Raw genomic sequence first — 70,684 nt, 5'->3', positions numbered from 1 at the left:
TCTGAAAGTCTTCACCAACGCTACAGGAGGACAGCACCACGGACAGCTCCCAAACATTTTGGGATTGCCTTCTGTGTTTGGGGCCAGAAGCACTCAGTGGAGCGGCCAGCTCAGGAACCCAGTGCATACTTTCTTCCCATCTTCATTCAGGACAACTAAGAAAATTCTCCTATAAAGCAGCCTCTCTGGTAACTTACACTCTTGGCTTATTGTCTTTCCAGTGAATTCCTTTCCTTGCAACTTCAAGGGCTCAAGCCTTACCTATCCCTACATTTCACCAATCCCCAGGTTAGAGAGAAAAGAAGACCTCCTTGGCCACTGACCCACTTTGTCTTTGAGATTATCCAAGGACTAAAGGATTCCCATAGGAGATTCACTGTGTGGAATGAAAGCAATTAAGGAACTCAATAAAAGAATTAATTGCATATAAAAATGTGGGCTTGGAAGGAAAGATGTTTAAATGATCTCTGAAAGAAACAGGCTGCCAAGAGCAATTTTCTAATCAAAGGGGAATAAAAAGATTCAATCTCTATTTCACTCTAATCCAGAAAACATGTCTTCGTGGTGAAGTGGTCTTAAAATGGACTCACCAGCTGAAGTGGAACATTTTTCGCACCATTCAGCATGAGAAGGGACCTCTGGTAAATGAGTCAAGATGCTGGGGGACACAGGGAATGCCTCAAAAAAAAGTAAAGGAAGAACAAGTATTTCTGTTCCAGAAGAAATACACCTGGCTCCTACAGAATTCCTGGGGACCTTTCATTGGATAATCAGGAAATCTTTCAGGAACTCTTCCAAGTTTCTCACTGTGAGGACAACATTCACTTGTACGGAGTGTAGATATTCCTGCTTTCTCCTCTACAGAGGGCACAGTCCCAACGTCGTTGGAAACAGATGTTAACGGGAACCAGTAGACATACCCTTTGGATTAACATGTGGTTCTGGCCTCCAAGGACTTTTATATCAAGTAGTTGAACAGTCAGGCCTAACAATTCAAATTGGCAAATGCTTTTGTTCCCAGCTCTCCAATATCTCACCAGATGACTTGGGAATTTCACTAGGTGCTATTTCGTGGAAGGTCTCTGGGTCAGGTTGCACACTCAGTTATAAGATGGAAATAGGAATACTTATCCCAGGACTGCAGGGGACCCTCTCATGGTCTGACGGTCATAAAATGTTCAGCATGTTATAGAAAGAGACACTAAAAAGTACCCGAAGTCCCTACTCTTGAGAAGAGCTTGCTGTGTGCCCACTGCTCGTGCCTGATGCTCTGAGCTCTAGATCCCTAGGAAGTGCAGAATGTGCTAAAGCTAGTCTGATTTTGTTTTGTTGCAGAGGTGACAGACAGAAAGCTGACTGTGGAGGAGGAGGAGGCCAAGAGGATAGCAGAAATGGGAAAGCCAGTACTGGGCGAACACCCCAAACTAGAGGTCATCATTGAAGAATCCTTTGAGTTCAAGGTCAGGCCATAAGTGAGATCTAATTGAATAATAGAGTAATGCGGTGGGAGGTAGAAGTTTTGTTCCGATTTCACCACTCAATAATGAAGTTGAAACTGAACAAATCACCTACTCACCCAGTGTCAATGTCCCCATGTGTAACCTGGAACGAATAGCCCTGGCCATTTAGATCCTAGGAATATTGGGAGGAAACACAACAAATGGAATAAAAGGGCTATAAAGCCCCTGTATGTATTATTTCTATTGTTCAACTGAATTTTAAAAACAAAAATTCTAAAATTTACTACTTGGGGCAACATTTATTGGTATCAATACCATTATGCTTTATTGTATAGCTCTAAGTATCCAATATCTGCCATCACAACCAAAGAAAAGAGAAATAGAAAGACTGACCCAGAAGATACCATGCAAGGCCATTACTCCCAGAACCCATGTGGATATATGCCCAGAATGCAAGACATCTTTCATCCCCTTGAAGCATCAGACTCCTCCACAGTTCTGAGCATTCTAACTTCATGATTTTGAGTTTTTATCTCCCCGACAGAATACGGTGGACAAACTGATCAAGAAGACAAACCTGGCCATGGTTGTGGGGACCCATTCCTGGAGGGACCAGTTCATGGAGGCCATCACTGTCAGTGCAGGTAAGAGGGTCTCAAGATGGGCACCAGCCTTGCTGAGAGGAACAGGCAACTCCAGAGAAGGGCGAACACAGCCCCATCCGCAGCTACCGATTTCTGGGAAGGCCCCTGCATCCCAGATCTAGTCCTTGCTGTTGGCTTGTTTTACCAGGTCACTTCGGAGAAGAATCATGGGGTAGCTGGGAGAGCCTGGCTACCTGCTGGTTTTAGATCCTGGCTCTGCTGTGTGACGTGGGACAAGTTACCTTCCCTCCACCTCAATTTCCTCATTCAAAAAGGGAATCATTTCGACCTTTTTCAGCAAAGCTGAATGAGAGAGTCCGGTGCCAAACAGAACTCATTAAATTCTGGTTTCCATCATTCCTTCCTCTCATTATTTTGGTCCTCCTTTTCTGTTAACTGGAGGACTACTCTGATTAGAGATGTGGGGGTCCAGAGTTTGTAAATTCCCTGCATTGACACTGGCAAACCTCCACTCTGGATGATTCCAGACCTCTCCTTGGCCATTCACTGTCAGGCTCCCTCAGTGGTGGCCCAGAGCACAGCCAGGGCCCCAGACAAGATGTCTCCATCACCACCCACAGTGCCTCTTGGCACCACGGCACCCTCCTCGTTCTGCCCAGTTCCACTGGCCTTGTCTGCTTTCATGAGGCTTCGTTGTCATAGCAACCCACAGGGTCACATCCCTGAGGCCCAGGAGCCAGAGCAGAAGGACCGCCAGGAAGAGAGGGTGTCTTCAGCCGCTGCTCCCCCACATCTCACGTGGCCCTCCTCAGATCTCCCCAGGACACCCTCTGATGACCTTACTTTGCCCCTAAGGGGACAATAAACAGAATATAGGCCATATCATCAAACCCCCTCCTTTCTCGAACAAAGGAACTGAGGGTTAGAAATAAGAGGTGATTTTCCCCAGCTTACAGATCCTCTTCCTGGCAAAGCTGCAACCGGACCTCACGTGTCCTAACTCCTGCTTGTTAAAACCCTCACTTCCTCTGATCGTGTTAAATCTAACCGAGGCTGCCCCGGAACGGGTGCCAGCGGGCCTCAGCACATCCTCTCCTCCCGGACCGCTAAACGGGCCACTTGGCCCCTGTTTCCTGGCGAGGACAATGGGGCCCAGCCCTGCTCTGTCCCAGGGGATATCGGGAGGATGGCGCTGGTTCTCTGGTATGCCCACATGATCTGGAATGACAGCCGCGCCTCTGGGGACGGATGACAACTGGAACCATGAGGTTACTTCAGCAGGCGGGTCAGGAAAGTTAGGGAGGAGCTCGGACATACAGCTGCTTTTGCTTTTCTTGGCCCAGGCAACTGAGGAAGCCTCCTCCACCCTCCTCTCTGCCTCATCACCTTGTCCCTCCTGTGATCTCCCCTCATCCCGACCCTTTGTCCTCTCTCCTCCCTTCTCTCCCTATTCCCCTGTCCTCTCCCTCCCACCCTCCCTGCTGCCCTGCACTCACCTTGACCAGTGGGCCACCCCCACCTGGCTCCCCTTTCTCCAGTGTTTTCAGGCACCCGCAACCTGGCCCCCCCGGCGGCTCAGGAGAGAGCGGGAGTGTCCTGCCCGCTGATAATGCTTGCCATGTTGGGTTGACCTGAGTTTTCCTGAACAGGGACCTGACCTCGCTGCCCTTCCTGGGGGCCTGTTTTATCTTGTCTGCAGCAGGGGACGAGGATGAGGATGAGTCAGGTGAGGAGAGGCTGCCATCCTGCTTTGACTACGTCATGCACTTTCTGACCGTCTTCTGGAAGGTGCTGTTTGCCTGCGTGCCCCCCACAGAGTACTGTCACGGCTGGGCCTGCTTCGTCGTGTCCATTCTCATCATCGGCATGCTCACGGCCGTCATTGGGGACCTGGCCTCCCACTTTGGCTGCACCATTGGCCTCAAGGACTCAGTCACAGCTGTTGTCTTTGTGGCATTTGGCACCTCTGTGCCAGGTAAGAGTGAGGGGAGCCTGGGTTTGCAAAGAGGTTACTCCTGGGTCCAAGTGACCCCCTCCACTTTGCCTCAAGATCTTCTTAGTACCACCGATCTGAGCTAACAGAGCCTCTGCCCCGAAGGTGTGCGGAAGTCAAAGGGATTCCTGACAACAGTACTAGTGAGAGCAGACATTCCTTGAACCCTTTTGATGTGTCGGGCTCTGTGTATGCCACACAGTTGACATGTTTTCTCTCTGTAATGCTTACCAGATCCCTACGTAATCGGGATCATTATTATCCCCACGTGACAAATGAGGAAACTGAGGCCCACAGAGCTAAATCGGCTGCCCGTGTGAGCAGCCCACTTTCTCAACCTCCACGTGATATGAAGGCCACAAACAACACAATTCAAAGACCATAGATACAGTTTTCCTCCCACGTGTCTCTGGCAGCCTCTGAGACCAAAGATTAGCCCACTGGAAGGTGTTGCCCTGGAAATCTTCACGAGAATTCTTGGCTCCCTCACTTAGAAGGACACCTGTGAGTACAAATCTTCTCCTGACAGGACAGGAGAGGAAGCTTAGTGAGCTTGTGTCGTTTCATATGATGAATTACATGTTCTTTTCTTTTCGCATAAACACCCAGAGATGAACAAGAGCAAGCCTGAATTTATTCATTCATTAGGCAAATATTCACGGAGCCCGATACAGTCTCGTGCTAGGCTGTCGTGGAAGGTGGGCAGGCGCGCTCCCCGCTCTGAGTGGAGTTCAGCAGCTAGCGGCAGAAACGACCCAACTCCCATTATTGAAATCATTTCCGTTCAAGTTAAATGACAAGAGAGTAGAGGTGCTGTGTCAGCATAGACGGAGGGACAGGGCTGGGCTGGTTCGTGGACGGCTTCCAAGAGAGGCTTATATAAGCTGGGCTGGAACGACAAGGAGCAGAGGGCTATGTTAGCTCAGGCTCCTGACTGAGTTCAGCTGGGCGTCCAGGACATCTGCACCTGAACTCCTGCCAGGGAGCCTCCCTGCTGCCACAGCAAGGAAGAGAGAGTGTCAAGTGCCAAGAGGGTTATGTCGAATCCCATCAGACGGAACTCTGCTGGCTGGACCCAGGGAAACCGTTCCTGGACTAAGAGAATAAATCTCCCTGGAGGGTAACTGAATTGACATGACACTCCAGAGAAACCTCGTCCCCAAACCCCAGCACAGAGCAGTGGGATGATTTGCACATTAGTGATGCAAGAGCCTTGGCTCTCCTGGAAATGCGTCAGGTGGTAGGAAATTAGACGGATGGTGCATGGAAAGCTTTGTGGAGGAGATGCCCTGTGATCTCCGTTCTCCAGGCCTTGAGGGACGGAACTAACAGAGGGAAAGGAGCAGAACTATCACAGTGGGAAAAGGGACACACGTGGAAAGAAATTGCAGAGGATCAGAGAGGGAAAAGCAAGGTCATAGGTAAGAAAAGGCAAGAGATTTTCTCTTGGAGATCCGAGAAAATTGGCAAGAAGGAGGCAAGCCAGGACAAGCTTGGGATACTTCCAAGTCCTTGCACTTGGTCAGGGAGCAGCTGGCAGCATCAGGGGCCTGAGAAAGGTTACACAGTGGTGCATTCAGCTGATTTCATGGCTTTGCCCGAAATTCTTTGGGATGATCATATGCAAAGGGCCCATCCATGAGAGTTTTAGGACCAAATGTCTTGTTAACTGCCCGTGTAACCTTGGGTAGATTGCTTGACCCTTATTATCCTTACCTGTGAAACCAAAGGGTAGCTAGATGTCCCTGAAAGTCCTCCCAACGCCTACAGTCCAGGCCAACATCTAAAGTCAAGCAGCACACAGGGCCCCGTGCCCCATATACTAACTACAGAGACTGAGTCCCATCTTCCTTGAGTCTGTACCTCATGGTTCCCTGGCATGTCTCTGTCCGCATAAATCCAGCCCCTAACGCAGTGCCAAGCCCGGGGGCCATGACTCTGTTATGTGAGCTGATATTGTGCAAGATGGTTACAATCAGCATCTACCCTCAGCAGCTTCCCAGGCGGCCAAGTTTCCCTGGGCAGATGGAGAAATAGCAAACTCCCCTTACCGGCGGGGGGGGGGGGGGGAGAAGAAGAAGAAGAAAAAGAAAAAGAAAAATCCAAAGGGAACAGCAAACCCACTCAGTAAACATCAGGACCTAGGCCCTTAGGGATCTTTCAGACCCCAGCGGATGAGGAACCTAAAGCCCAGAGAAGTGAGGTGACCTGTCCAAGGCCACACAGCCTGCCTCTCCTTCCTGAGCTTGGTCTGGGGCCCCAGCTGCCTTCCGGACATATGGTGGGGCCGGGGCGGCAGTGGGGGGCCCTCCGCATCTCAGGCTCCCTCCAGCTCCCATCCTCTCTCCCTCTTCCAGACATGTTTGCCAGCAAAGCCGCGGCCATCCAGGATCTGTACTCTGATGCCTCCATCGGCAATGTCACGGGCAGCAACGCCATCAACGTCTTCCTGGGCATCGGCCTGGCCTGGTCCGTGGCCGCCATCTACTGGGCCCTGCAGGGACAGGAGTTCTACGTGTCGGCCGGCACGCTGGCCTTCTCGGTCACCCTCTTCACCATCTTCGCGTTCGTGTGCATCAGTGTGCTCCTGTACCGCCGGCGGCCCCACCTGGGCGGGGAGCTGGGGGGGCCCACGCGGCTGCAAGCTGGCCACAACGTGGCTCTTCGTGGGCCTGTGGCTCCTGTACATACTCTTTGCCACGCTGGAGGCCTACTGCTACATCAAGGGCTTCTGAGCCTGGGCGCGGGGCCTCCGCTGCACACACCTCGGACTTCTCCTGAGAGAAGGGCACTTGGCCACCATGACCTCGCCCGGGGGGGAGCAGCCCACAGAGGCCCCAGGAACCTCACCCGACCTAGGCCCCCCGGGCAGTGGGACTGAAAGGGCAGAGTCTTAACCAGTCAAACGAGTGGAGGAAACACCCTCTTTACAAAGTATTTAATTCAATACAAACCAACAACAGCAACAAATCCACCTCCTCCCCATCTTCCCATCCGTGTCCTGACCCACAGCAGAGGTCAAACCTTCCACCGCCCTCCGATTATCCCTTTGCTGCTTCTCCTTCCCTGGGGCAGGGCTTCCACGTCTGTCCTGTTGGTCGCATCCCCACACTGTCCCCCAGCTGGCGGGGGTGGAAGTGAGTCCTATTGCCCAGCCCCCTCCGCGCCCCCCCCCCAGGCCACTTTCCGGTTCTCTCTTCATCGTAGCCATTACTGTGCTCACTTTGCCATCAGGTGTCGCTCATTGTTTGCTCATATGTCTTCTCTTTCTGAAGTCAGTTAACAAAGGTGCTGTGGAGGAACTCCCTGGGAGGGACAGGCAGAGACAGGACGCTCAGTGGCACCCTCTCCCCCCCGTCCCCCGGTAACCGCTGTCTTTTGGCTCCAGGGGAGTCCTGCACTGCCCCCCCCCCCCACATCTGCTTTCTTTCTCAGTGGACGAGGGCTGGCGTTTGGGTGGTAGTGTGTTTGCACACCCATGCGGTGGACTGAAGAGCCAGGGCTGTGGCAGGGGCAGGAAGACCTTTATATGCTTCTGTCAAAATCCAGTTTAAAGCAAAAAGTCATGGTTCCTTCCCTCCCCTTTCCAGTTTACTCTGCCCATCTCCCTGGGGCCGGGTCTATACGTTCATCCTTGTGCGGGAGGAAGACCCACCACTTGCGAGACGGGGGACAGGAATAGGAACGGGATCTGATGACAGAGGGCGGCTGGGGAGACAAAAGGCATAGATGGCTTCTTGAGTCATCTTTGGCTTCGGATCTGAGGCGGAGCAGAAGAACTGTCCACCTCGTGAGATCTTTAAGGGGAAAGATTGTGTTTAAAAGCGTCAGTGTGTCCGACGAATGTCAGCCTCACCAGCCCCTCACTTTCTAATGTGCCACACTGAGAGGCCTGACTTTATTTTTTGAGATTTTTTTTTTTTAATCAACCTTGAGGTTGATAAGAAAACCAGGGGCTCCTTCCACCTCTCCTGGACCCTCAGGTCACGTTTGAAAGCATTTTCACAAGAGAGGAACTGGAATTTCTCATCTGTCCCACATTCCTGCTTGTTTTTAAACCTCACGAAGCTCTTTTTCCAGCCTGTGGGCTATTTCTTGCCCCACTAAGAGGAACTTTAGTTGCTATCATCCCACGGAGCCTGGGTTTATAGAAAAAAGAGATTGCCGTGGCCTACAGACCTTTTCCCAACAAATTTGAAAAGGACCTGGCTTTAAAACCCACACGCTTGTGTGTGCGCATGCGTGCACACACACACACACACACACACACACACACACACACACACACACACGGATACACATAGGAACTCATCACAAAACTGCCCACAGATCTTTAGGCTTTCTGCATTGACATAAATACATTTTTTTAAGGGAAAAAAGAGAAATTAAAAAAACACCTGTTTAATTTTAAACACATTTTTTTAAGAAAAAAATAACTAAAAAAGAAACAGTGCTCATGTCATAAGCTATGTTGACAGTTGCCAGTGGAAATGTTGGGTTGGTTTAAAAAAAAAAATAAAAGCTATACTTATATCTCTCTAAATACAGCTTGCTCCTTCCATGTTTCTTCAGGAAGAGGTCCAGGGGGCCAGCTGGGGGTTTTCTTCTGGAGCAGATGTGGTTGAGGTGAAAGTGTCATCTCCTATTTGTATCTCCTGTCTGCCTCTGCGTTCCCTCAGAGGCCAGTGTTCCAGACCCAGTGTTTTTAAAGCAAAAAAATAACGTCAGGGAAATGCCACCTGTCAAAAGCTGGACGATGGGATGCTGGGGGACAGAAGCAGCAGAGCTGTGGTGATTAAGGGAAGGAGGCTTTTGTATCCGAAAGGCACGGTGGGGCAGGAGTCCAGCCAGGCAAACAGGGCCCTGTGTTTATTACCAGTAGGCACATTCGTTCATTCATTGACTCATCATCTGTGCAACAAGTGGATTGTGAACACCGTCTCAGCCTTGAGCTACATTCTGGTGATAGACGGAAGACTTCAAGCAACTCACGGTCCAGAGGCACAGGTAATGCTTTCTTAACCAGGGCCCTTTTGGTTCTAAGAAACAGAAACCCATTAACCTCGTCCAAGAAGTGTGGGGAGGGGAGGCAATGCTGCAAAGGCCTGGTGAAGGGACTGCTGTCATGGAACCCAAGACAGAAGGCACAGCTGGCAATAGGAGGCTGAAAGCCCTCAGGAACCAAGTCTGCTCTTCCCCACCCCCAGATGGCATAGTCCCCCCACTCCTTGCTCTTGTCTCCCCTTCAGATCTGGCCCCTTCCTCTCCCTCTCAAGGTGCTCTGCTTGTCTGACCCATGGCCGAGTGTGGCCACCCGCCCTGACACTATGGCATAACTCTATAGCTCCATTCCCACAATTGACGGGAACATCCCTTTTCTCTTGAGAATGAATTCTTAATGGAGAGAATGAGACCAATCTCCTATCCCCAAAGGGCTATTCCTGAAAGGCAGAACCCTCTGTTGGAGGCTGGGGGGTGCGGTGCCTGTGGATTGGGAGTTTGGTCTGAACTCCCAGTCTGAACGGCTCAGGAAAGGAGAGGGGTGACATCACAGGTACTATTGCCCTTTCCAAAAAGCCAAGTGTTGGGAAGGGGCCTATGAAGCATATGAACCACCAAGGTACAAATAAAAATTCCATTTCTGTCATGAGTGCTCTGAGAATGCCATAAATAGGTACCACCAGAAACACTAACTCAGCCTGGAAGCATTGGGAAAAACAGAGCACGTGACATTTAAGTAGGATCTTGAAGGAAGAATCTTTTGGTGAGGGGGCTTGGTAAGAGGGGTAATAAGCAGGTTATAGTGTCATCCAGGGATAACGCTGGCAGGCTTGGCTAGAATGTAGGGTTCAAGGGGAGGACACGAAACAACCCAGAAAAGTAGACAAGGAGAAAGGTTTGGCCAACAGGCTCTTTCAGTTCTTTGCCAGACGCTAAGATGCAAATGAAAAATGTCCTTTAGCTGATTACATGGTAGATGCTAAGTCATGAGATCCATTTGTACCTACCATTCCCCCTTTTTGAGCCATTTCTGGGTTATCTAGATTTCAGGCTTTTATCAAGGGAGAGGCTGGGATAAACCAGAGGGAATGGGAAAGAGGGTTGAGAAGAAGAGCCTGGGAACCTGAAGCCCCAGGTGCTGGCCTGGAGGCTGTCATTCCTTGGTTCTGTGGACCTGCACCGCTCCATCTCTGCTCTGGACTAGTTTCCTGAGCTACAGATAAGCTCTTCAATGGCCTCAGAGGCTATTACTTCTACCTTTCACTCTGGCCTTCTGGAAAACATATACAAAAGTGATGTGTGCACCTGTGTGTTTATAGGCGTGCACGTGTGCATGTGTGTGTATGTATAACAACAACCTTACCTGACAGAGTGTTGCAGAGGTCCTTTTGGAATTCCCCGGCCCCGTGGCCTGTGTATTAGAGTGAAAAAAGACATTTCCAGCCTTTGCACACATGTTCATTTTCAGCACTTTTTACTGACTGAGCCACACGTTCCCACTCCCAGATTTATTTGTTACCAGGCTGATATTGCTGCTATAATAAGTAAACCCCAGGATCACAGAGGCGTAGCAGGATGAAAGTTTGCTCCTCATTCTTGCGATAATCCGATGAGGATGTGCCCAGGTAGCAGGTAGTTGTCTTCCACATGATGATCCAGGAAATCCACTTCCCTCCATTTTGCATTTCTGCCCCTCACTGAGGCCTTGGCATGCTCCTCTTCCAGTGCCAGAAAGGAAGAAAATTCTAGAAGGCACACACACTTCGGACTCCCTTGGCTCTGAAGTGACGTGCATTACTTTTGCTTGTATTCCATTAGGAAGCGCTCATGGCTTTATCCCACCCAAAGGCAAAGGAGACTGGGAAATACAGACCTGGCTGGGCAGACACTTCCCAGGGTCCACTCTGTTTTACAAGAAAATGAACCTTTATGAACGTATGCCTTCACCACAACCCCTCTGTGCTTAAACATAGATATTTTTAATATCAATGGCAAGAGCCATCTGACCTATATCTATGTGAGGCTTTAGAGGTTATAAAAAGCCTTTTATATACATGTGTTTGAGCTGGATAAAAACCACAGAAATAGATATTATTCTCATTTTATCACTAAAATCCTGAGTGGATAAATGATTGCCAGGAGCACCTAGTTATTAGAGGCAGGACACAAACACAGGTCTTCTAATTCCAGATCTAAGCTCTTCCCAGCATATTACAACCTCTGATGACAAACACCAGAAAAGAGTTTGAGGCCTCCAGGAGGCAGATCTAGCCAGTGAAGGAGCTCCTTGAAAGCAGCCAGGGGCCAGGAGGGAAGGCAGAAGAAACCAGCCAGCAACTGGCCCTCTCATTCTCCTTCAGTTCCCTTCTCCTCTGTCTCCATCCTTGCTGAGCAAGGAGCTTCCTCAAGAGGCAGCTGAATGGACGGATGTTCCAGTAAGAGCCAAACTGGTAGAAATTTCCAAAGGGTAGAAAATTACACAATGGTAAAGTGAGCTGGATTGAGGTGTCAAACTACCATTCATAATGGAGAATTACCTGGCCCCAGGAAGGGGGTGATTCAAAAGACATCTTCTTGGGAAAGAGTATCCAAAAAAGATTCCTGGAAAACTGCCCTAGTAGGTAAATCCTGTGACATTTATGACACTTGCAGAAGAGAACAGGCTATCAAACTTTATAAGAAAAGAGATTAGCCTTGACTCATACTCAAAGGAATTCATCATTCTTTCTTAAATATCTAGAAAGGAGGTCACCCAAGGGAAACTCTTCTGGTGCCTCAAAGTGCTTAAACTCTGATGTCCAGTCTTAGTCCTTTTGCTGTGTCTCACATTCTTCTGACCACATCAGCATAGCTGGTTGTCACTCCATTTCTATGCCATCCCTCTTATTAGAACCATGGATTACATGAATGGGGTTTCTTCTACCTTGTGTGGTAACCATTCACTCTTCTGCTATGGTAAATGCCTCTGGCTTGGATCCTCGTTCAATCAGTTTCTCTTTCCATGACTGTAGGGCAGCAGTTAAAACCTGGTGGCCATGAAGCTTGATGTGTTTGATCAATGAAGGGTTTTTTTTAAGTGGAATAATTGTTAATGTTTTGAAACAAAAATATATTGTGTAAAAATGTGGACTTGGGTTTCTTTGGCCATACTCTATGGGCATTCTCATGTGGCAACAATCCAATGGAGCTGATAACTGGCTACCCCGTATAGAGAGGGTTTATGTTCTCAGTTCACTAGAGCCCCTACCCAGTTCACCTCTCTCATTCACATGACTCACCTGGCCCCTGGAACCATCTGTGCGGTGACACCTGCTATGGGGTCAAGGCTTCAGGTACTTGCATTTTGGCTTTTCACATATTGGTGCTACCATTTCTACCCTTTTGATGGTAGACTCTCAGCCGGAATCTCATCTGGGTGAGGTTCTTTGCTTGGTGGGATAACTCAAAACTTCATTCCCATAAAATTTGAATTCTTGATGCATTGCTCTAGTTTTTAATGACCAGTTCTTTCAGGCAAGGGACTATGAAGAAGCACTCCCCATGAATCCCCAGAGTCCAAACATAGTTCTTCTTTATCTCGTTGTATAGCAACAAACCAATTTCCCCCAAGTAATTGGGACAATCGCCCCACCACTGCAGTGATCTTCTCTGCTTATTGGTTTATTGGCATAAAGTGCCCTAAATGAGTATGGGGCAGGCTCAGCTTCCAATCCATCAGAGACATAACTGTGTTTTCTGGTGGAAGCACTTCTCCCTTGGGCATTAGGGCCTTCCAACCTACTGAGCCCAAGGTTGTAGGGACACAAAGCAAAACTCTTCAAGGGATTTATTAGGCATGATAATGAGAAGGATAACCTCCCTCCCCCATCTCTACCTCTTGGTCTCCAGGCCTATGTATCTGGTTTAGGGGCAGTCAGCACTATCCGTTGATCTCCAGTTTAAAGCTTAAGTGCACTCAGTAAGATAGCATCCCAACTTAAGACATTATTATCTCCTAGCAGGTGCTGTATTTGAGTCTACATCAGGTCATTCCAGTATTATGTAAAGCCAGCTACCTTTGCATAATGGGAAATGTGCTAAAACTAATGCCTGTGATCAGAGGCAATATTGTGAAAGATATCATGGCAATGGATAAGGCATGCTGAAGTCCATGAATGGAGATGTTAGCAGAAATTCTATGGGTAAATCCACACCCAGAATTTGTGTCCCTTCCCGTGAAGACGAACTGCTACCTCCTCCATGATGGGAATGATACAATGTAATCAACCTCATACCAAATAACTATCTGATCATTGTGGTATATAGTATTGTATGAAGGGCTTATCAGTTACTATTAGCACGTTGGCCATTCATCCATGCATGAGTCAGATGAACCTTGTTGATGGGGCCCATGTACTTGAGCTCAACCATAGTCTCTATCTCTGTTGCCACGACCATTTTATACATGGTCCACAGAGCAAGCATCAGAGTGACTAGGGAAAAGGCCAGCTAAGATCCACAGGATGAGTCAACTTGTCCTTTTGATTACTGAGAGCCTCCACAGCCATGATTGGTTTTAGGATGGCATTCATGTAGAACACTAGTATCTTCCAACGCTTCAGTGATCCAGACACCCATTATCCACTGCATGAGTCAGTGTAGATCCATAGTTCAGGCCAAAGTGGACAATCACATACACTGCCTGATGTTCTGTCCCCTGGGAGGATTTCCATTCACCAGTCTTTGAGGACCATCCAAGTGGGGCTGCAGCATGGTGCTGTCCACTTCTGGCTGGTGCTGTCGTGCTGTGCAGATCCAATCCTGAACTGGGTTTGTGCTTTGTCCTTATTCATAAACTGATTTCAGGGAATTCTCTGTGAAACCATAGTGTGGTTGATGGATAGGCTACAAAGCTGCAGATACAGGAGTGTAAGTCACCTGTTTTTGCAGCTTACTGGCACCCTCTTGACCTGAATGGCTTTGGACTCAATATCTGTACCTTCCGTTTTATAATGGAATGCTGCCTTATAAGCCTTGATTTTGTGTTTTTTTGGGGTAAGGCACCAGTTGTCCATGGGTAATTTAAGTCACATGTCACTTGGTTTCTTCCCCACCTGTGTCCTCAAGAGAACTAATAATATTGAGCATTTACTTAACAGAGAGACTTGGGCTTGGTCCATATTCCTGTCCTCCCAGTGCCTACAGGAGAGGAGGGACTGCTTTAGAGTTTCCTGGGGGAACATCCACTTGTCCATGTGCATATTCATAGCTTTTCATTTGTCTTTTTCTCCTATGTATTATGTCTAAGGTCATAGGAGACTCAGGTGAATCAACAGTTTTTATAATCATTGTTATAGTCCTGGTGCCTAGGTTCTAGAACCACTTGCTCTCCCAATACCTTTCCCTCCACCTTTTATCATGCTAACTTCAGTGATAATTTGGATTAATATGATGCTACCATCCACCATAAGCTATCATTGTCCCCTTTGCCCTCATCGAGGAAGCTATCCCTGAGCACATGACCAACCCAAACCCAGAGTCCCACTGTATGAGTTTGTCTCCTGGGTCCACTTCCACCATCCATTCTGTATCAGCTAGAATCCCCATAGAAGCAAATGGAACATTGAAATTGCGATAGTCCAAAGGTGTGGACAGTGTTGGAAATCCAGGACCAGCAGAGACTGGAGCTGTAACCACCTGTTGGCACATGTTTCAGGAGAGAAGAGGTTTTTGGAGTGAGAAGGAGAGTCATGTAGATAAGCCTCCTTGAGGGGAGCAGTTTAAGTGGAAAAACACAACCAGCCCAAGTCAACCTCACGGGAAGAACCAGGAGAGTAAGTGTCTTGTCCTCCTTCCTTCCCAACTCCCCATCCCTGTTTCCTGCTGGACTCCTGGTTATCCAGAGGAGAGAGGAATTCCAAAGATGCAGTTCATACAAGCTGCCTCCCATGGTAGAGCAGACAGTGGGTGGAGAAGGGGAAAGAGTACCACTAGAGAGTCAGGCAGGCAATTTCTGGCATGCCATATAGAGCTGTTGCAATGATTTTATGAGAGAACGAACCTAGCAAAGTACCTGACAGATAGTAAGCATTCACAGGTGAAGACACTGATGAAGCCCAGGGAGGTGATGCTAACTGCTCAAGGACACACAGCCAGTTCCTAGCAAAGCCAGCTGGGGACTCCCATACTTGAAGCTCTCTCCACTGCCCCTCCTTGCCCTGATATTCCACGTGGCTTTGCTACTGACATTAAGTCGTCCCTTCACTCTTAGCTTCTCCTCAAGGAGTTAACTCCCTACAATACAGCCCCTCACCACACCTTTTTGCAACAGAATACACATCTCCTCATGGTACTTCTGCCTTATTCCCCTGCCTCAGCAAATATATCTCATTAACCCCCTCCCTAAACATCTTACATTTTAGATACGGACATTATGTAGTACTCAACATCGCAGTAGACACACTCCTTTTTACATGGATAATGGACTTCCCCATTAATGTACATCATACCCCTCTTTAGATTACCATATTAAGTGCTATAAGAATACTAAATTAAGGGCCACAAAAAAGTGGATTCTAATTCCGGCTCTTCCATAAGCTGTCTGCTCTGGAGAAGGCCCCTTCACATACGTGGTCTTACATTTTTCATGCATAAACATTAGAGCAGGTGATTTTCCAGGCTCCTCCTAACATCAAAGTTCACTGATGGTGCAGAGGAAGAGGGGGAGGAGGAGAATGTGTAAGAAAAGAATATTTTTCCATGCAGAAGTGTTTGTACCAGGCACTGTGCCCTGTACTTTACCCTCATGAGCTCACTGAACCACCAGGGCCACCCTGTGAGAACGGATTATTAGCCCATTTTACAGATGAAGGAACTGAGAGCAGAGAAGCGATTTGCCCAGAGTCACCCAAGTACTTTTTAGCAGCATCAGAACATATACTGGAATCAGATGATACTGGAAACCAAACTCTAAACCAATGATTCTCAAAGGATAGTTCCAGCACCAACAGCATTACCTAGGAATTTATTATAAATTTAAATTCTCAGGCTCCACCCTGACTCCCGACCACTGGGGATAGGTCCCAGCAAACCGTGGTTAACAAGCCCTCCAAGTGAATGTGACACCTGTTCAAAGGTGAAGTCCAATGTTGCAAACTGTTATGCTCTACTGTTTCCCTTCCCGATTCTTTCATCATATACATCTCATTACATGCTCAAATATGCAGATAGCAATACAGCTCTGTAAACACAGCCTCAGTGTCTTTCTATTTGTGTCTCCAATTCTACCTTCAAATGTGCTGATTGCATAATTCTTCCCATGGAAACATCTCAGTATCTCTCATACACCCTTTATTTATTTTTTTTCAAGATTTCATTTATTTATTTATTTGACAGAGAGGTACACAGGGAGAGAGGGAACCCAAGCAGGGGGAGTGGGAGAGGGAGAAACAGGCCTCCTGCTGAGCAGAGAGCCCCAATGCAGGGCTCGATCCCAGCACCCCAGGACCATGACCCGACAGGACCCCAGGACCAGGACTCGAAGACAGACCCTAAATGAGTGAGCTACCCAGGCGCCCCTCTCATACACCCTTTAAATGCTTTACTGTAACTGCCCTCACTCAGGTTTGCAAGCTATTCTAAGCCTTAAGGTGGTAGTTCCCGTCTTGCAGAAGGAGCAGACATGAATGATTACACCCAGCAGGGATATGTGCTTGGAGGGATGTAGGAAGCAGCGGCATTCAATTCTGAAGCAGAGCGAAATGAACAAAGAAGGTGGGGATTTTTTCCATACAGAAGCAATGCTTGGGTAGAGTTTCCAACATGAACAAGAAGAATAATTATTGTTATTGTGGGGATATTTTTGTTTGAATCTTAGTTCTTTTTTTGAAAAAAAAAAAAAATCGAACAGAAAGAAAATCTTTTCACCAAGTCAGAGATTTTCGCTAATCCCCCCTCCCCCGCCATGATAAATTAAGAAAAGACCTTAAAATAGAGACTCCAGTTTTAACCAACTCCCCTCTGAAAGCTCAGGGAGGTGGCTGAGGTAAGAATGGGGGGTTGGGGAGCATTCAGGAGGAAGCATTGAGAATCAGATGGGGTGAACCAAGTTTCGAAGGGTGAGGCATCAATAAAGATGGATGAGGGCACCCATTTCAGGTAGTTTAGCAATGCTATAGGGAGAAGCAATTGAGAGCAGGGAGTGGTTCATTTGTGAAGAACTGGGTTCAAGTCCTGCTCTCATTTGACTAGCAGATTGACCTTGACTATGTCACCCAAGGAGCTCAAATGTTGTATTTTTCACTCAGTTACACACTTAAGATACTGTTCTCTACTTTAGAGTTTAGCGGGGGGGGGGGCGGCGGTTAAAATACATAACTGCTGTAATTTATGCATTATTCTGTGATTATTTATGTTGTTACTAACATTGCTGCTGTTCCAGGAGAAGACATAAATTTGAAGGCCTTAAGTAGCAGGTGGGACAGAGCATGGCCACCTACGACTTGTGGAGTTTGTGGGATGTGGAGATAGCAGGGTTAACGAGATGCCCACCAGGGCAGCAAGCAGGGTTAACCAGATGCACACCAGGGCAGCATGGCAATAGCACAACAATGGAATTGTCTGTTTTTGCAGGAAAGTGTGCGTGGGAGGAGGGACTGAAGATCATGGCTAGACCAAGAAGCTGAGTTTCTCGGACTTAATGGAGGCAACTGGATTTACCCCAGAAGCTACTGTGTTACTCTGCTCTAATCTGCCACAATTAAAAAAATACCACAGGCAAGTGGGTTAAACAACAGAAGTTTATTTTCTCCCAGTTCTATAAGCTAGACGTTCACGGTCAAGGTGCCATCAGGGTTGGTTTCTGGTTTGGCCTCTCTTCCTGGTTTGCAAATGGCCACTTCTTCATTGGGTCTAAGTGGCCTTTTCTCTGCTCAGACACATTCTCTGGTGTCTCCTCCTCCTCTTCTTCTTCTTTTAAGATTTTATTTATTTACAGAGAAAAAGAGAGAACACAAGCAGGGGGAGCAGGAGAAGGAGAGACAGACTCCCCACTGAGCAGGGAGCCCAACACAGGGCTAGATCCCGGGATCCTGAGATCATGACCTGAGCCAAAGGCAGACACAGCCCACTGAGCCACCCAGGCACACCATCTCCTCTTTTTCTTCTAAGGACATCAGTCCTATTGGATCAGGGCCCCACCTTTATGACCTCATTTACCCTTAATTACCTCATTTAAGGGACCATCTCCAAATACAGTCAGAGTGGAACTTAGGGCTTCAATACATGAATGTTGGGGGACATGATTCCGTGCTGTCCCACGGTGGGACTTTAAGGACAAGAGTACCATGATCCTGTTTGCCTTTTCCTTAAGTCTGTCCTAGCCATCCACGTGGTGGGTGGTGGAGGTGGGGAGTGGAGACCAGCGCCGTTCAAGCTGTGGACTAGCAGGAGGCAGATGGAATGGCGGCCATGCGGGTGGAAAGGAGGGCACAGAGAATTAGAAGGGGGACTCACAGGAAATGTGACTGCCAGGAGGGACAGGGAGAGGTGGGTGGGGCTGATGGGTCCAGTTCTAGGCATGCTGAGTTGTCGGGCTGGTGGGCACCCAAGGGGAAGCATCCAGGAGCCCGGACTCCGCAGACACTCAGGCTGGGGTCTGAGACAGGGACAATCTCAGTAGCAGATGCTGAGTGCAATCACAAGTCTCCTGAACATCTATTCCAGGCGGAAAAGAGCCCACACGCCACCCTGCAAAACCTTCTAGTCACAACTGTGAAAACCTCAACCACCAACAGCCTAGTGCAGAAGCCCGTTAGCCTAGCTCTAGTTTGTTTTTCCAGTTTGAGGTGCCCCCTTCCTCCCACGCCTCTTCCTCCCCCCCCCCCGCCCCCCCATGCTTTTCCCCTGGGGCGAGCCCATCAGCCTCTCTCCAACATGCTTCTCATCACTTCCTGCCTTTCTCCTCCCTCCCCTGCGTACCTCTACCTCTTCCTCGGTCTGCATCCGACCTCCCCCTCCGCACTCACATCTCTGCACTTGATTTTCTTCTTTCTTTCCTGCTAATGGTCCTCACCATGTGGAGCCCCTCCAAGGGGCCTTCCCACACCCGCCGTACTTGCTGAAGGTGTATTTGCCACGTCTCCTGGTCGGGACTAGCCCCTCTTCCCTCGGGACTAGACCCCTCCCTCTCCGCGTGCATCTCTCCCTTCTCTGAAACACAGGAGCCTTTCAAGCAAGGACAACTTCCCTGGGCACGGCACGGCACAGTCTGGTCAGAAAGAATCTAGGTCCGTGGGGGCAAAGGGAGCCACTCAGAGCCAAGGGTGGTGGCTCAGTGGCTAAACCACAGAAGCTGATCTCTCAGTCCAGGACTTGTCCTGAGACACCTGGGAACCGACACCACAGGCGTCTAGGGCCACACAGACCCCCACTCTCTCACCTCAGCTGGGCTGTCCTGGGGCCCTCCTCACCATGTCCTGCCCGTGCCCCACCACCCTGAGGATCAGGCCGCCAAGCTTTCCCGCCCTCCAGCCCCCAGCCCGTGGTCCTGCCCTGCTATCTGGCTGTGCACCGTCCTGGTCCCCACCAGGCCCCTTCCACACCCAGTCAAGGGTTTTTGAAGGGACTTGTGTTCAGGGAGGTCAGCTCAGCATCCTGGAATCAGCTCAGCTCAGCCCAGCATCGCTCGGGATCTCCAAAAGCAGAGTTCCCGTCTTTAACAGGGAGGAGGGAGCCTGTGGGAAAGAACTGCTAACTCCGGGCAGTGGGGAGGATGGGAACACTGCAAAGACGGGGGTTTCCACGTGTGGTGTTGGGTCACGTCTCTGAAAGGACTCCCTTTGAAGAGATCCTCCTCCTTCCACTGCGCCAGTGTTGCTGGGGCTTACTGGTGGGAATTTAGACCATGTTTTTATACAGCACAGTGGGCCGTGTGAGGAGTGAGGATAAGTGGGTGTCCAGGGGGCCGACCCTGCCCTGAGGCAGATGCCCCAAGGACAGACCCATCTGGGGTCACATGCCCATTAGGGTTCTCAGAGGGTGGGAACCTCGGAGCCCTGGTCCTGGGCTTGGAGCAACTGGGGAATTCTCCCTGGGATCAACTTCCCTTTGCATCTATCACTAAACCCACCATTAACAGTAGTTTATGGGAGGGGGGATACGCATTTCTATTTCCAGAATTCGTGATTAGGACGCGTAACTTAGAAAAAAAGATGCTAAGTATCCCATGTCCTGAAGAGCCACAGTTGGAGCTCAGTGCCCTCCCCGAGGACAGCATGACACTTGAAGCAACCCTGCGACCAGCCACCCTTCCCTGTTCCAGTCCACAAAGGGTGAGGGAAGAGAGAGGGAGAGTGGGAATCCCTGCATTGCTTCCTCTCCTCCTCCTTGCAGCTGGAGAAGCTGGGAAACTCCTGGAGAACTGCCCCTGGAGATCTAGGCCAGCTGCTGGCCGGACACCTCATTTGGCCTTCAGAAGTCTGTGAGGTAGCAGGCTTGCTGACCAGCGTCTCCCCAGTGAGGCAGGGAGAGGTGGGGAGAGGCAGAGCCAAGACAGGAGGCACTGAGGGTCAACCTCCTCCAGGGAAATGAGATGTGAGTTCCCCAGGGGTGAATGGGCACCACAGAGGCAAACGAGGCCTGAACCCTCAAAACCACAGGCAGCCTCCTGAGAAGGAAGCGGACATGGGGTAGGGCGGTGTGGGGAGGTGTGGAAGAGGTCAAGCCAGGGCTGACTGTCCCATGGAAAGGCCCTGTGCATTGGGGAGGCCCCCACTCTAGGACCTGACATGGGCCCCACTCCAAGAGCCAGCACTGGGGCACCTGCCTCCACTGGGAACAGAGGAAGACCTATTTTCTGCTAAGGAGCTCTTACCAGTTTCCTCTCCCTCCTCCACTACCCATCCCTTGGAAGAGCTGAGTCCCATGAAAACCCAGGGGACGTGGTCTCAGAGCCTGCTGGGACCCTGCTCTCCAGCCAGCAGTCACATGCCCGCTCAAGGGGGTGTTGGGGCAGCAGGGAGGGTTGGGGAGCAGGATCTAAATCGAGCTGGAGATTGAGGTTTGGTAATGGGCAGAACCGAGCTTGTAAAGAAGGGAAGTGGCCAGGAAGTTGTCATAAGGGATCCAGAGCACTGTGGAAAGAAGGTGCAAAAAATAGTGAGCCCAGAGGACACATTTTACCTTTGTCCCCAGGGCCCTGAGGTTCCTCACAGGGGGGGGCTGACTACCCTCGCTGAGCTCTCAAGCACCTGGAAGCCTCAGTCACCAGAGATGCAGCTTCCAGTTGGTGGGGGAGGGAGCGTTGAGTGCTCACGGGAGGGAAGATATATTCTTGCTGCATCACAAACGTGGTCTACCAGAAGCCATGGGACAATGTAGAAATTGCAAATTTTTAATCCATATGGAGAAGAAAACACAGAGATAATTTATGTTGTGATAGTCACTGGAGTTCACTAAGTATTTCTAATTCTACTCTGGGTACTTACCAGCTGTCTTGGAGTTAGGTGGGAACCATGTGGTTTGCTTTTAGTCAATGACATGTGGGCCGAGTGACATGCCACTTCCAGATGGAAGCTTTAGGAACCAGAGTACAATTTACCACGTGTCCCCCACCTCCCCGTTTTCTGCCACCACCATGGTGGAGGATGGAGCCTCCCTTAGCTTGGGTCCCTGAGTGAAGACAAGAAGGAGGAGCGCCCCCTGCTGACGTCTTATGGATAGGTTGCAGGAATGAGAAGAACTCCTTTGGGATTGAAGCCTTGGGGGCTGTGGGTGTCTGGTACTGCCGTTGATGGTGGTCTCTCCTGATTCCTGTGAGTAGGCGAACAGTGTGCCCGTCACCCAGTGAAGAGACCACATGTAAGTATGCAGCCTCTCCACCATCAAGTGTGTGGACGATCAGGGTTGGCCCGGTGGGGTATGCCACAACCAGACCCCCCTGCAAGGGGACCTTCCTGGTGTGTCCCTTGTTTAAGGGAAAGGGGCGGTGCAGGTGGGGGAAGGACTGAGGCCGCCCTGGTGAGGTACTGGCTGGGGATGACGTGGAAGAGTAGAAGGAATTGGCCAGAGCTCTCACCCAGATTTGCTAAGAAATAACAGGAGAAACCTGTGTCACGGATTTTGCACCCCATTCAGAGGGCAGGCATGCAAGTAAGGCCGGGAGCGTTCTCTGTGTGGATTCATGGAAGTCACGCAAGGGGGGGGAGTGGTCCAGGCTGCAGGGAGGAGGGCTGGAGTTCATGGCACTGCACAGAAAAGGTCAGGTTTCCCCAGTCCCCACCTGCACAATGGAACAGAAGGCCAGTGCCACAGAGCAGAAGATGGGCGTGCTGAGAAGGTCTGCAACCACGCTTGTGGCCTTGGGGGTCATTCAGGAACTTGGGAGCAAACGGCCAGGTGACCAGCCTGGCTCTCTCTGGTTTTTTTCCTATAAGGCATGGGTACTGCCCGCTTCCCCTCTTCCCTGAGTCCCCTAGAGAACCAGGGGTGTATACCAGCCTATAGGTCCCTCTCCAGATGGCAGCACAGGCCCAGCGACACCCCTCTCCTCACATCCTAACTAAAAATGTCCTCACTCTTTCCCTCCCCTCAGAGGTTAGGTGTGGCTCAGGAACGTCTTGGCGAAGGAAGAAACAGGATGGGTCTATCTTTTCCTTGACTGCTACTGATAATGGTCCTCCTGTCTTTGCGGAAAGCAGAGAAAGGCTGAACAGGGCGGCAGGTGGGCCCCGCACTCATGCATGAGCTCAGACTCGTCCTCTCCTATACCAGGTTGGGCGTCTCTGCCGGAGGCTTGGTCTGCCCTAAGTCTCCCACTGACGTCCCACATGGGCAGATGACTCCCCTTTTTCTCTCCCCCAAATCCCTGAAGCCTATGGGAGGCTTCAGCAAACCAGGGGGCTTTTACTGAGACTCTAAACACCTCAGAGTAAAACACACTCAGAGCTGAATGCAACCACGTGGGCCCCCAGGGGGTGGGGGGAGAATTGGGGGAGAGGGGAGAGGCTGCTGTTCTAGCGCCTCAAGGAGGGCAGCCAGGAGTGGGCAGGAAAGCTGCGGGTGATGCCACCAGCAAGTCACTGAACTCCCGAGTGTGAAATGGAGAGAAAGACGCTTCTCGCTGGGCTGTCGGGATAAACAGGATAGGGCACGTAAACAGCGCGCTGGAGCCGGGGGTGAGCCTGGTGTCAGCACTAAACCCACATGATGACATGCACGGGTGACCCTCTTTCCCAGGAGCACTTAGCTGCATAAAAGGGTAGGGGAGGGTTTTTAAGAGGAATTACCTTCTTTCTGTTTGCTGGCAAAGAACCGAAGGGCAGAGTGTGGCAGAGGAAATTCTGGAGAAGGTTCTTGGAGGGTGGTGGAGAAGCCATTTTGAGGGACAAGCCTGCCCCTTTGTGTGGGGAGGGGAGGAAAGGAAGAGGTGCCAGAACATCTAGAGCCTCCCCTTGGCTGCCAGTCGAAGCCCCCTAGCAATGGGGACCAGGCAAGCAGACTCAACCTGAGTAGGTTCCCCAGAGATGGAATGAACCCCTTTGGGCCTCTGCACCCTGTCTACAGCTGCTTCCTACCTGGGGTCCTGAGACCGGAAGTATGGCTGATGTCCCCAACCCCTCCAGCCTGAAGCCATGGATTGGGCTTCCACCCCCACCCCTGCCCCCACAGCACGGCCTACAACACTGCCGACCTTCCGGTGATGGTTTTGGGGAGGGTGGGCAGCTGTACAAAGATGTACAAACATGGGAGATGAAGGCCAAAGGGATCAATGTCCTCATAGCAAAGCAGGCCGACACCTCTCAGCCACTTCAGACTTCCCTTCTCATCTGACAACTCACACTTCTTAGAATCAGAGCACACCAGGGAAAGCCACCAATCTTTTAAGAAAAAGAAACCCTTCCATGAGGGGAAGCCGCCCAAAGAAAGAGGCAAGAGCTACCAAGGTTTACTCATTTTTATTTTTTATAAAACAAGCTACAAATACCTCCCTCTGTCCTCACAAAGGCAAGCCACACAACACAGCCCACACGTGTGAGAGAGAAGATCCAGGGTTGGGGAGGAGGAGTTCTGAATTTCCACAGGGGGGCGCCCTCTCTGTGTTTTCATTCTTCCTCCAGGCCCCGAGAAAGGGGCTGGGGCCTCTGGAAGGTCCATCCTGCTCTAGCGCACTGTGTCATCTGTCCAGGCCAATGCTGGGGGCGAGGGTTGGGGGAGGCGTTCCCTTTCCTCCTTACCACGTTGGGATGGGGCCTCCAGCCACCCCTGAGACAACCTCTCGGACTTGCTCAAGAACCTTCTCTAGCATGAGGCCCCCACCAGAGCATGTCCTGAGGAGGCTGTGCTGACCCCCAACTCCACCCTGGGCACTCCCTGAGGAGGGCCTTGAGTGGGCCCGTGCTTCTGGTGCCAATGCCTTCCAGACCGGAAATGGATACATTGTCTGCTGAGGTGGGTGCACTTATGGGAATGCTGGGTGGGATACAAGATGAGGCCAGAGTTCCAGGACCAATCTGCTAGGGGCACTGGTCCTGGGCCACCTGTCCTCCTTCGATGCTGCCACGGCTGCTCATGGGAAGAGACACTCAGTGTCACTTGTTGCTGTCTAATGGCTGTCTGAATGGGCACGGCCACCGGGCAGAGGAAGGCTGGTCAGGCTGCCGTGGAATCCCAGAAACATGTCTGTGGAAGGTGAGGCCTGGATATCCCCCTAGCTGGGTTATCAGCCCTACACTTCCAAGGGGGACAGAAGTTGAAGGCCCAGGATCAGTTTTGCTCTGGAATTGGCCTTGAGCCTAGAAGCCCTTAGGAGCATTTGAGGGAGAAGGAAAAAATCTCAGTATTGGGTTAAAAAACAAATAAACCACTGAGTCAACAACAAGATGACCAGTTGAGCTCCTCCCTTAGGCTTGTCATCACCATTGAGGACAGAATGGCCTGGGAGATACAGAGTGGAGATGAAGACCCCGTCTGACCCCACTGCTGAGAGGGCCAGTCTTGGGAAACCTTGCTTGTGCATTTGCAGGGGGCTGGCAGCGCACTCATCAGTGATGACCTCTGTCCTCTTTCCTCCATGGCTTAAACATCAAACATCTACCAAATAGAAGGCCCCACTGTCTCTTTTTCTTCTTTGCCTCCCTTCTCGTGCTTTACAGAGTAGACATTAACACGGGCAAAAATGTTTCAAAGGACCTAATGCAAATCATCTGGGGATCATTTGCTCAGTGGGTCACGAGGATCCTGGCATACCCACGGATGGATTCTGTTCTGGGCCTCCTGAGGGTCTGGAGAGCAGGACCATGTGGGGATGTGAGAACGGGTGCCTGGGCTGGCTAATGCCCTCCCTCCAGGGGGCATCTCCATCTGTCCCCCAACCCAACCTCCCTTAAGAAGGCCAAGTGCCCAGTGACCTGCCAGATCTGACAGCTAAAGCAAGGGCAGGACCCTCCTCCCCCGAGAAAAGAACCAACAGAGTCTACAATATCATCGTAGGGCTCCCGTCTTTATGCACACAGGGGTTGGCCTCCAAATGGAATCCAGGTGGGCTGGGGATATAGTCCTGGGGTCTAGAAATCGGGGCCATGTGTCCACAGCCCGCACAAGGAGGGCAGGAAGAGGGAGGGGAATGAACAAACAGCAATGCCAACGCCTGTACAAAAGAACTATACAATTTACATATATATTTATGTACAGTATATAAATCTCTTTCTTCTCAGTCCCAACAACAAACACCCACCCGCCCACCCTCCCCACAACAAAACCCCTCAAAGTTGTCAGTAGCAAATCCAAAAACTTACAATAAGAGAGAGAATAAACAGTCTTTTTCCCTTTCCTTTTCCCACTGGTATTAGATACTGGTGTTTAAAAATGAAACCCAAAAGAAAACACGCAAATCAGAGTTATTGAAAGTGCAAACACGGTGGGCACCACTTATGTCACACGGGATGCGGCGGGCCAGGGGAGCTGGGGAAGTTTTGGTGTAGGGTGGTCCGTCCTGCCTCCCTGGTCTCTCCACCTGCCCTTTGGTTTTCTGCTCCTTAGATGAGGCGTCCTACTGGGAAAGGGAAACAGAAGCAAGAGGTCAGAGGCGGGCTAACCACACACATTCATTTCCTCACAAGAGCAGCCTGTTAGAGACAGGCTGGGCAGGACGCAGGGAGCCTAGACTTACAGGTAAGCCCGCGTTTTACCAACCCAACCTTTGCCCCCATGGAGCACCACTGTGACCCCTGAAGCAAGTCTGGCATTCCAGAGAATGGGGCCTTGCCCAGGAAGCACGGCTGGGGGAATGCAGCCCCCATGGGCCATCTGACTCCCAGACACTAGCTGTTCAACCTGGGAGAGGGCAGGTGTGGCTTTATACTCAGGGATGGCGGATCCTTGTAGAACGAACCAATCTTTCCCTGTGTCCCCAGCAAACAAAAATGGAAAATGGGAGCCTAGATAACTTGGCCAGCTCCTCCACTCGGGCCAGACTACCAGTGCTGCATTTAGGGGGCCCACGGAGGGGACCCCAGAAAGAAGGCAACTTACTGAATGGGTTTGGACCGGCTCATTTTCCCTGGGGGACGCTGCTGAGATTACCACCTGCAACAAACAGGAACATATGACACTCAGGGGACCTTGACCCAGAGAACTGGTGGGGCGGGGCTTCCTCTGTGCCTGGGTGGCTGTCTGCTCCAGCCCCTGGAATGAAGAATGGACTTAGGAGAGAGAGATTGTGTGGCCGTGCTTCGTGTTCTGTGGGTGTTGTCCCTCTTCTGCCTGGGTGAAGCCACCACTGACCAGCACCTTTAAACAAAGTCCCTTTTCCATAAGGCCAGGCCCTCACGGGAGCGCCTCTCTGAAATCCCCCAGCTATTAGCTAAGAAGGGCTTTGATGCCAATGGACATTTGCATAACCTTCCTGGGTCCCGGTTCTCCATGTCACAGAACATCAGGGATGGAGGGAATCTTAGTGACCATCTGGTCCCGCCCCTTCACCCAGCAAATCTGGAAACTGAGGCTTGGAGCAATTGCATGAGTTAACCAAGGCCCAAGCCTCACTCTGCTAACACCCACTCTGCCCCATAGGGTGCTGATGGGTCTTGAGGGCTCCTGTAGGGCCCAGGGCTCCTTGAGGAGGAGTGGGAGCTGGGCCAGCTCCGCGTGACCCCAGGAGGCTGCGTGACATTGCGCACGTACCATAACCCCACTGGGCCGGTCTACAGAATGGGAATTGGGGCCACAGCTGTGCCGCAGGGCTTCCTTGAGGACGGACTAAATTCATAAAGTGGAGAAAGGGCTTTGAAGAGCGTGAGGTACTGCGGGAACCCACACCCACCCATGGGCCATGCGGACCCACAGCTCAACGCTCCCCTCTCCCTGTTACGCTAACATTCCTAAGACCTGAGAGCAACAGAACCCCAGTTGGAGGGTGGGCCGGGGGCAGAAACTGAGATGTCCGATTTTACAGATGAGGAAATGAGCCTGGGAAGAGAGTGATGGGCTGGGGGACCAGCAGGTGGGCAGTGACAGAATCCCACCTGACTCAGAATCCCATCATTCATCTGCTCTGTACAGTGGCAGCTTCTGTCAGTTGACAGCAGGAAGATTCACAGAAATCTTCACAGAAGATTCACAGAAAGAGAGAGGTAGGGGGAGGTGTCTTAGTTGAGCCACGGGGCCAAGCAGAGACTTGGGGAAAGGAAACACCCGCTGGGGAGGACCCAGCCCTCGCTTGGAGAGGCTTAAGGCACGAATCCTTTACCTAGTCATTTACCCTGCGGGGCAACTTTATATGATAGTTACAAAATGATCCAATCATCCCCATGTTATGATGGGGGCACTGAGGGGAGATGGCGTAGCTTTTATGTGTGAAGTGAACTCAGGCCTGGCTCTGCCCTCCCAGCACCACGCTCTTAGGGGCACGGGGGTGTGGGGGAGGAAAGGCCGGAACCCGGGGCATCCTTGGGCAATGCCAAAGGAGGGCTGGGATGTTTCACAAATGCAGGAACTAGTCTCCAGTCTGCCTGCCTCATGTGATGGTGCCCATCACCCTGACGAAGACGGTTTATTCGCTGGGGAGGACAAGCCAAGAAAGAAGGCCCGGCCCTCAGAACGTTTGACCCCTCATGCCGTGCCGACAGCTCGGCCCCCAGTGCACAGTCTGCTGAGTAAAACTACCAGTGTTCACGAGGCATTTCCAGAAAATGTGGTCTCTGAGACCCAAAGCGACACTCCGTTCCTAAACTGCCTGTGCTCCCCCAGCCCCCTGGAGCCCCCCACCGGGCCTGCAAGCCCCTCTCAGCCCACCAGAGGGCACCGCGTGTCACCAGATGGCCAATGCTGGGCTCAGGCCCCACAAAACCTTCTACTCAAGCGGATTTTCTGCCACTCCCCAGAGCAGAGGGCCCCAGGGAAGCTGCCTTCGGCCCGTGGCGCGCTCCTCTACTACTACCGGTTTCTTCTGTGCGTTCACCACAGACTGGGTTACTGGGCTAAGTGCCTCACAGGCACCATCTTGTTAAATCTTCACACCAAATCTATGAGGTAGATGCTATCACCTCCATTCTACAGACAAGGAGGCCAGAGAGTTTAGATGACTTGCCAGAAATTATAGGGCTAGCGAGTGGCAGAGCCGGGATTTAAAAGCCAGGTCTGTCCGACTCCAGAGTTTCTGTTTTTCATCCACAGCCCCAGCCCCGGCCTCCCCTATGCCTCCCATTAATGGCCCTTTCTCTGGCAGGAGAAAGCACTCTGGGGGCCTCCCTGGGCAACCTCACACGAAAGCCTCGGCCGAGTCTGGGTGAGGAGGAGCAGGGCTCCCTAAGTATCACATCCCAGGGGACAGTTCTCCTGGGTGCTCCCCTCAGGTCCTAGGCAGCAGCCAGCGTTGGCAGACCCTGGCATCTGGCAAGGCTTCCGAGAAAGGCCCGGAAGCCCCGCTCTGCTCTGCAGACAAGAGGTCCCCTCCCTCGGCCTCTCCTTGGCTTCTGTGTGGTGCGTAGACTAGAGGGTACTGAGGGCAGAGTCATTACAGACTCCTGTGAGTCCGTACCCCCTCGGTCCCTCCATGCTCCTGGGGCTGGGCTCCACACTAACACTGGGTGGGATCCTCCAGTACTGACCCCTGCCCGTGCTCTGGGAGATGAGCGCAGACTCCAAGCTTTGCTAGAGCAGGTGGCCCCCTCACCCATGAGGTCATTGGGCAGATAGGAACGGAAGGATGCCACGCCTGGTGCTAGCGGGGACACTGGGAAGACCGCGCTACAGGGTGGGGATGCGGCTTCCCCAGGCAATAATGGTAAGAACAGGAATGTTGAACTTGTATCCCGTTCCTTCACTGTCCCAGGGGCTGGATAAATGCTTCCACTCACTGTCCCACTGAATCAGCACAATAATCCTATGGGGTAAATACCCTGGTTATGCCCATTGTACAGATGAAGAAACTCAAAGCCAGAACAGTTGTGTGGTTCGTATACGGTGAAGGAGCGAGTCTGTAGCTGAGGCAGGGTTTGAGGCATGGCATTGCCCTGCGTCCTGGGGGAACACACAGAGCCTCCTCGATCACACAGGAGGGGCCGGAGCAACGAGCTCATTCCTCCAGGGTCATAGGCCCCAGAGGCAGGGCCAGAACCAGCTGTGGAGTGGGGGGTCCCAAGACAGGGTCCCTAGTGGTCATTCATCCACTTCCTGGGCTACCCATTGGGTTCAATGTCAACTGAGGATTAGTGCCAGGGAAAGCCCTTATGTTTTCTCCCTGGGCAAGCTCAGCTTTATCAAAGCTTCCACTTCAAATAAATTGGTATGACCCGCCCAGACCCCTCACCTGCACTAGAGAACCACCCATCCTTCAGGTGCATCCAACTTGACATGTCCAGACCATACTGGTTATCTCCCCACTGCCCCACGTGCTCTGCTCCTCCTTCCAAGTCACCCAACTCCGTGAACAGACACCCCCCTCCAATTGCCCGAGCCCACCTCCATCCCTCTATCCACTTGGTCACCAGAACCACAGCTCGAGCTATCTCGAATCCACTCGCTTCACCCCTGCTGTGCCTCTGTCATCTCCCGCCACAGCCTCCGGTGGGTGCCTTGCTCATCTGCAAACCCATTTCCTGCACTGCAGCCTGAATGATTTTTTATTTTCTTTTTATTTTTTTTAATATTTTATTTATTTACTTGACAGCAGAAATCACAAGTAGGCAGAGATGTAGGCAGAAAGAGAGAGGAAGAGGAAGCGGGCTCCCTGCAGAGCAGAGAGCCCGATTCGGGGCTTGATCCTAGGACCCTGAGATCATGATCTGAGCCGAAGGCAGAGGCTTTAACCCACTGAGCCACCCAGGTGCCCCCTGAATAATTTTTTAAAGCAAAACCCATCCAGTCATTTCTCTGCCCGAGCCCCTGTGACAGCTCTCCGCGTTATGAAGTTGAGACTCCCCGCTTGCCTCCTTTCAGCCCTTGGCTGCTGCCACGTTCAAATACTCATTTCAGCCCCACTAACATCTTCCTCTACAACCAGTCCTTGCCTCCACGCCTGCACCCTTCAATTGCCATAGCTGAGAACCCCTGCCCCCCACTGATGCGCTGGCTCGGCCATCTTGTACCCGTGGCTCGGGTATCGGTCTAGACCAGGGCTCAGCAAACTTATCTGTCAAGGACTAGGTAGTAGATATTTTAGGCTTTGTGGGCCAAGTGGAGGCTGTCATTTGTTCTACTTTGTTGAAAATTACATCCCTTTAAAAATATAAAAACCACCCTTAGCTCGCAGGCCATATAAAAATAGGCCACGGACTAGATGGGGCCCCAGGGCCATGGCTGGTTTGGACATCACTTCCTGCACCAGGTTTTCCAAGGCTGTCCGCCCCTGAGCTAATTTAAGTGCTCCTACACGTGTTCCTACAATACTCCACACTTGTTCTATCATGACAGAGATGATTAGGTTTCCACCCAAATCCGTGTTCTCCTCCTCTTCCTGGGCTCCCAGCCTTCCTTACTGTGGGGTGTGGCCTGGTAGCCGTTCCAACCCCGGGGATAGGAGAGGGGATGTGTCACTTCAGGACTGGCCCATAAAACTCCCCCACGGGCACGTGCGCTGCTCTGTGCTTGACTCCCTCTGACCAACTGGGAATGGAAATGACCCCCCACGGTGACCTGGAAGCCCATAATAAAAATGACGAATCATTCTCGGCCAAGATCTCAGAGCGAGTGCACAGAACAGTCTCCATTCCTATCTGTCCTCCTGGAAACACACACACACACACCCCATGACCCAGAATCACATGCTGAACTATCGCATGGGCAAGATGAACAAGTTTCTCCTGTGTTGAACCATTACATGCGTGGGTCTGCTTGTTACGCAGCCTGGCTTAATCGAACGCACTCTCCCGGCACTCAGCACAATGTCTGTAAATACGTTCCTATCTATCTCCTTGGTAGACCGTGGGAGGACAAGGATTTTGCCTGTGGACTCCCTCACTGCCCCAGGCATCTCCCCAGAGCCCCCTCTATGGGGGGAGCCCCCGGTCCCTTTGCCCCCATGGGCCAAGTTCTGGAAGGCCAGAAGCCTGGGAGCGAGCACTCACCTTCTTTGCTAACACCCAGGCAGCCCTTCAGCTCGGGCAGCGAGATGACCTTGTCCTTGTTCAGGTCGCAGTAGTCAGTGAAGCGCCGGGCGCACTTCTTGGGCTTGGCTTTCTTCTTCACGTAGCGCTTGAAGGGCTTCATCTCGCGCTTGTTGATGTCGTTGCTGCTGTTGCTGTCCAGTCGGCTGAAGTACCAGTGCACCACTCGCTCCTCCAGGGTGTGGCTGGGGTCCGGTTCTGCAAACCTGGGCCACAGGCAGACCCCCGCCCCACCCCGAGATCCCCGCTCAGCATCCTGCTGGAGCCACCCGCCCTGCCGCAGGTGTCTCCCACAAGGTCAGATGCCAGGGTCCTTGTGCTGCACTGCCTGTGGCCAGGGAGAAATGGCTCCCCCGAGCCAAAGACCCCCCAGCCCCACTCAGCCAGCAGCAGGATGGAGCTGTCCTCTCCTGCTTGACTCTCAAGACTGGACACTTTATTTTTCCAGGGTACCCAAGCACGTCCCTCTTATTACATCAGCCTGTCTCACCCTCTACCATAGCCAGGAGTGTTCCTGTACAAGATGGGGGCTCCGGATACACTGGTTAGATTTAATTCACCCAAGTAAAATGCATTTGGCATCCAAGATGTCCTCCTGGCCTGGGGTTCTCTGCAGGACAAGCTGCTGTTCCCATAGGAACATGAACACTCAGTAATCGGGACTATGATTGAGCACGTGCACATACCCAACACCAGGCCAGGTTCTGGGACAAACGACCCTGGCCTCAAACTCCTCAGCATCTTGTTGGGACAGAACCCAATATGCTGACACCAGGCAGTGACGACTCGGTGTAAAGCTCCCAGGGCCCGATCCTGTCAGGCACCAAGTACGGTAGGAACTGGAGAGAAGGCAGTTGTGATGGACACAGACAGAGGTTCTGAACATGGCAAGTCCCAGACCTGCTAGGGGTGTGTCTCTCCACGCAGAGGTTTTAAGACTGGAGGTCTGGGATGGACCTGGGAAACCAAAGGTATACTAGAACCCCTGGAGATTTTGCTTAGGAGTACTAGACTATAGGAACCAAGAAGGCTTCCTGAGGTCAAGGTGCACAGTAATGACCACACATCTAACACCGTCCTGTCTACACAGCACATAAAGTGGAAAGATCAGTGTTTTTATGTGTAACAGTTCACACGCCCTACCCATCCATTTGATTTACTTATGCCATTCAGGATGCTAGCTAATATTTAAAACTTTTAGAGCCAATGACAAGCCTGTTCCAGAGGGGATGACTGTAGCTTCTGCTCCCAGGGCTTGGCACTGAGTAAATATGGCTCAGGCCCTTGTGTTCAAAATCCTGGGCACCTTTCCCTTTGTAGCAGGGAGGAAGGATCAGGTTGGGAGGCCAATACCTTCAAGTTGTCTGCAGAGCCCTGAGCGGAACTACAGCTCTGCCGTGGATCAGAAATGGAGGCGGCGGGGGTCAATGTCACACAGGGATCCCAGACCAGGGGCTCTGGGCTGCCAGCACATTCTGAAACCGTATCTGGCAAGAAAAATATCCTAGGCACTTGCCAATACCTTGGGGTTCTTCCCTGGGGTTTCCTGAGTTTTCCAGAAGGGAGGAGACCATCTCTGACCCCACCCTTACAGACAAGCCAGCAAACTCTTTCCCTTTCCCACCCCCAGGTGACCTCAACATTTAGGGGAAAAAAAGTTTCATTACCACAAAAAGCCAGGCATTCCTGCTAAATGCCCGTTGCTAATTAACTGGATTGCAGTCCCAGGCCGGCACCCCTGGGCATCCTGGGCTGATTCCCAGACAGCACAATTATCGCATCTGCCAGAGGAATGTCAGCCCCATGGGTTTAATGCAGGGAGTACCTGGCAAGGTGCAAGGCACTATCCTCCCCTGGCTCTTTGGGGATCTACCTGGTCTGTCATGGCTCAGAAGGTCTTCAAAACAGACATGGAGTTACTCGTTGTGGAACTCAGATTTTTGTTTCTGTTGGCACGTGGTATTTTGGCGTTTTAAAACTTCCTTTACTTTACCCACCATATTCACTCTCAAGCCTGCAGGGCAGACCAGGTGAGCAGCGGAAAATTCTCTCTCAAGATGTTCAAGGCACAGGAAGGAGGGTGGCTAGCTCCATCTTGAGCACCCTGCCTGCCTGTGTTCCCCGAAATGTGAGGGAGGCACCCGGGCTGCGGAGGAGAGCCAGGACGAACCCTAAGGGAGGCACTCCTGCATTCCCACGGAGCGCTCTCTGTGGGCCCCTCCAGCCAGGGATCATGGGAGCCCTGTGGCGGCAAAGGCAGCTCTTTCTTTAACCTTTAGGCTCCGCATAGCACATAGCGTCATGTCTACCTAGAGGCTGGAATAATAAAGCCTCAGTCGCTGAGCCGGGAAGGGATGAGGTCATCCCGCCCAGCCGCCCTGCCAGGAGAGGCCCGCTGCCTCCAACACATGCTGCTGGGGCTCCCGCCTGTCTGCTTCTCAAGGACTGCACCGAGGGAGCTCCCCCACCTTCCTTTGGGCCGGTCCACGCAAGAAGCAGCTCTTTGCCCCACTTTACAACCTCTGGGAGTTTCCTCCCACACGGAGTGATAATCCTTGGGCTCCTGCTCCCCCTTCTTTCCTTTTCTTCTGACTCTCTCTCCCTGCCCTGTCACCCTTGTCGGCTTGGTCCTGCCCTCCTCACTCCCCCAGCATCTTGTAGCCATGACCCCTGGCTTGACCTGGCCCTGGAGGCTCTGAGGATGCTCGCTTCCCAGGAGGAAGTCCTTTGAGGCCCCTTCAAGCAGTGCCTCTGGGTCCCTTGACCCTGTCACACCCTCAGCCTGTCCTGTGGGCCCTGAGGGGCACCCCTCTTCCTCATTCCTCATTCCAGCTTGCCTAGGGCTCCCTGCTTCTGAACTCCTCTGACTTCCAGAAACCCACATCCCATCCCCACTGCTGATCACAGAGCCCAGCTCTACGTGTGACACTGACAGCTCTAGGGTCCTACTTTGGAACCCAGTGCTTTACCCTGGCCAAACTCTAAGTGTATTTAAAACAAGAATTTCTTAGCTTTGAGGGATCACGGACCCTTTTGAGAACCTAAACAAAGCTATGGTCTTCTCTGGAAAAATGAATATGCACGTAGCACTCTGCTGACTGGACTCCCTAAACCTCATCCAAGCTCATGGACTCAGCTGAAGAACCCTTGATCTAGAGGGAAGGAGACTGCAGCCATGGCCCTGGAAGAATGTTTAACCATAAGTCTTCTGGAAGAAGAGGGGGCGAGACAAAGGACAGTGGCTGGACGGGCTTGGAAGCTGTTTCCAACAAATATTTCCAACAAAACATAATGGAAAACTACTGAAGGTATTTAGTCTAAAACTCTGAAAACCAGGTTCCTGGGTTTACAACAGCTTTAAGTCCATACCATGCATCATACAAAATCAAGTCAAGACTGAGATGGGTCAGGAGTCCGGGTTTGGTCAAACCGGCAGTGGGCATGCATGTGCAAAAGAGCCAAAGAGAGGCCTCAGTTAGCTAAGGAGAAGCTGAGAATTTCCCAGGGGAGTTGTGGCTGGGTGGGGCAAAAGGGCCTCCCCTAGAGTTTCCAGAAACGTCTCAGTCTTATTAGAGTCCCTTCCATCACAGTTAAGATTCCCCCAAACTTATCGTTGACCTCAAAGCCATACCCCACTGATCCCTCCAGCTCTTGCAGCCTTCCAGAAATATCCTCTGAAAACACTGGCAGCTTGCACTCCTAGCTCCAGGCTGACTTACACTGGCACCAAACCTCCAACCGTTCTCTCCCATATGTGCACACAGCTGCCCCTAGAGATCAGAGTTGCTGGATTTCAAATCTGCTCATCAGGTGACGGCTGGGGACCCTGCACCAGAGGCCGAGACGGTTCCTTACATCACTCCACGTTGGTGGTCCGTGCCACCGGCCTCCCTGCAGGGGAGGCTCTACTTTACTGAAAGGGTTCATTGCGTGTGTAGAGTTATCCAAGCTTCCTTGGATATGGTATGGAAAGTCACACCCACAGGATACCAAATTCCAGATTTTGGAAAAACAAATCCTAAGACTGGTGGCAGCTCTGTCTCTGAGCTGTTTGGGTGGCTGTCCTGTTGACTCCCACCTCCATGGATGAGGGAACCCACTCGAGCCAGGCGCCTCCCTGGTCTGGCCCCATTGAGTTGTCTCCCGAATGGAGAGGGGACAGGTGCTGCCCTTGTCCTGCAATGCTTTCAGTTTTGCTTCTGCAGCCTCACCCTGCCAGGCCTGCCTTGGCAGCAACGCACAGCTGGAGAGCCAGACCCATTCGCCCCAAGAAAACTTGCTTTGGCCAACATCTCAGGCCTTGCTCTGCTGTCCCAAGCAGTTTTAAAGAAGGTGAGGCGGGACGGCTTGGAAGCACTAGCCAAGCCAAGCAGACCAACTGAGCCCCATCTGGAGAGGGGTCTGGACCCTGCCAGCTGTGTGGGCGGGTGGGGCTGGGAAATGCCAAGTCAGCCACATTCCAGCCTCTTCCTTGCAAGGCCATTGACAAGTAGCTGCGCTGGGCAGGAAGGAGGGAGCCACTGTGCGCAGGGTCTCACCTTAGGGGACCACCAGAAGGCTCACACAGCCCATCCCACCTCCCCTCAAAGTTGACTTTCTCTAGGGCGTGATGGAGAAAGGGGAGGGTTTCCCTGCTCGAGAAGAGTCTGCCAGCTGGGATCTCAGAACTCTTCCTTGGGGTCTGGTAAATGTTAATGGGCACCACGGGGAGGGCAGATCTAAGGGGCAGCTCTCCCTCTGGAGCCCCAGTGGGAAGGACCACGAGGATAATTCAATCATCCCCAAACCTTCACTGAGAACTGCCAGCCTTCAATGACACTTGCCGGCCACCCCTCCCGGCACTGACCGCAGATGGTTCCGTGGACACCCCATTCCACTCTGCTTATTCTCAGATTTGGGCAGTACCACTCCCCCACCCAAAGTCGGTCTGGAAGGCCAGAAAAGGAAGCAGCTATCTCCCCTCCCTGCCGTGTCCTATAACTAACAAATCATCTTGAAATCGGATTAATTTCGCTGCTAAAGCTTCAGCGAACCATCCCCTCCCCCAGAGCTGTAGTGCGGCCTCTCCTCACCTGTCCCTCCCGATGACGGCTGTAACCTTCCCCACTCCATCTTGCTCCCTTCCCATCCAGCATCCCCAGAGCCTTCAGGATGATTCTTCCAACATGCTCACCTAAATCATGGGCGTCGTGCTGCCCTTGGCATGAATCCCAAGGCCCGGCATGATCTGGCCTCTGCCCAAATCTACAGCCTCACCTTTTGCCTGCCTCCCAGATGTAAGCCATACTTCTCACGGCTCCCTGCACAGGCCCCACCTCACGGCTCTTAGGGCCCCTCTGCCCCAGTCCCTCTAGGTTGGGCATTTCCCCTTCACACTGAGGATGTGGCTCAAATGTCATCTCTCTGAAGCCTCCCCTCACAGGCCCTCCCACCCCCAAGTCCCTGAGGCACTTTCCCGTCCTCTGTTGCCCCGCTGAGTTCATAGTGCAGTGACGGGATTGCATACCTCTTCTCTCAACAAGACCGAAGCTCCTCAGGCCACGGACTTTGCCTCTGTCCCTGTTTGCCCATAGAATCCCACACAGAGCTTACACCAGGGAAGGGCAGAGATGTAATGGTTCGTACAAAGCCCGAATCTCTAGACCCAACAGGTGGTAGGTTGGGGAGAAGATAGGACTTCTCTGTCCCCTCTTTCCACTGGCCCCAGCAAATGTCCAGCCTTAATTACCAGACCCTGAGAGGAGGGAGGAGGGATCAGATGTGTCTTCCTTGACTTCAGTCTCCTATGCCTATAGTCCCAATGTTGCCCAAACCCAGGGCCAAGGCCAGAACCCAGGCAGCCTGGATTCCCAGCTTCTCTTCCATAGTCCTATTCCAGATGTGCTGCCCAACCTTCAGCTGCTCTGTGCCTTGGTGCTTTCTTCATACAAGGGTGCCTATCTAGGGTCCATCCACACAGTGCCCCAAGTCTCTGGGGCCTGCGCAGGGTGCCATAGGGCCCTGGTGACAAAGGAGGGCCATGGTGAATGATGGCTACGGTTGGCCTCATGATGAGTCTTGCAGCAGGTGGTGAACCCTCTGATATGTAGGATAAAAAGGGTACCTTCAGCTGCTTATTCGTTCAACAGATATTTTATTGGGCATCTACTATGTGCCAAGGACTATTCCAAGTGCTAGGAACACAGCAGGGAAGAATGCAGCCCATGTTCCTTCTCCACAGAACTTAGATTTTCATTCAGTAGGGGTGAGACAGACAATAAATAAACCAGCAAAATGTCAGCTAGTGTACGTGCTCGGCTGAGAAATTAAATGGGTGTGGAGATAGAAGGTGACCGACAGCCCCTTTAGACTGGCTGTTTGCTAAGAGGGTGACATTTAAATGGATAGTCGGGGCTGGTCACAGAAAGATGGGGCCTGATACTCCAGGCTGAAGCAGTAGTTGGCATGGCGGCCCGGGGGGCAGGCAGGAACCCGGAGGGTTCAGGTTCAAGGTCTATTGGAGGTACTGAGAAGGACAGCGGCTGGAGCACAATGAAGGGAGGGAGGACATGGCCAGTGAGACCCTCCTGCAGGGCCAGTTCAGGTCAGAGCTCAAACTTGCCCAAAATATAGTGAGAGACCATGGAGGACTTGAAACCCAGGAAGTGGCCTCCTGTACAAGTGCTTCTCTCTCCTTCATCCTGCGTCCCCCTGCCCCCGCCTAGATTTCTAGACGATTTCTTGGTTCCCCTTGCCCGTATTTTGATTATGAATACAGCCTCTAAGTAACACAATTCCCCATGTGGTTCAAACTTTTCAAAACCCATCAAAACCAAACACGGTCTGGCGTAATAGGAGCTTAAAATGGAAAACATGTTTAGGAAAGAATGTTTTTTAATCTTTTCCCAAGTCTGTATCTGTATTACACCTTAAAGAGAGGGTTTTTCCAAAGAAAAAAGAAAATCTCTTCCCTAAAGACACATGGATATTAAAAACTGTGATTAAAAACATCATACACTTCTTAGTTTTTATTTTCTGCAAAGATCCCTTTGGCCTGCAATTTGAGGGCAAGGCATCAAGTCCTGATGTCCCCTGGCCAGGGGCCCCTGCCTGTGGCCTCAGCCCCTTGTGGGTCCCTTACCCGCTGGCCCAGGACCCATTCAGTTCTGGCACTTCCCTAGTGCCCTCAGTCCGCCTGGAGCCCAGGCCAGACCATGCTCAAGGGGCGGGCTCCCAAGAAGCAAGTGGGATGCACTTGAAGAAATCTTGCCTCCTCAGGAGCGCTGTGGAAACACAGGCAGGCTCCCCAAGTGGCCGGTCAGGATCGCCAGCTCCAGGGGGCTGTGGGGGCAAAGCACCTAGACCTGGACTTCTGAAGCCCATGCCCCCTCCTGGGTACTTTTTCCACTCTCTTCTAATAAACACAAGTATCTCATCCCCATTCTTGCCTGAAACAACAGGTATTCCAAGCATAAATCACCACGGCATGGACTACTAAATAAGCTTTCACCATCTCCTCCCACCGACCCTTCTCGGAAGTCTGGCTATACAGTTCTCTCCACCATAGCTGCTCAATGGTCGAGCGCCTGCAGCTGCCCCCAAGAAGCCCCCATCCGCCAGCCTGTCAGCCCCTCTCCATCGTCTCAGACATAGGGCTGGGCCTCCTGGGGAGGCTGATCCCATCCACAGGGTGTGTTAAACCAGAAACCAACCCGAGAGCTCACAGGCCCGTGCGGCTGCTGAGAGTGAGTGTGCTGGGCTGGCAGCTTCAGAGAGGCACCCAGGAGGCGGCAAGCTCTGCATTCATTTGGACATGACCTAACCTTGCGCTTCCTGGTCAGCTGTCCACACCTGCCTCAGATGGCAGCATCACGGACAGCCCTGTTCCCCTGCGCCGGACACATGCCCTGTGGTTCTGTGGCTCGCTGGCCAGGCAGCCATGCCAGGGCCTCTTATGGGCCTGGGCCTGTCACCATGCGGGCACTCCTTGCCTTGCTGACGACAGCTCTGCCTCTGGGCAGATGTGGAGGGACTTGCCCCGCCCTCCCTCGGTGAGCCTCGGAGCCCAGAGGCAGGCTGCCCATCCCTGCCGAGTCTGGCTACTTCTTCCACTGCTGAACCCCCTCCACATTCATCCCCTGTTGTGCCTCCTCTCTGGCTTCCTAGCTCCTGACTGTCCCTTCTGTCTCATCTGTTGCCACTCTCCTCTCCTCCTCACCCTGTCCTCCCTGGCCCAGGCCTCCTGGACTATGGATACTCTCTTTCTTGGAGCCCCATTATTCTTTCCTTTTTCCTGGGATGACTCTCCTTCTTTTGCTGGCTCAGTCCTACTTGTCCATCAAGATTCAGCCCAGCTATCACCTCCAGGAAGCCTTTCTGATTCTTCCAGACTGAGTTGGCAAATCCTTCTCTGTTCTTCCACCTCATTTCTCATACTTAGGATGCAATTTGCAAATATCTATCTATAGCCTAGGGTGCCCACCAAGCTGCAAACTTTAAAGACAGAAACATGCCTCACATCCTGCATTCTCAGGCCTTAGACCAGTGCTTGGCATGCTGTGTACGTTCACCAGGTGCTGAATGGACAGATGGGTGGGTGGATGGATGGATGGGTGGGTGGATGGATGGATGGATGGGTGGGTGGGTGGATGGATGGATGGGTGGGTGGATGGATGGATGGATGGATGGATAGGTGGATGGATGGATGGATGGATAGATGGGTGGATGGATGGATGGATAGGTGGATGGGTGGATGGATGGATAGATGGGTGGGTGGATGGATGGATGGATGGATGGATGGATGGATGAGTGGATGGATGGGTGGATGGATGGGTGGGTGGGTGGATGATGGAAAAATAGATGGATGGATGGATGGATGAGTGGATGGATGGGTGGGTTGGTGGATGGGTGGATGGATGGGTGGGTGGATGGATGGATGGATGGATAGGTGGATGGATGGATGGATGGGTGGATGGAGGGATGGATGGATAGATGGGTGGATGGATGGGTGGGTGGATAGATGGATGGATGGATGGATAGGTGGATGGATGGGTGAGTGGATGGATGGGTGGATGGATGGATGGATAGGTGGATGGATGGATGGGTGATAGATGGGTGGATGGATGGATGGGTGGATGGATGGGTGGGTGGGGGGATGATGGATGGATGGATGGATGGGTGGGTGGATGCATGGGTGGATGGATGGGTGGATATGGATGGATGATGGGTGGGAGGGTGGGTCGGTGTGTGGATGGATGGGTGGTTGGATGGAAGGATGGATGGATGGATGGATGGATGTGTACTCCAACCACTGGCCTAATGGGCTAATGAGTGAGTGCTGGGATGCTGGTCACGGTGCATGTGTGCATTTCAGCCTCATTTAGGACTGCCTCCGCCTACATATCGTCTTCTGAACTAGGATGGATTTGGGTATGCAATGTCCAACCTCCCAGCTGGAGCCCTTGGGATTTTCAGGAAGTCAAAAAACCTCATGATTCCTGCCTTCTCGGAAGAGAAGAAACTCACTAAGTGCTCTGTCCGTCCTTTCTGCTCCCGTTACATACCCTCCTCCTTCCTGCGACTGAGCACTCTCACCCCAATGCATCCACTCCTGAGACTAAGGTGCTGGAAGTCTCCAGACACCCTGAGCTTGCCTGTCATCAGGTAACTAAAAGGCAGAAGCAAGCAAGTCCCAAAGAACCGGGAGGAGAGAGGATCCCAAGATCTTTGGCAGAAGGTGGGACAGGCCCCTGCCCTGCCTAGCCCCTCCCCGCTTCTGAAAAGTCAGGGACACACCTCCCCGGCGGGGCCTGAGTCCTGCTCACATTCTCACCTCCCACCTCCAGTAGGCGCTGCTGAGTTAATGGCCTGCACCATGTCAGTGGTGAGAGCATCCAGGAGGCTGGTGATAAATTCCATCTTCTTCCCTTCTGGACAGCCTGAAAGATTGAGTGAGATGTGAAGGCAGCTGCCAGGTGAGTAATCAAGCAAACAGTTTCTTCAACTGCCACCATTTCCCAAACCTCTCCAGGTCTTCTTGCCCGGCCAAATCCACTCTGGGAGCTATTTAAGGCTCAGATGAGTCTCATAAACCCCCAGAGTTCCTCCACCCACCACCCACAAGGGACCGGCAGAACAAATGGAAAACCATGCTTTCACTTTTCTTCCATTCCACAAATTTTTGCTGAGTATCAGCTGAGGCGCTATGTCAAATGTTAGGGATTGGGTACACAAGGTCCCTATCCGCCCAAGTTCAGAGTCTGCTGGGAACGCCAGCTAGCTCGGGGAGAGTCTGACCAGGTGGTCACGCGAGAGCGTCAGAAACACTGCTCTCCCGAGAACGAGCAGGTGCTGAGGGGACACAAGGGACGGAGACATCCCCCAGTGGTCGGAGGTGACTCAAGTAGCCCTATCAGTTTATCTGTCCAAGAACCATCTCCTTTCTTCACTTCTGTCTCATCCAGCTTAGATGATGATAAAACCTCCCTTCCTTTGTTTCTTGTTTGTTCCATTGCTTGGTTTCAGCAAAACCCCAGTCTCTCCCCCATGCATTAGCTCCGCTGGTGTGAACAACCAGATAGGTGGGCGTCCTTGTATATTCACGACTGCTGGCCCCCACTGGGCCCTACGATCATTCCCACAACCCTCCTCTCTGCGGTGACAGCTCTGTCTTCCCTCCAGCAACCCACCCGGTCTCTGGTGAACCTCTACCAAGAAGCCCCGGGCCCAGAACCACAGTCTCCCTTCATGTCTCACGGCTCGCTGCTCTTCCCCTTCAGAGCACCTGCCACGGCTCTTTATACCAGCTTGTATTCATTTATTTGTATCTGTTTCCTCGGCTGTGGGAGCCCCGTGCTGTTCAGAGCCCTTGATCTCACCCTCATGCCCGGCACATGGTGGAATCTCAGTTCACACTGTTGAGGGGGTACCCGAAGCGGGTACTCTGGCCTCTATGACTCCAATCTCTCGGGACAGGCTGGTTTTCACAACAGGACTTTCAGGAGCTTCTGCTTTCAGTTTTCAAGGTGGAGTCCTCACGGGGAGGGGGCCCAGCTCCCCTCAGCGCAGGTCCGAGTCTGTGCTTGCTAAAGACTACCCTGTTCCAAGCCACCAATATTTAGTGACCTTCCTGTCACCCGCTGGCAGAGCACACTGTTAAATATGAAAAACCCCTCACAGCAGCCAGCTGGAGGCTCTGGGCCCCCTTCCCGCGCGTCTTGTGTCACATGCCAGTGACAGTCCTGTGCCACTGGGATGATTGTGAAAGCACAGTACTGGGCTGGCCACGGACACTGCCCATGCCCCTCAGGACAGCCCCTCCCTGAAAGTTCTCCTCTCAGCCCCTGGAACACTGTCCCAATCACCCCCGGATGGACAAAGAATTACAGGATCGCAAGGACACGATTTTAACCCAATGGCTACGTTATGAAGATAAAAGCTAAGAGCAAGGAGGAGGAGCAAATTGCTCAAGGGCACCGGTGTCCTTAGCGACAAATCCCAGCCTGGATGCAGGTCCCAGGGCTCCTGGGAGGCTTTGCCCCACACCCCTCTCCCCATGCCATCCTACAAAAGGGGAGACAGAGCCAGAGCAGAGGAAGGAGATGCTTGGGCATGATGGGAGGTGGAGGAATAGGAAGAGGGGAGGGCATCAGCAAGGGGCAGCCGTGTCTCCCACCTGGCAGCTCCCTGTCCTTGAAGGGATCGTCCACCTCCGCACTCTTGGCCCTGGCATCGCTCTCACAACTGGGCATCACGTAGCTGGGAAGAGAGACACGGGAGTGGGGGGAGGGGTGAGGAGGGGCCCCGAACGGAGCCCGCTGGAGCCACCGCTAGCCGCAACCATCCTGCTGCCACTAAGCCTAAAACTCCCAGGGCAGGCTGCGGATTATCTCCTGTGCTGTCCAGCAGCTGCCCAATCCCGGTAGCCATGTTCCCACAGAGACATGTTGGGGCCTGTCCCCAGTTGTCACTCAAGCAGAGCGATGTCACCTTGTGTCTGCATGCAGGACTTTTGGGATCTGCAGAACCTGGGGACTTAGGCAGGTCCTTAACCTCCTCCCCAGTGCCCTGAGGTTCCAACCTGCTTTTCCAAGGTCACCCAGCTAGGAAGGAATAGAACTGTGACCAGAACCCAGGACACAGTGCAGAAACATTCTCCTAGTGCCTTGATTCCCACCGGGTCAGGCAAGCAGGGAAATGTGAAGCTAGCCTAACAGCAAGCTGCTGCTCCTCCCCCCGGGGTCCATCTCAGGGACTGGACAGGCTCCGGGTGTGTGGGGTGGGGAGGGCTTACCGCGTGGAGGTCCCGGGCAGCGGGCGCCCCGTGTCCACCAACACACACCAGCAGTAGCCAGTGGACTGGTGGCATTGCACAGGCTTGTAGAGCCCCCCGGGGGCGCACTCGGGGATGACAATGCCCTCCCGGGGATTCTGCCTGGCCTCTTCCAGGGCGCTCTGCCTCTCCTGGTCACATGAATGGACTCTCTCTGCAAGAGAAGAGGCAGCCTGTGGTGACTCGCACTCTTGGAGCTTATCATCGCTGCTTTCCCAGCAAGTATCCGGCCTGGCCCCAAGCAACAAATGGCTGGGGAATCACCCGGCAGAGAGCTGTGGCTCCCGCGTGGGCCTTGCACCGGCCCCCACGGTGGGGGTGGGGATGGGAGTGGGGCTTTGGAGGCCCAGAACCTCCCCAAAGCCTCTCCACTGCCAGGGTTCGTCAGCGCTCACACGAAGTTGGAGAAGCTGCTTCCAGCAGGGCCACAAGCCCGCTGGGGGCTGTAAGGCCACTCCTTATCTGAACAGCAGTTTGCCCTGGGGGTGGAATTCCTGACTGTTTTCAGAGTGGTTCCCGCGGAGGCTCCTCCCCTGGCTCTGGGAGAGGCGGAGGTGCAGAAGCCTAACCCCTGAGAGCTGAGGAGCGGACGCAGGAATGCCTGTGTGTGCGGACACTCTCCCAAGCCCAGACCCAGCAGGACTGAGCCACGGCCGCCAGCCTCAGGGGAGCGACGCTCAGCGCCCAACAGGATTAGAAGTATAGCCCAAGGGACGCCTGGGTGGCTCAGTGGGTTAAGCCACTGTCTTCGGCTCAGGTCATGATCTCAGGGTCCTGGGATCGAGCCCCGCATCGGGCTCTCTGCTCAGCAGGGAGCCTGCTTCCTCCTCTCTCTCTGCCTGCCTCTCTGCCTGCTTGCGATCTCTCTCTGTCAAATAAATAAATAAAATCTTAAAAAAAAAAAAAAAATCTTTATAAAAAAGAAGTATAGCCCAAGCCCACTCCTTCCCAGGTTCCAACAGGGCTGGGCAAAGTAGGCTCCACAGGCCCGAGGCCATGACACGGTGCTGCTCTATCCAGTGGGAAAGAAAGCCGCCCACAGGAAGTGTCTGTGCTCAGCGGCTGCAGGCAGCCCGTGAACACGTCTGTACAGCCAAACCCGGATTCCCCGAGCCCGGCCCAGGCTGTGTGTGGTGCCTCGAGCCAGGTCCCTGGCCTGAAAACCCCACCCACCAGTCTATGACCTGCCTGATGTCCTTTTCCTGTTGGGTGGTTCTTGTATTTTCATTTGTCTTGTTGTTATTAAAAAATAAATAGCATTGGGTTTCTTTTCTTGGTATAAAAAAAAATTGTGAAAACCCCAGAATCCCACGGAAATTAAACACTGCCTGCCCTAGACCTCTGTCATGCACCTACGACATGAAAAAATACATATGCCCACATCCACTTGGTTTTTTTAAAATTATAAAAGGGGTCACATCATAAACCTGAACTATTACTCTCTTTTGTCTATTTCTTTATTATATCTTTCTTTCTTTCACGAACGTGATGCCACAGCTTTCCTCTTGAAGATGACAGGAATAGTCTTGGGCATCCCATGAAATGTTAACAGTGTGTTAATAAAAATAAAAATAAAAAAAATACAGTTCTTCGAGCCAGGAAGCCGGTATCAGCAGCCTGGAGGCTCACGGAACTCATGAAGAACCCAAACCGTCCAAGTCACAGCCGCTGAACTCAACAGGAGCCCAACCTTTGAACCGCAGCTCCATCAGTAACCCATGGATGAGCGGCGCAGGTGTTTCAACAAAGCAGGTGCACGCGGCACCGCGAAGCAGTCCCACGCGGTCTCCGGGAAAAGTCACACAATGGGCAAAAGATTCCGCTCCCAGAAAAAACATGGAAAAGCGACAGCCCCATGATTCTCGTTGTTGTGGGGGTGGGGGAGGGAATGTCTGCTTAGTGCCATAAAGACATCTCAGGGTGAGGAAGCAGGTGAGCAGAACACATTCACAATTAAAATATAATTTTGAATTTGGAAAATGAAAAAAAAAAAACTACTACTGTTCTTATAAAGTAAATACAGCACAACTAAACAGAACTCCCATGGCTAGAGGAACAGGATTCTGCAAGAGTGGACAGACTCCAGAGGAGGGATCCTGAACCTAATTAGAACTACCAGCGGAAAACCTAAAAAAAAAAGATTTTATTTATTTATTTGACTCTAGAGGCAGCTCAAATAAGAGACAGAAATTGATGAGTAAGAGACAGAAATTGATGGGTTTACTGGAGACATAAAGTTGGCTTAACGGCCCAGAATCCTGCCTTGGGCCCCTGCCTTGGATGATGCAAGAGTTTTTCAAGAGCTCCCACAATCCCAGTTTGGTTACCTTACTTCCCGACCTCATATTTCATGCCCTGAGAAAGGCGACGGAGGAGCAAAACCAAAGGAAAACAGCTTTTTACTGGCACCATGTTCATGCAACAACCCCGACAGAGGCTTTAAATTAAGATCCTCTGGGCCAACATTCTAAAGCCATAAATCAGCCCAAAAGCGAGAGGCAGAGAGAGTGGGGGTTGGGGGGGAAGCTTCCCGAGAGGCAGGGAGAACGATCACCTGACTTCACAACATTAGGGATCCCGAAACTGCAGAAATGAGGAGAGAAGCCATCTAAGAGGAGGCAGCATCCCATGATTTGGGGGCTGTCGACAGACTTCTGGAAGTCCTTGAAGGCTGCCCTGAACTGTGTGCTGCCAGCCTCCACAGAAGCTGCATGGAGTTCGATAGAGAATTAAAAACCACACAAGGGACACATCTTGCTAATTTGGAAACATGGGCCTGGCGTGGAATTAGAGAGAAGGCTATGTCTAGGGGTGATGGCCTGTTGGCACATTCGCTTGCTACTTTAGGACAGGCCCTGAAAATTCCAGATGCCTCTCTAAGAAAGAGATAGGAGAAGTTTATAATAATAATCACCTAACCATTTCTGAAGAGTACCCAGAAAATTTATCTTCCAAAAGAGATCTCCTTTAAGACCATCTTTTTTTTTTTTTTAAAGATTTTATTTATTTATTTGACAGACAGAGATCACAAGTACGCAGAGAGGCAGGCAGGGGGTGGGGCAAGCAGGCTCCCCACCACACAGAGAGCCCGATGCGGGGCTCGATTCCAGGACCCTGGGATCATGACCTGAGCTGAAGGCAGAGGCTTTAACCCACTGAGCCACCCAGGTGCCCCAAGACCATCTTTATATGAATAACAGTCAAAGCAAATATTCGTTGAGTAGTACGTGCCTGGTGATAGACAAAGGGCTTTGCTTGCTTACTCTCTTTGTCCATCTGAGGGGGGCACTAGGACTATGTCCATTTTGTAGACTGAGCTGAGCTTTGGGGGGATTCATGAATTTTCCCAAGTGCACTCAGCCAGAGAGGATTGAGGAGAGAGCTGGGACCCCAGTCAAGGGCTTCTGACAGTTGAGCCTGTCTTGCTAAATTTTAGACACAGGTTGCTGCTTCTAATCATTTGCTCTGGGAGAAAAATGAATTTATCTTTGGCGTGATGTTCTCTTGGGTCAGTCACTCTGCAGACTCCCCAAATCTGCCACATTCCAAACCAAGTGTGTAAACGCACGTGTTTGCCCATTAACACGGCACAGCTTCTTCTGAACCAATGATTTTTCTCAGCCTGAACACACCACACATCTTGTACCCGAGTATTTTTGCCTCTTGGCTGTGGAACTGAAAACCTAAAGCCACATTTGTCACTCACCTGCCATCAGAGAACACAAAACGAAGACGAAGAGCTCACACCTGTTTCAGGGTTTACCGTGGGCCAAGCTTGGAACTAGGCACTTGGTTTGTATGAACTCACTTCAAGCTTACCACAAGCCTCAAGATAGGTGCTATTATTACCCTCAGGGAGCAGAGAAGGACCCAGGAACGCAAGCTGGCTGCAGGGTTTCCTCAAGGTCATACAACTAGGGAGTAGCAGAGCGGCCCCCGCCCCACCGGAGTCTGCTCCCTGGCTTTGCTCCCTACCACCCCTCTTCAACACCATCTCTCACTGCCAGATGCTAGCCTGATCTTCATTCGATTCCCAATTCTTCTTTTCCTTGGTGTGGCAAATAGTTAGAAAGGGGCTCCGGGGAATCGCACCTCAGACCCCTTCAACCAGACGCTGACTGGCCTGGACCAAGAGAAAGGGGAGGCGGGGGGTATAGCGTGTCCCTTCCAGGCCTAGGCCTTTAGGGGCCTTGCAGCCTCACCTTCCACCTTCTTAGAAGCTGCCCTGAGAACAGCACAGAAGGAAGCCAGGCCAGCCCACCGGAAGATGAAAGGCACAGAAGAAAACAGGAGTCACTCGGTCTGCAGCCAGCCCAACCGCCAGAGGCGTGCCCTTGGCCATCTTGGCCACCCAATCCCATGGACCCTCCAGCTGGATGAGTCCAGGAGTGAGTTCAGACAGAGCCAGTCAGGGAAACACGCAGCCAATCCACAGAAACATGATAAATTAAAGGATAAATTATTTTTGCCGTCTGCCATTTAAGTTTTAGGGTGGATTGTTACACAGCAGTAGCATGTGAAACAACTTGACTTGCTCAACTCCACATTGATCAATTTACTCCTTATACAAGGACTTTTAGAGCCTCTCACACCCTTTTCAATTGATCAATAGTAGCTCAATCAATGGGTTATTCCTCCAGTGCTTCCTCAGAGGTCATGCAAATATAAATCAGAATGTACCAAGGGGCAAAACTCATTCTGTATCTGAGGAGACAGAAGCCAGTCCCCTCCGCAGGGCTGCTGTCACCCTCTGCCCTTCTGGGTCACCTCCCAAAGGAACCTTAAAATTCACAACTATCCATTTTCCCAAGTACCAAGAAGTCACCTTGCAGTCACGCGAGACAAGTGGTCTCCTTCACGGGTCTCTTCCTGACCTCTGGTTCAGAGAGGGAGTTGCCCAGAAGGGGATGTCCCTGCTTTATAACATTCTGTCCCTGCTTCAGAAACTTCAGGGAAGGATGACAACATCAGAAGGTTTGGCCTGATGGTGAGGAGAAGGGCCAGGCCCATCTGCAAACGCTTGACAGAGAGGGGAGCAGTCGGGGCCGGCCAGGGGGGGGGGGGAGAAAGGAAAACCCCCTCCCCCACTCCCCCCCCCCCCCCCCCCCCCCCCCCGCCCCACGATCCAGTGCCAGGATGGTACGGAAGAGAGACGAGAGCCACGTCACTCCTCACCCGGCAGTGGGGTCTTTGAGTTCCATCAACACACATCTGTCTGCCTGAGAGAAGAAATATGACAGAACACTGTCCCGTGGAAGAAATGAGGACACGGCCCAGCCCTGGTCCCCAGAAAACACGGCCTTCTCTGCCATCACTTACTCTAGCACCAGGGCAAAGCAGGCCTGAAGCGGGGCGGGAGGGGCAGGGAGGGGGACGGGGAGGGAAAGACGAGGCTGAACCAGACAAACCTAAACCCCGTCTGCAGGCCCAGGGCATGGGTTCTCGCGTGTCCCGCCAAGACAGGATAAGCATGGAGAACAGCTCTGTCTGCTGTGGCTAGCCCCTGCCTCCGCGCCTCTCAATTACTTGTGGTAATTAGGAGCAAAGGAGAGCGTGGACAACCTAAATCCTCAGTTAATCCCCAATCCTGATTTTAGCCCAGAGTTTATCCTTTTGTCCTGGGAACTTTTTCTCCTTTATCATTTTTTTCCTTTTTTTTCTTCTTTACTTTCTTTTTTAAACAAAAATAGCCAACAAACATAAACATTAGAGGATTCGAGTTTCAGGTCCTTGGGCTGCTCTTTCTTTCTGGCTGCTGCCTTCCAGAAGAGGAGCTGGTAAAGGAAGGAGCAGAGAGAAAAGCTGAGACACTGCGTAACCCAGGCCTGCAGGTATTCGAGAGCCAGTCACGTCGTGAACTCTTTGGAGAAAGAGCAGGGGAGCCTCATAGAGATGGAGGCAGGGGGGAAGAAGGCAGTTAGTCGGGGCAGGGCAGTAGCAATCAGGGTTCTCCAGAGTAAGAGAACCAATAAAAGACCTACATCTACATCTATACCCAGATATCTAGATCTGTCTGTATCTAGATTCCTCTCTCTCTATATATATATATTCATATATGTATTATCTTTCTATATAGATCCATATACATACATATATGCATATGTGTGTGTGTATGTATATAGGCACTATAGCCTAGCCAAGTTCACATATATATGGATTTATATATAGAGATAATATATATATATGAATATATTATCTATCAATCTATATATATAGAGAGAGAGAGAGACAGAGAGAGGGAGAGAGAGAGAGGTATTTATTTTAAGGAATTGGCTCACATGATCATGGGGCTGGCAAGTGGGAAGTTTGCCGGGTAGGCCAGCAGGCTAGAAATTCAAGTAGGAATGATCCTGCAATCCTGAGTCCAAAATCAATATGTCAGGCCAGCAGGCTGGAAACTCAGGCAGGATTTCTATGCTGCAGGCTGGAGGCAGAATTCCTTCTTCAGGAAATCTCAGATTTTGCTTTGAAGACTTTCAATGGATTGGATGACGCCTTCCCACGTTATGGAGGGTCATCTGCTTTACTTAAAGTCAACTGATTACAAATGTTGATCTTTTCTAAAAAAAAAAAAAAAAAAAAAAAACCTTTGCAGTAATGTCTAGACTAGTGCAGAAACAGTCTATTGGTCTAGAAACTGGGCACTGTACCCTAGCCAAGTTCACACACCAAATGAACCGTCACAAGGTCTATATGAAAAATGAGAGCAAAAAAAAAAAAAACCCCAGTCTTACAGAAAACCATACTCAGAAGAAGCAAGAAGAGTCACGGGCCATAGAAATGTTCACTGGGAAGGTGTCTTGATGACTGAGGCAATATTCCTGGAGAAAGAACCAGAGGCTCGCCTCCCAGTGGAGGCACGGTTGGTAACGAAGGGCAGCTGCCCAGGCCATCCTGACCAAGAGTTGCTTCCATGAGAGGAAAGGAAGTGGGAAGATGATGGAATGGAGGACAGTGGGCCAAGAGAGGAGGGTGTTCCCAGAGCGTTGGACCTGACATGGATCCTAAGTGACCCACGAGATTAGGGCTCACAGGATGCAGAGGAGGTCAGGGGCCTTGGTGGACACATGTTATCACACGGTCTGGTACTGGGCATGGGTTGGCACCGAGTCGGCCTCTGGAGAGGTCACGGAAGTTCTGGGAGACATAGTAAGATGAAAGAACTAGCCCTGAGGTCTTAACCTATCCTCACGTCAGGCCTTCCTCCGTCCTTGAAGCTTTCCCTGAGGGCCGCAATCTTAGTGAGCCTCCCTCTCCTGAGTCTAGGACTGAGGATCTGCTCCCCTCGAGGAGACTGGGGACCATGACTTGTCTGGACTGGAGGTTCCCGAGAGCGAAGACTCTATGGCTCCCTTCCTTATCCTCCCCACCCCCACCCCTAGCCCCCAGCTCCTTATTCATAACACAACCATGGAGTCTCTATTTAAAGGATATAGAAAGAGTGTTTAGCCCAAGAACCCCTCTATTGCTTGAACCCCTGCTATGTGCCATCTCCCACGGCAGAATTCTGTTCTAGCCTGGCATTTCATACATGGGGCTCCGCACTGTGGAGTAAATGCCCAACGGGGGGCTGAGACTGCAGAGACCAAGATAAGAATATCTATCCCCTTGACTCATCCTGGAAAATGCTATACTCCACCCTCAGACTATCAACCACTGGATTTTCTTAGGGGGAAAAAGCCCATAAAAGGTGACCCGCCTGGAAAGCGAGAGGAGCTTATTTATGTTTCGCTGTGAATGGAATTGTCCAGCAGGCCAAGAACATTAAGGAAAACACTAGTGTTGTATGGCCCACAATTCGCCCGAAACCTCTTCCAATACCACACGCCCACCTTGCCTCTTATCAAAAATGAATGCAATGCTGCCCAATAACCCAAAATAACAAACCGTGTGTTAAAAACAACCTTTCCTAAATCACAACTTGAAATTCCAGAGGCGGAAGAACTCCCGCGGCCCCTGCCTCCGGGTTCCCTGAGTCAGCGAGCGAGGGTGGCAGTCACCTACACTGCGGGCCGCAGGCTCGGGGTGGAGAATCCAGCCGCAGAGGCACAGCAGAGGCAGGAGGAGGGACAGGTAGGACCAAGTCGGAAGGCAGTGACTTTCCGGGTTTTGAAGGGCGGGAGGTGCAGTCTCCAGGGTAGAACAAGCTGCTGGAACCCACCGTCTTCAGGAATGATTAACAGAACGTTGCCAAGCAGGCCCTTTTTGTTTACTTGGCCACACAGGGTTTTAGCACCTATGGTTTCAAGCCAACTGTGTGAAGAGATTATTTTTCTCACTTGTGGACTTTGCACTTTTTCACAGGATGGACCAAGTGGCCCCCGGAGGATGGTTCCAAGCACCATGTGCTGGGCTGGCTCTGCCCCGCCACCGTGGGCCCTCTGTCATATCCAGCACTGAGCAGCCCCTAGGCCAGTGCCGACTCCCGAGGCATACACTTCTAGGGCTTCAAGAGCCCCTGAGAGAAGAGGGGAATGCACAGAACCATTGCTCAGGCCTCCCTTCAGATCTGAGGACAGACAACAGGCCTAGAAAAGGAAAGGCCCAGAGGAGAGGCCCTTCCGGGTCAGAGGAGAAGCAGCCTCACCGACAAAGAGAACAGAGTCAAGCCCTGAAAATGTGCTCAGGGGTGCAGCAGGTAGTGGGGAGGTGGGGGGGAGGGAGGGCGAACAGAGACAGAAAATGCACACCTTTAAAACGGTCGCCCTTCCACTGGGATGGGTTCTCCCGTCTCTTTAATCTAAAGGGCATTTCATTCATTTGGGCAGCCAAATGAAGTGAAAATGGTACCATCACCCAATCTTAACCTACAGATGGACTTTGGGCCATTGGAGGAGGTTGGTCTCTGGAGGAGGTGACCCATTCTGATGGGCGAACTGGCCAAAAGATGCTCTTCCCTCCAGCCCAGAACAGGTCCCTGGCTGGTCCCAAACACCAGAGGGAACTTAGGGCAGTCAGAGGAGCAGGAGTGGGTGTGGCATGGGGACACCTGGGCTTCCTCGGCAAGGCTGAAAGCAAGAGTAAGATCCTAGCACTCCCAGTTTGCACACTCCACCCCCGGGCCTAGCACAGGGAAGGCTCTGTGGCTGTTTCATGGAAGTCAACAACAGCTGGAGGCCACACAGGGTGGTGGCCAAGAACATGGGGTCAGATGGATCCTCCTCCACCATGTGTTAGCTCTGTGACCTTTGGCAGTCTCCTTTAGCTCTCTAAGTCCCAGGCTCCTTACCTGTGAAAGCAGGGTAATGACAGCACACACACTTTAGGGTCCCTGGGGGATTAAATGAAGAAGTAGAGGCCAAACATTTCCCCTGGCCCCAGAGTCTTAGCCAGTCTAAGGTGGCAGTGTTCTCAGCAAATGTGGAAAGAACCTGGGCTTCCTGACCCATCCCTGTGAATAACTAGTCTCCTCGGTTGGACTGCAGGGATGGACCACAGGTGGGCAGTGGCCACAGTCCACGCAGGTTCAGGTGATACAGGGGCACGCTGGAAGTAGGCCAACTAAACAGATAATAATGGAACTAAGATCTTTATGACCGCCGTGCAGGCAACACCAAACAAGATCAGTGATAGAACATCTCTCTGCACTGGAGTGGACGGCACCACTGCCCCCTCCCTTTGGCATGCCCCGGCCCAACAGCCGGCTCCTTGCTTAGACATGCCTTGCGTTTCTTCCCTTTTGCACCAGGTGGATGGGCCTGTGACCCTGGACAAGGCCCTTGACTAGCCTGGGCTCTATTCTGTCACTGAAAATGAAGTGGTGGTACGGTAAGAGGCGCTCTCAAGGCCCACAGCCTTACAATTAGGGAGCTTTGGGAGCGCTTCCCCACCGCTCTGGGGCCGGACCCAAACTCCGCCTCCACGCCCCAAACACCGCCTCCACGGCCCAAACTCCGCCTCCACGACCCAAACTCCGCCTCCCACGTCCCCCTCGGAACCCAAGCACTAGGAAGGGGTTAAGCAAGGCTATTGCATTGGTTCCGGGTTCTCCCTTGATCCTCTCAACCCCTTCAGAGGCATCCTGTGGCTCAGAGGCCACATCCCCAGAACAAAAGTCACCATGCCCACCCCACATCCCTGATGCTGGCTCAGGGCACCTACTCACAGGAGTGTTTGCAGTCGGCTCTGTAAATAGGGCATGCTGCTGGGACAAAACGTCGTGGGTGAGGACGTGGAAGGGAAAATTACAAACCAACCAGCCTGTCTAAATGATTTCTCTCTGTGGAACCTAAAATGACCAGGCATGGTTCACCATTGTTGGACACACCGACCTCTGCCTTCCCACACAGAAGAAACTGAGGAGTGGAGGAAAACAAGATATAAATTCTACAGCAGATAGTTCTTGGAGGATGGATCATCCCAATATAGAATATAGGCACTTTTTTTTAACTTTTCCCCCAAAGCATCACTGACTCACATCCTCTCAAATTTTAGAAAAGGCTCCATCTCTCCTGCCTCATGCTATTAAGTGAGCTCATGTGACCCTTCCACCAACAAGCATGTGAAATGTTTCCCAGTGGTTTTGCAATGACAAGTACTGAGAAGTGGCAAGCAGTCTTCTTTCTAGTTTTGCTCAGTAACTTCATTGACCTTGATCTGACAAGCTCTGTCCTTTAAGGACAAGAGCTAGCAAATACACATTTAGGCCAGAAGGAAGGAGGGGGCACATGCTGGGGCAGGGGTCTGTGGGAGGAAGAGAGAGTTTTTAATTTGTCATAAAAAGTGTCTAACTTCACTCTTCATCTCCCAAAAACACCTACATGGGAGTGTGTTTATAGGACATATACTCCGCCTTCTCGCAAAGCCATTTTACAAATAAACACAGAATGAGGATCCTCAGAGCGGAGACCATAGTTGACTTCTAGCAAATGGGAAGGAGCCAATTACAATACCTTAGAGGGATCTGCAGTTTCAGGTTTTTAGTAGCAGAGGCCAAAAGAAAATGCTAGGGCACATGGTTTTGCTATCAGCACCAAAAACCGCACAAACTCACCTACTAAAACAAAACAAAACTTTTGCTGTTCAAGCAAGGCCCAAAGGCCGATCACACTCTCACCTCACCTTGGCCCATCACCGCACCCCTGTGTCCAAAGCAGATGCAGAGCGGCGAAGGACAAGACAACTGGGAAAACTCATTTTAAAAAACGAGGAAGGGGCGCCTGCGTGGCTCAGTGGGTTAAGCCTCTGCCTTCGGCTCAGGTCATGATCTCATGGTCTTGGGATCAAGAGTCCCGCATCGGGCTCTCTGCTCAGCGGGGAGCCTGCTTCCCTCGCTCTCTCTCTCTCTCTCTCTCTCTGTCTGCCTCTCTGTCTACTGTGATCTCTCTCTGTCAAATAAAGAAGTAAAATCTTAAAAAAAAAAATGAGGAAAAATGGATGTGGGGCTAGGCTCTCTGGGGCCTCCAAATGTGTGTATGGGTCCTGTCTGCAGAGGGAGAACTTGAGAAAGGCCTTTGCTGCTATGGAGAGGGACAAAGGCATGACCACCCTTCCCTGTCCCCACCTCTATTCTCTGGCCATGACAGACCAAGACACCTGCAGCAGATAGATGGGCAGGCGTCCAGAAGGCCAGTTATAGAAATAAACATCAAGGGTTTGTTTTTATACAGATATTTTAAATGCTCACAAGCCCAGACCCGTCCTCGGCTGCTAACGTTAGCGGATTACTCATTCTTCCTTCCAATCACGTCATGTGTGAGGTTCCAGGTGGCTGCGGGGTATTTGCTTACAACGGCTACCGCTGGTTTCCCTGAGAGCTGTTTATTTTTCCAGGCCTCAGGTCATTACATCACCCCGTGGTTTCTGGGCAGGCCAAGAGTGCTGGTTTGGGGGATGGGGGATCCGGCCAGGAGGTGTTGTTGCCTCAGTGACCCCGCATCCCATTCATCGCAGCTGTCCCGGCAGGAGCTTCCCTGGTGAGGAAGGAGAGGTCCAAATCCAGCCCAGGGGCCCACAGCGGGCCGAGAGGAGCAGGGCTCGGACACCAGCAGGTAGGAAGGAGCAGGGGTGCTGTGAACCTCTGACCGGCCATGCGGACGGTGAGGTAGGCAAACGCTCCCACGTGTGAGGAGACGGGGCTGTGTTCGTGGCAAAACTTACAAGAAATGATTTTCACCTTGTAACCCTGCTGATGGCTCTGTCTCAGGGAAGCAGAGTTCCCACACGCTCCCACATTCAGGGATGTCTGGAAGGAAGCTCTGCCGGGCAAAGAGGCAAGGGAGGAAAAGCAAGTGCTTTTGGATTTCACCCCAGGATCAAGTTCTAGGGCCTTCTCAAAATCCCAGATCAGATCATGAAAGAAGTTAATGAGGAAAGGTGGCAGGAAAGGAAAGGAAAGGAAAGGGATGGGGAAGGAAGAAGAGAAGTCGAAGGACCCCACCAGTGGCTCCAAGAGGTAGCCAGCCACGAGGGAGCAGAGGGAAAGGGCCTGTGTGCCATGAGGGCATCACTGTGCTGCTCCAAGAGAAGAGGTAAGGCTCACACGACCATATTTCCTGAGAGTATTTCCCAGACAAGAAAGCACAGAATTCTGTCATACAGAAAGAGAGAGAGAGACTTTTATAAATCATAGCTGTAGGAAAGTGTCTGCACATAGTAAAATTAGAAGCAGTGGGACATGAAATATGGGATGAAGAATGAGACAAAGCCTAGTTTTCATCATTTCTTTAATCTCTTTGCTCTCTTCTATAAAATGCAGATGATTAAAAAGATTATTATACTCTAGTTATATTAAGAAATGCTTTGGTAGCCAGCTTCTGATACCAAAAGCTCAGCAAGAGTTCATCTTTGGTCCTAAAAGCAGAACACAGTCTCTGGCCAACACTCGTATGTGAGAGGATGGCTGGTGTCAAGTTCTAGGGTGTTGGCTGGCCAGGTATGCTGTCTTCCCAAGAGCTCTTGGTGCAACAGAGACCAGAATCAGAGACAGGAGCCCAGAGGGGCAAACCCATCGACGCTGAGGCTGCTAAGTCCTCAAAAGGCAATACTGACCATGGGGAACACAAGACAAAGCCTTAAAACAAGGATCGACACCCCCGGGAGGAGAGAAGGAGACAGGATAAGTCTGCAGGCATATGTGTCATGTTATTGGAAAGCTTCAGCTGCCCAGTGGAACCTTTCCAACATCAACAGTCCCCAGGCCAGAAAACAAACCTGGCGTCACAGGGTCTGAGTGTGAAAGAAGGATGTTTGGGGTGGTAGAAGGGAATAGGATGGCCTTCTTGCCTCTAAGAGAGAGTGGGAAGAGCGCTCACCTAGACTGGCTTCTGAGTCCTGCTTCACCCTTTCCATGGGTGGGGGCTGATGCCCTTCTAACCCAGAATCTTCTGGCAAACTCCAATGGGAAACTGCCTCGGGGGCTTGACCCAGAGGCTCCACTCTGTACCAGAGCCAGCTGCCCAGACATGAGTATCACTAACGTGTTATCTGACTTCTCATCAACCCAAACGAGATAACATGAAGAGCGCTTGGCACAAGATTTAAAGATATTCCGTCAAGAGTAGCCATTATTTTTTAAATCATTCATGATATACCTAACTCTGTGTCAGGCATTTCACATATATCGTTGAATCCTCAGAAGAACCCTGCAATGCACTCAGAACCTTGTTTCACAGCTAATGAACTTTCTTAAGGTCACTCAGCCTCTCACGGGAAGCCAGCACGGGAAGCCAGGTCTGCTGGTTTGTCTGATACCGAAGCCCATGCTGATGCCATTACGAGGTTTACCACTTCTGTATAAAAATGACCCCTAGCTCTGCCCACAAAAGCCAAACGTCAGGAAGCCTCCCCGGCATCCCATTTGTGAGAGAATGCACCAGGACAGAATGCTGAAGCTCAGCAAAGGTTCACGTTGGACGGGGCAGGGCCACGTGAGCTGCCCCAAGTCCCTGAGCTGACGATGCAGGCTTCCCTGGGCATGTCGGGAAACATCTCCCGAGGCACGGCCCCTACTTCTGCCTGGTCTATGAGAGGGGCCAGGCACCAGGAGAAAGACACCCCCATGCACACATTCCCGTCCAGATGCTTCTAATTCCGACCCACAGACCAGGGGCCAACAAACTGCTTTCTGGAAGGGGTCAGATAGAAAGCATTTTAGGTTTTGCAGGCCAGACAGGCTCTGTCACAACTATTTAGCTCTGCTGTTGCAGCCCCCAAACAGCCATAGGTGATATGTAAACAAGTGGGTGTGGCTGTATTCCAATAAAACTTTATTTGCATGAAAAGGCAGCTGGCCATTTGCCAGTCCCTGCCTAAATGCCTTTGTGACACCATGCTTTTTTATACATAATTCTGTCCAAAGGATCGACAGGTACTCATTATTACCACTCGATCATGATGGGGAAAGTCCTCAGTTTACCAGAAAATGCCTAAGGTCTCGATCTCTGATAATTATTGCTGGCCTCAATTTCTCCCAGGGAAGCTTTAGCTCTCCCTGAACTTTCCTGTTCTACACACTAACCTTCCAGACATAACTGGAGCCAACTAGGAAAAAATGAAGATGGCTGGGTCACACCAATAAAAGGAAGGCGGTTGTACCTGCCTGGATACCATGACTCCATGAAGACCCAGTAGTCATCCAGTTGGCAACTATCCAGGGCAGGTAGGAATGGAAAGCTGAAGAACTCGAGCAGAAGTAAACATCAAATAGCTTCACATCACCACTTTACTTGACTCCGAGAAAAGAGCCCAAGAACACAAGCACTCTGTTCCCAAAGATCAATCACTTTCCCCAGCCCCACCCCTTACTAGCTGGGACCCAGGATAAGTTACTTCCTCTCTCTCAGACTCCATTTCTTCACCTGTCAGATGGAGGTGATAACAACACTTATCTCATTGGGTTGTGGTGAAGCTTCAAGGAGATAACACACGTAAGGTGTGCAGGATCCGAAAAGATGATTCCGATTTTGATGATGATGATGATGATGGTGATGATGGTCTTTTCTGTCCTCCCCCAGAGCATTCAAATACAGTGAGCTAGATTCTATAATAGATATAATAGGCAGGCAACAAAGCCCTTGCCCTCACAGAGTTTAGAGCCTTGGTAGAGAAATTAACCACTGGTAGATGAAAGCAATTTCTGGAAGCAACTGCTAAATGTCGAGTGAGTGTTCCAGGCAAACGGTGCTGCAGGATTTCAGAGAGTGCTGACTGTCATAGCTGCCTCTGGTCACAGAGTGACAATAACGCCTCTAAATAAAGGCTTTGCAGACCTGCTGGGAGGAGGTGGGGACCAGGGATAGGGGGACCATTGGCACCAAAACCATGTCGCTTTGACTTATCACATTTGTCTAACAGCAAGAGGGGAGGTGGAAGAAGGTTCTACAAAGAAGCTTGAATTAAAGAATTCTCACTGTAAGTGGTATCATTAACATTCCCATTTTTCCTATTGCAATAATGATCGCAATAACTAATGTACTTTCAGCTTCTCTTGTCCTTACTGTTTACCACTTAGCCAGGCACTGGTTAAGTACCAGATAGACAGTATCTCAGTTAACCTTTACCCAAAGTCCTTCAAGGGAAAGATCATGACCCCAGATGAGAACTGAGGCGCTGGAAGGATTATTTCACTTGCCTGGATCTCTCACTAAATACAGGAGCCTGAAAGCAAATGCAGGTTTGCTGATTCCAACACCAGTGCTTTAATCACGGCACTGTTCTGTCCAAGACCCTGGCCCACGGGACTCACCTGGTCTTCTTCCCACCCCATCATCCCCTACTTCCACCTTTTGTCAATCAGGGAACCAGACACATGCGGAGGTACTGACCTGCCCACATCACAGAGAAAATCCAGCGATGCTGTATGGGGTCACCAAAATGGGTAACTTCCTTCGTACACTTGAGTTCCCCCACTCCCACCTTTAGGCTAGAGCTGACAGACGGATACACCTAAAGGGGCTCAATGATAGCCCACTCACTAATTAAAGGTCTTCTAAAACTACCCATCAGTCCAAAGGGATGGATCTTTTATTTATAGACCTTGATATCGATAGGGAAAAAATGATATGGCTGAAATGAAATTCACCAAATTTATGCAGGCATAAATTATGCAGAGGGGCATTTCTCACAATGAAGTCCTAGGCGAAAAGAAGGGTGATTTCCCCACAATGGAGATACAGATTGGCTTTGTTAACACACTTTCCTGTCGGTGGACATCCGGTCTTTACTGATGGTGAAATGAACTTTATTGTCTTTGGTCTTCATTGATGATAAACGAACTCTATGAAAGAGTCCTATGAATCTGATCACCCTCCAAAACTCGTCACCCTCCAAAACTCATCACCCTTCTACAAGGAGCTCAGCCAGTACCAAACCTGACCACTCACAAGACCCTCAAAGGATGAGACCAGAAACGACATGATTGTAAGCAATTATTTGGAGCCTTAAAAAATACATAGAACTGGGGCTCCTGGGTGGCTCAGTTGGTTAAGCAACTGCCTTCGGCTCAGGTCATGATCCTGGAGTCCTGGGATAGAGTCCCACATCAGGTTCCCTGCTCAGCAGGGAGTCTGCTCTTCCCACTGACCTCTCCTCTCATGCTCTCTCTCTCTCAAATAAATAAATAAAACTTTAAAAAGAAAATCTTTAAAAAAAAATACATAGAACCAAGTCTCCTAAGCCTTGAGGTCCAACATTTCCATGCCAGGTCATTTTTTTTTTTTTTTTTCAAATTCTTCTGCATGGCATGTAGAGAGTCAATTAAAACAGAAAAACATATAGTTAAAAGATTTTTTGCTAAAAGATCAGCTCCTCATGAAAGATGATACCTGAGCTACTAATTGAAGAAAATTAAAGTTGGAAGGGATTCACTCATCTAATCTCACTTTATAGCTATAGAAGCTGAAGACAAGACACATTAGATGACTTGCCCAAGCCCATACCGCGGGTAGTCACGGAGCAACCATGGGGCAACTGCAAGTGATTCGGGCACATACACAATCCCAGGCAGATTATTTACCTGAATTCCTCACATTGGTGTTGTTCAGTTTGGAGTCCTTGATTACCAGGTGCTTAATCCACAGAGTAGGAGCTGTAATTTCTGGGGCAGGAAAAAAAGAAGAAGAAGAAGAAGTGAGAAAATCTGGGCAAAGGGAGTGGTTAACTTGGAGGGTAGCCCCCAGGCTTCAGGAACTTTTTCTAAAGCCTGAGTAATCAAGGCTTTGAGCTTTCTTCCTCATTTCACATCCACTTTGTCCCAACACTTCTCCCTTCTCACTACGGAAGCTCCTCTCCCCGCCAGCTCATGGGAGCCAACCAGGGCCTCCCCTGCTCAGAGGTAGAGTGGTCTAAGTCCAGAGGCGCTGAGCTGCTCCATCCAGGAATAAAAATATTATCCCAGGAGGTGAGGAGCATGGGCCAAGCCAAGTCTCTCTCAGCTGCTTCCCTGGAAGAAGATTTAAAGGGGATAAATCAACAAATGAATGCCAAGCAAACCACAGAGACCATTTTGGAGGAAACGGCTGAGCCACAGCAGATTTCAGCTTGCTGAGACTCTGTTCCACATGGGAAGGAAAGTGGTGAGTCCAATGTGTGCGTCAATATCCTTCCTAATGGTTTCTCAGGGACACAGACTGACTCCTCCATCCAGAGAGCTTGGGGGAGATCTCTAGGCCCTTTGGGGCTTTGGTCACACGATGGACAAGTGGTATGAGAATCGGGAGGACCCCAAACTCAAGAGTGATGAGTCCTTCAGTGAGATTGCTGGGGTGATCTCCCAAAGTAACATGGTCTCCATTTCCCATCTGATCCCTCGAGATCCCCGACTTGCCAAAAATCCAGGAGATTTGTGGATCACAGAAACATGTGAATTTCTAGGCATAAACACACGTATGTATGTTCCACTAAATGACCAGTTGTAAAGGAGAGCTCACATGTCAGTCCTTCTACCTAGAGGTGGGCCTCTGCTCGGGACATCCGTAGGCACAGTACTGACCAGTGGCATAATTTCTTTTTATTCCTGTTTCCCAGTCCAGTCTCGTGATCCAGGTCTGGATACACTCAGCTGAAAGCTGCTCAAAGTTTGCTGTGTATTGCACTGACAGCCGAACCCCGGTGTCAGACTTTCTAGAAACTGCATTTTGCCAAGCTTCCTACTTCCCCTCATGGGAGCCTGGAGTATATGGCAAAGTGCACTGAAGAATGTAGGCCATGAGCAGCTCAAACTCAAATAGAGGCCAGCCTTCTGCACCCCACACTCCTCCTATCTAGCCCTCATACCCCCAGGGACATTCAGCCTCTATCTTCCTACCAGCAATACTATGTCTCTTGCCCTAGAATTCCCTCTCAAATGCTCTCAAGGTCCAACTTTGTCACTACAGGTCCACTAACCAATCTCTTTCCTCCTACTTTCCTACTATACCCCAGCCTCACCATACTCCCCCGCTCTGTCCATACCAGTTCCCCCACTGCCCTGATTCTTCCCTTCCCCTTTCACGATCCAGCCTGGGTCCCATCTCTTCACATAGTCTTCCCCCAGACCACTGTGATCTCCTTTCTCCCAAAAACGTCCACTACAATAAAAATTAAGACCACATAATTTAACATCTAAAGCTCTCCAGTAGTTGCTATTGTCTTGAGAGCAAAGACTTCATCTCAACTACTCCTTCTTGGTCCCCCAGAGGCCTTCCACAATGATGGGCACAGAGAAGGGACTTGTAAGTGTTGGTTCATCTACTGAAGGGACAGTGTTGGCCTGTCTTTCTTAGCCATGGCTCTTTGGTCTTGGCAGCTCAAAGGGTCCATCCAGGCTGTGTTATTGTTGGACATCAGCAGCCAGGCAGGAAGCCTGGCTAGAACAGAGGGCCTTTCCAGAAGTAGAGAGTGTACCAGTTCCTGGGAGGATCTGCATTTTTTTTTAAAGGTTAAAACAACCCAGCCTAACCTGGGAAAAACTGAAATTAAAAAAGAAAAAAAAACCAATAATAAAGTTTATACAAACATCCAAAGAAAAGATGTTCCTCAAATCTAAAAATGGGTGGGAGTATACGAGTCAGAAGTGACACAAGAGCTTACCATCTCCGTCGAACACGGGCTGAGTCTCCACCGTGGGTGTCGGCTTCGACCCGTCATCTGAATTGAGGGTTAAAAAGAATCGAAAAGAGACTACCATTATTGAGGTAAATACTATCTACTCTCCAGCACTGTTGAATGGTTGGGGTTTGCACATGGCCCGGCCAAGTCCCAGTGAAGAGACCAAAGAGAAAGGAAAGAAAGAAAGAAAGAAAGAAAGAAAGAAAGAAAGAACAGGAAGAAAAAAAAGAACCACAGAGAGACACCAACAGTAAGACAAATCCAGGTGTATGTTCACCATCCCAGGGGTGGGACAAAAGGGAACTCAACTGTCATGGTCTTGGAAGGCCCTTCCTCATCAACCCGCATGACCCAGCATGATGACTATCAGCCATGGTCCTCCCCGCAGGAAAGCTGGAGTGTGGGGGTGGGTGTGTACCTTCCCCAGCAGTCCTGAGCTTTGGGCCAGGCATGTTAGGGTAAGGCTGGCATACTTTGTGGCCTCAAATCCTGGTGTCCCCAGTTCCTTCCTGCCCTTTTGTGAAAGGTACCAGCCGACTACCTAGTGGCCCTCATTGAAGAGCTTCAGGAAAACAAGAGGCTGTGCTGTATTCCCTCCCAAACACCTAGCTGCTGTATTCCCTCCCAAACACCTAGCTATTTCTCTATCCTCCCCTAAAAAGGAAGAAAAGGCAGGAAGGACCATCCTCTCTCCAGTATGCTGAACTGGAATCAGGAATCCCTAGAATACTTCTAAGTATGAAACACCGTGCCCGCCCATTCCCAGGGAGAGGAGGGGGGCAAGCAAGATAGAAGGGGATGTGAGAAACTGAAGCCTCGGCTGGCTTTGAAATTTCTACAGTAGATGACGGGAGCACAAAGTTCCTGGGAACAAAGTCCTAACGCACCGGGTCCCAGCAGAGTCGGCCGCTCTCTGCAGAGCAAGAATGTCTACAGGGCAGGAGTGAGTGTAGACATTGCCGCCCTTCAGGACTCTGGGTTACTTCCATCAAGATCCCCCAAAGCCTCAGTGCAGGTCAGTGTCTCTCAACTTGTTTTCATTACTGCCCAGCTAAAGAGCATTTTTAGACTTTTTCTTCCTAATCGCCTTCCTAATGAAATATTCATAACACAGACACTGCATGTGTATCTGCTTCTGTACTATATGTGTATCTATGCTTTAGATGAAAAAAGAACAAGAGTTCTTTTGTCCCCCTGCCTCCCCCCCACCCCCAATCAACTTCCCCTTCTTGATATCTCTGCCTCCATTGAGAATGCATAGTTTAGAGATTTCTCTGTGTTCTCCCTGGACAGGGGCGGGGGTGGGGTGGGGTGGGGTGGGGGAAGAAGAGCCCTGGTGGTCTCAGGCAGTGGGATGATTACACCATCCCCCAGAGATCTTATACAACTGAACACTACATACTCCAAGCACTAACTATTTTTTGGTCATTTTATTCATTTAACTGCTATGTATTTATTTATATTTATTTGTTTGTTTTGCCAACAGTTCTTATTTTTAAGAAGAATAAATACCCGTTATTATAGCTGGTATAATAACGGTTATTTATTTATTTTAATGGAAGAATAATCAACATACACTAATACATTGTATTGGTTTCAGGTGTACAACACAGTGAGTTGGTGTTCATGTTCGTTACAAAACGATCACCCCAGTAAGTCTAGTTCCCTCTCTCACCGCACCAAGGTGTCACAGTATTACTGGATATAGTCCCTGTGTTGCACACTACATCCCCATGTCTTATTTGTTTTATAACTGGAAGGTTATACCTCTTAATCCCCTCCACCGAGTTCATTAACTATGGAGAAAGCAAGTTCTCAGAGAGTCTCTGCGACGCCAGTCAGATCAGCCTTAATAACAAACCCCCCACCACCCGCCGCCATTTGGAGCTCCCAAAACCTTTGGCCGACTTCCCTGCATCTTATCAGGGAGGGAGGAAAAACACAGAGTTCTGATCCCTTTCTTGAGCATCAGACTCACTCCCCACCCTTGGGATCTTCAGACTGGAGCTCTAGAGAAACCCTAATCATGGCCGGAGGCTGAGGCTGGCAGCCCCACCGTCGGGTGACACATGACCCTGCTATTATTCTCCTCTGCTGACACCAAGACCCAGCTCCTACCGGGGCTGAGGCGACCCTGCACCAGCTGGCAATCATCCCTAGGAACAAGATACGGGCAGGGGGAGAGGAGTGAACTTGCTGGATAGCTCGTTTGCCTCCAACCGGAGTCCAGAACAGGCATCTTTTGATGCACAACCGTGTAAGTTTGATCTGGAAGTCATTGAAGGAGAATAAACACAGAGCAGAATCACACAATGTCGCTTTTTTTAATAGCATCACTTCCCCTAACTCTATTAACACCTCTTTCCACTGAATTCAATGAGCCACTGAATGAAGGCTTGTGGCAGCTGCAAGGCACATTTGGTTGCTCCTCTGGATGCAGAGTTCACAGTCTAAGGAGCCCTGCCCCACGGGCTCAGGCCCTCCACCCGGGGTGGCTTCACTTTAGGGGCCTCCAGGGCCACAAAGGGAAAGGGAGAAATCAAACAGTCCCTGAGGGACAATGGTGAGAACCCAAGGGAAAAATGGCTCCTGCGAGATTTTAATATTCAACTAAAAATCCCCCCATATTCCAAGAGCCGTAGCTCTCTCTGGAGCAGGGTAACAGAGAACATCCTGCAGCTTCCTCCCACCAATCCGATGAGAGTCTGGGGCTGCCCATCTGGTGTAGCGATCAGCAAAGGTCCATTGCTCCAGGGGAGGAAGGAGTGTTTCCAGTCTCCCAGGAAAGTTTGGCACTTGTGCAGGCCCAGGACCTCCACCATTGCCCAGACGCAGGCCCAGAGCCCAAAGCGCCTGAAGGCACGTGTGGGCAGTGAATCTTCCTGCCGGGCGGGATCACCAAGGGTGAGGAGGTACAGCTGGACCGCCACAGTGGAGGCCCTAGACAGAAATCTTTATGAAGTGAGAAAAGACAAGGTGCCCCGCTGCCAGGAGAACCACCTGTGAATTTCAGCTGCCCAAAGGATGAGAAGCCAAGCCAAAGCCAACAGGACCCTCTGACCATCATCTCCGGGCACCTGGGCCCCTGGCTCCCAACCCAGCAAACAAGCACACCCTTCGACCAAACACAGGTCCAAGGCCTGGGTCCAAGGTCCACATCAGTTCGGCTTCCTGGCAGGCCTTGGGACAATACCAGGCCCCACACTGAGCCCTGGGGAGAGAGAAATCTTCCCCTTAGTCTCCCCGTCTCCAGAAGGGGCACACTCCATATCTTGGCTTTACATCCAAAAAATGGGTAACCTGAGCCCCTCACCTTTCTTCTCTGGGTAGTGATAGCTTCTTCTGAAATGAAGGGTGCCTGCCTCCCCAGTCTTCGGACAATGTGCAGGACTAAAGATTTAAAGGCTCAGGAGCAAGGACTTTAAAGGTATGAATGCTATGAGTATGAACCATCTTAACCAACTGCTTACTTTTCAAATTGGATTTACAAAATTAAAATCCTATCAAAGTTTTTAAATTAAAAAAAAAAAAGTAAACCTTCCAACTCAGTAAGAAAATGAACAACCTGATTTTAAAATGAACAAAATACTGCAGTAGACATTTCACCAAAGAAGATGCACGGACAGCTGAAGGATGCCTGAAAAGATGCTCAACACGATTAGTTATTAAGAAAATACAGATTAAAACCACTATGTACCTACTAGAATAGCTAAGATTTTAAAAGTAGTTAATACCAAATGTTGGCCAGGGTGTGGAGAGACGAAAACCCTCATTCCTTGCTGTGGGAATAGAAAATGGAGTAGCCATGCTGGAGAACAGTTTGGCAATTTGTTTGAAATGTGAAACATAAACTTACCAGCCGACCCAGAAATTCTGCTCTTGGGAATCTGCCCAAGAAAAAGAAAAACATGTCCACCCAGAGACATGTGTGCAGAGATCCATAGCACCACCACTTACGAGAGCCTCAAACTGGAAACAACCCAAATGTTTGTCAACTGGTGAACAGGCCACAGATGGTGATAGGGCCCTATCATGGAATACTACACAGTGATGAAAAAGAATGAATTCTGAATACAAGTGACGCTATCGATAAACTTCAAAAACATTAGACTAAATGAAAGAAGCCATGTACAAATGCTCATATTGTAGGATTCCACTTAGATGAAAAGCTTAGTAAAGATAAGTCTATAGAGTCCAGATCTGCAGGTGCTCAGCGCTGGAGGAGGCAGTGGGTGTAACCAGAAGCCGGTCCAATGTTTCCTTTTGGAGTGATGGAAATGTTTGCTGGTAATGGCTACACGATGCTCTAAATGTGCTGAACTCATTGAACTGTATGTTTATGATGGGTGAATTTTATGGCATATAATCATGCTTCAGTAAAGCTGTTAGAGTACCAATGTCATCTCAGATTCAACCTCAGGCAGCAGCCGCTCAATTATTTCAGTGATCCTTAATTGGCAGGGAGACTCCCACATATTTTAAAGAAAAATGTATCTCAATCTCAGTTGACACATAAGTTCATGGTGATGTGATATCTTGTGCTCATCGTTGGTGGTGCTTTTGGACCTCACATAGTAGGACGTTAGTCCTCTTTAACACCAGTACACTCTTCCAGAACAAGAAGAGGAGAGGACACTGCAAATGCCAATTCGAAGATTATCATTTTTCTTACAGGGAGAAAAATGTAAATTCGGAAACAGTTGCGGGGGGGGGTGATAAAAAGCAAAATAAAAAATAAAACAAAAAAAAATTTTTTTAAAAAGGCAAGCTTACATTTATGATTAAATGAATGAGGCAAAGCTGACAGAATTTCTCAAGGATGATGTCAAGATCTGTAATAATGAGACCACGTTTTGCAACACTCCATTTCTGGCAGGTGGCTTTCCTCATCTATTCTCACCAATGGCCAGCACAGAGGAGGTCACTGGGCAGATAAAAAGAGATGGCGTCACAGAGGAAGAAAGTGATTTGTTCCGGGCCCAGAGGCAGGGAGCAGCTCTGGAAACTGCCCAGGCTCAGGGTCCTGGAGTTTGGCCTTCCAGTTTCTCCAACCCCCAACCCTGTCTCTTCCTTAAGGTGCAGCACCACAAAGCCGCACCCCCCGCACGGGTTCCGCGAGCCTGTCTGGACAGTGGGTTTGTGTGACAGCACAATTCCTTGCCCTGCAAGAAGGTCTGGCCCACGCACAGACAGCTGGAAGTCACTTCGACCCCCGATGACACCGTTCAAAGCCTCCTCTGTTTGGCTTTTTGATTCCTGATTGACATTCTCTGGCAAGTAGAGATAAATGCAGGCTGAGGACAAATGTTGATCTGCTCTGACTATTCTCAGCGAAAGACTTTTCAGAATAACAAACAAAACAAAACAAAAACTCTAAAACATTGGTGTGCTTAAGGGACTGAATAGAGCCCAAGAGGTCCAGGGAAGCAGGGCCCGGCCTTTCAAGGGGCTGGCGAGTCCGCCGAGGAGTTAATTGTTCGGGTGTACAATGAGTTTATTCTGACCACATACAAAGAGCTTTCTCTTCCAGGTCCTTCAAAAGCAAATGTGTCAAAGGGGCCAGAGTTGGAATCTGTATTAATGGCAGCTCTTGGGGTCTCTGAGACTGAGGAGCCTTGGAGAATAAGGAAAAAAGAAATTGCCCCCCGCCTCCGAGATTCGGAAGGTCTCTCCACGATCCCAAGCCCCCTTCGAATCTTGGGCTCTGCCCAAGCCATGTCCATCACCGGCCACCCTCCCTCGTGAATTCTTTTAGACCGCCATTGGTCGTCTTTTACAAAGACATGGAGAGAAACTTCAGCCTGGCGGAAGTACTGGAAGGTTCTTGCTTTTGACGGGACCACATTTATGCCAGAGCCACCAGCCGCCTCAGCTTGTGACTCAGGGACCCAGTGTGGAAATCGGAATGATGTATTCTGGGCATCACAGGGAGACACCGGTGCCTTTTGCAAAAGTCCCTTAAGACCCTGGCCCATTCGGCCCAGGTCATGATCCCAGGGTCCTGGGATCGAGCCCCGCTTCGGGCTCTCTGCTCAGTAGGGAGCCTGCTTCCTCCTCTCTCTGCCTGCCTCTCTGCCTACTTGTGATCTCTGTCTGTCGGATAAATAAATAAAAACCTAAAAAAAAAAAAAAAAAAAAAAGACCCTGGCCCAAATCATGTGAGGAGGAGGATGGAATTTTAGTCAACATTTCCTGAGATGCATGTCCCAGGAACAATGAGGCTCAGAAATGTACTATGAGATTTCCTAATCCTGACCTTTGAGAACAGGGGCTATCTGGGCACCCTGGGTCCTTTCCAGAGCAAGAGATCAGTGTTTTACATTCTGTCTACCCACCTACACACTCCCTCCCAAAAGAAGTAGAAACAAGCTCAAAGCTGTTTTTTTTGCAAACAATTCCCTACATCCTCAAGCTCCACATTCCCCTGAATAAGAGCAAAAACATGATGCTGGTGAAAAAAAATAGACCAGACATGGAAGAAGAAGAGAAGAAAGAGGAGGAGGAGGGAGAGGAGGGGAGACAAGGGGGGAGGAAGGGAGAGGAGGAACCACCAGCAGCAGAGTCAGTTCCGAGCTGGGTTCACAAAGAGAACTGGGCTAGTTTTTTTTTAACTCTTTATTTTGAAAAAAATGATAGATTCCCAGGAAACTGCAAAAATAATACAGGGAAGTTCCATGCACGTCTTGCCCAGTCTCCCTCGATGGTAACATCGTCATAGCGAACCTAAATATATAGGCAACCTACAAATATGTAGGTGACCTCATTGGACAATATCAGAGTCAGAACATTGACGGGGGGGTCATCCATGGACCTCATCCACATTCCGCCAGTTTTACGTGTACTCATGTGTGTATGTGTGTCGGGGAGGGGGGTATTTCTATGCAATTTTATCCACGTGCTAATTCGTGTGCCACAATTAAAAGACAGAACTATTCCATCACCATGAAGATCTCCCTCTACGGCCCCTTGATCATCACACGTGCCCTCCTCCACCCCATCTCTCACCCCTGGCCAGCACTGATCCTTTCCCCATCTTTACAATCTTGTCTTTTCTAGAATGTTATTTAAATGGAATCATGCAGGAAGTGACCTTTTGAAACCAGCTTCTCTCACTCTGCATAATGCCTTTGAGGTCTATCCAAGTCGTGGTTTGCACACACAGACGGGTTGTGCCCTCTTACCGCTAGATCATGTTCCACGGGGTGGAGGCACTGAGCTGAGTTTCACCCACAGAAGGACATCTGAGTGGTTTTCCTCTTTGGCTACCACAGATAAGGCTACCATGATCATCCACATTTGGGTTCTTGAGTACGCACAAGTTTTCATTTGTCTGGAATAAAGGCTCGGGAGTGCCATTGCTAGATTATAGGATAAGAGTTTGTTTTGTTGTTCACGCTGTAAACAAACTTCCAAAGTATATCTCCCAGAGTGTGTATCATTTTACATTTTTACCAACGATGTGTGAAACATCCAGTTTCTCCACAGCCTTACCACCATTTGGTATTGTCACTATTTTTTTTCCTTAATTTTAGCTATTCTAGTAGGTGTGTAGTGATATCCTCTCATGATCTTAATTGGCATTTCTTTATGGCTAATGATGTGGAACATCTTTTTGATGTGTGTATTTGCCTTCTGCATCTGAGCTCTGGTAAAATGTCTATTCATGGATTTTGTCCATTTTTAAATGAAACTGCTTTTCAACAGGTTGA

General features: G+C 50.7%; 2 protein-coding genes across 5 annotated transcripts in view; one reads left to right on the top strand and one right to left on the bottom strand.

The window, feature by feature from the left end:
- Positions 1-6,870, top strand: part of LOC116862814 (sodium/calcium exchanger 3-like) — a 14,489-nt gene extending 7,619 nt beyond the window's left edge. Inside the window, 5 exon segments of the mRNA XM_032850231.1 lie at positions 1,336-1,460; positions 2,005-2,104; positions 3,765-4,040; positions 6,416-6,681; positions 6,683-6,870. Of these exon segments, the coding sequence (XP_032706122.1) occupies positions 1,336-1,460; positions 2,005-2,104; positions 3,765-4,040; positions 6,416-6,681; positions 6,683-6,793 (878 nt within the window). The 3' untranslated portion in view covers positions 6,794-6,870.
- An 18,137-nt stretch (positions 6,871-25,007) lies between these two features.
- LOC116862813 (SPARC-related modular calcium-binding protein 1) lies at positions 25,008-63,140 on the bottom strand. 4 transcript variants are annotated; one of them, XM_032850226.1, is made up of 8 exons: positions 62,958-63,140; positions 60,904-60,984; positions 43,911-44,103; positions 43,293-43,375; positions 41,451-41,556; positions 31,601-31,845; positions 26,568-26,621; positions 25,008-26,088 (listed from the first exon to the last, which is right to left on the bottom strand). In XM_032850226.1, the coding sequence occupies exons 1-7, from the start codon at positions 63,052-63,054 to the stop codon at positions 26,587-26,589; spliced, it is 840 nt and encodes a 279-aa protein (XP_032706117.1). In that variant the 5' UTR covers positions 63,055-63,140; the 3' UTR covers positions 25,008-26,088; positions 26,568-26,586. The 4 variants fall into 4 exon arrangements, with proteins under 4 accessions (XP_032706117.1, XP_032706118.1, XP_032706120.1 ...); XM_032850227.1 differs by having other exon boundaries at positions 25,008-26,085; XM_032850229.1 differs by lacking the exon at positions 26,568-26,621 and having other exon boundaries at positions 25,008-26,085.
- Between the last annotated feature and the right edge of the window lie 7,544 nt (positions 63,141-70,684).

This window comes from Lontra canadensis, unplaced genomic scaffold (genome assembly GCF_010015895.1).
Source record: "Lontra canadensis isolate GAN:19392208 unplaced genomic scaffold, GSC_riverotter_1.0 scaffold342, whole genome shotgun sequence".
NCBI lineage: Eukaryota > Metazoa > Chordata > Mammalia > Carnivora > Mustelidae > Lontra > Lontra canadensis.
The sequence above is the reverse complement of the archived record's forward strand: the minus strand, read 5'-3'. Positions and strand labels throughout refer to the sequence as shown.

Bases quoted from the DNA above. Each gene is read 5' to 3' on its own strand.
- LOC116862813 (XM_032850226.1), bottom strand. From the start codon at position 63,054: ATGGTAGTCTCTTTTCGATTCTTTTTAACCCTCAATTCAGATGACGGG. The intron at 43,376-43,910 runs GTAAGCCCTCCC...CTCTCTTCCCAG, and splicing joins CTGCCCGGGACCTCCACGCG to CTACGTGATGCCCAGTTGTG. The intron at 31,846-41,450 runs GTGAGAATGTGA...CCTGTGGCCCAG, and splicing joins GCGCCTACTGGAGGTGGGAG to GTTTGCAGAACCGGACCCCA.